Raw genomic sequence first — 62104 nt, 5'->3', positions numbered from 1 at the left:
CTATTTTCAACTAATATTGTGTTGTGCGAATACAATATTTAATTTTAATTGTATATGTATGCATGTGTTTTTAAAGCAGAGGTCGGATGTCTGTGCAGAGAACTCGGAATCAAAATAAACCATAAAATAAAAAAAGTGATCAAAATAGGCCAATTATTTAATAAGTTATCAAAATAGGCTAAACGTAATAAATTATTACGTTTTATATATTTTTCTTATGGTCAATGAACGGAAATGGATAGTGAAACACTGTTTAAAAAACGTAACAAATTATTACGTTTTACAAAAAATAATGTAAAACATAATAATTTTATTACATTTGACATAATTTGACATAAAGATCTTTTTTTGTGTGTGTAAAATATAATAAATTATTACGTTTTATATTACTTTTTGTAAAACATAATAATTTATTATGTTTTACAAATAGTATTTTGTTATAAAACAAGAAAGAATACAGAAGAAGAGTAGAGAGAATAGAGAGAGTGGTTCTTATTTCTTCTCTTGAGGAATGAGAGATCATAAGATTGTAAATACAATGAACAAAACCCCTTTATTTATAGAGGAAATTTACTCCTAGTCTGAGTAAAAGACGGATGTTTCAAATCCTAATAGATATCAAAGTAGATCCTGATAGACATTCACTATAATGTAAATACATTTATAACACTCCCCCTTGAATGTCTAATTGGTAGATAATGTGCCTCGTTAAAACCTTACTAGAAAAAACCTAGTAGGAAAAAAAAATTTAGTGAAGGAAAAAGAGTACACATCTCTAATAATATGCATTTCGACTACCTCACTAAAAACCTTACAAGGAAAACCCAGTGGGACAAAATCTCGTAAGGGAAAAAGAGTACAACGCGTATGAACTCCCCCTAATGAGAACATCCTTGACCTTTGCATCTCGATCTTGTGCAACATCTTCTTGAAAGTTGTAATTGGAGAAGATTTGGTGAACAAATCAGTCACATTGTCAGTTGAACGAATCTGTTGCACGTTAATATCATCATTCTTTTGTAGCTCATGTATGTAGAAAAGCTTTGGTAAAATGTGCTTCGTTTTATCTCCATTTATGAATCCTCCCTTAGGATGTGCTATGTATGCTGAATTATCTCTGTATAAAATTGTGGGTAGATTGTCATATTTTACACCACAATTTTCTCGAATGAGATGTATCATGGACCTTAACCATACATATTCTCGGCTTGCTTCATGAATAGCTATTATCTCAGCATGATTCGATGAAGTGGCTACGATAGACTGCTTTGTATATCTTCAAGATATAACAATACCACCACATATGAACACATAGCCTATTTGAGACCGAGCTTTATGCGGGTCAGATAAGTACCCAACATCAGCATGACTAATAAGATCGGGACTGCAATCTTTAGAATAAAACAAGCCCATGTGTTTTATCCCATTTTGATGTCTCATAGTAGGAGCAGAAATATACCTTGCTAACAAATTGACTGAAAAGGCTATAGGCCTTGTAGTATTTGCAAGGTACATGAGTGCATGAATTGCACTAAGATATGGTACTTCATAACCATCCAATTCGGTATATTTCGAATTTCAGTAAATAATCTATTGTTTTGAAAACTCTCCAAGAGTTTCAATGATGTTCAAGCAATAAGCTTATACAATATAAGGATCATAAATAAGTTTCCCAGAAACTTTTATATGCTTCAAGCAATTTGAATCCTTAAAAGTTTTCACATAAGTTTTGTCAAGTGACAATATTCAACATTTCATGAGTGACATCTTCAAGTGTCTGGTCTACAAATCAAATAAGTTTTACGCTTACCAAAATGCATCCTTTCATGTCACTTGATAAATGTTTCTACTTCAGCATGCTTAAATTAACGTAGAATTCAGATCCTCATAATCTTTTACAATATTGCACCAATATTGTATCAAAGATATTGTCGATGATATATCATTTTATATCGGTTCACAATGTGATATAATATTTTGAGATCCCATCACTTCATTATTTTCAGGTACCTAAACCTCTCATAAGGTTTCATTAAGTGTTATGTCGTAGGCTCTTCAAGAGCACATTGCCTTCTTATCATGATTATTTGCTCCTTATCCTTTTCAAGGATTATTTCATTTGGAACCGATTGGTCTATCATGCTTCACGCATGCATAGACTTTATCCTTCATGGACATAAAATAGGAGCACTTGCAGCTTAAATATGAAATGTTTTCGGCATTTGACTTGAATTATCTTTTGAATGAGGATCTGGTAATAATTCTAACATATTTCATAGTTGCTTATAATCTCCACTTTATGTTAGGAAAACTAACATGCATCCTCTATCTTTTTTGAGGAATCTATTTTTGTGCATCATGGTATATTTATTAATCGTATACCGCACATTAAAATTATTAAATGGAATAGTTGGTTCCTGACCTTGAACCAATTGAGAGGGAAGAAATAATCATAATATATTGGTCTAATGCATACAAGTGCTATTGTATGCAGCATATCATATTTCATACCAATACATGAAACTTTGTTCTCATTAGTAATGGTTCAGCTATTTATGGAAGGCATTCAATGCTAAACCATCATCATCAAGATGAATTATCTTGATTACACAATCTGCAAATTATGCTCAGTTTATATTGAACAGGTAACTTTATGAATGTCAAACGTAGGTTGACCATGAATGTACATGTGATCATCTTATTGATGCATCTTTTCAACATATCTCATGATAGGTGAACGGGCCCTTATTCACCTTTTATAATATTCAGATTTGAAGGGATCCAATCTCAATATAGTTGGTCCAATCAACTTGTCATGAGAACAAACGACATAAACAATTCTTGAAGAATCTTCTAGTTCTTCACTACATGCACATTTTTGAAATGTCACAATCGTTCATATCAATTTATGAACTTTTATTCTAGTAAACTCCAAGTTTACCATGACATGTACTTTTTCTTTAGTAAATTTCAGATTTACTATTACATGAATAAATTTCAGATTTACTACTTCAGAAGTAGATTTCAAAATTATTCAACCTCTTTCGGAATTGAGTTGTGATACAATCACAATCAAGTGCACGTTTGCATTAATAAGTTTCTTATTCCCCAGGAATGGAATATAATCGTGCCTTAAGCCTTTCAAATTATGATAGCTTATAACCTTTTTCAAGATTTTGCTACTTCAGAAGTAAATCGAGACATACATATGATGTAGAGAATTTTTCTCTAGCATATCTTATAATCATATAAGCGTGTGAAAATATCATCACTTTTGATGATCATTATTATATTCGTGCATTCAATCACTTGTCTTTTTCAGACATATTATGCACTGCTACCACATACACCTCAAGAATGAAGTAAGTTGTCATATTTCAGACTTATCATATATTGCTACCACATTCACTTCATGGAATGGAGCATATTCAATGGGTCGAATTTCATGACTTTTCACCCAATACCCATTATTTTGCCTTAGCCATCACAATATCATCAATATAGTGTGTTGAGATTCAAACTCAATATTTTATCAATATAAAGGAGTCGTAGGCATAAATCGATGGGACTTGAACCCAAATATTATCATCCCTTTTGATAATATTGTTCTTGATGAATGAATTAAAACATAAATGGTTCCAAATCAATTATTTTTCCTCAAATCCAACAATAATTATATCATTAATAGAAAAATACAAATAACATAAGGAATTACTAACCTTGACCTTTAGATTTATAATCTCACCTTATTTGGCAGAGTCTCGTGTTGATAACGTGTTATAAAATAAGAAAGAATAAAGAAGAAGAGTAGAGTGAATAGAGAGAGTGATTCTTATTTCTTCTCTTAAGGGATGAGAGATCATAAGATTGTAAATACAATGAACAAAATCTCTCTATTTAAAGGAGAAATTTACTCCTAGTCTGAGTAAAAGACGGATACTTCAAATCCTAATAGATATCAAAGTAGATCTTGATATACATTCACTATAATATAAATACATTTATAATATATTTGCACTTCATAATAAATTATTACAAAGTATATAAATCACACCACCTGCCCCTGGCCCATCAAATTTACACACTGATCTTGAAGCAAGGAAAACTTGAAGCTATCTTTCCAGAAAAAAGAAACAAGGAAAACTTGAAGCTATCTTGAAGATTACAGAAAAAACTTAGCATTGTTATTATGCTTCCCATGTGCTTCTCTGACCTTTTATTGGCTATAGATGGGAAAGAAACATGAATAGAGTGTGACGAAAAGAGACAAATTCTACACCTTAACTAGATTGCATGCAATTTACTCTTAGGCCAACTGCTAGAACCAATTTACTAATCTTCTTAAGAGAGCCAATATGAAATGGGCATTACCATTACTTAAGAATTCTCTTTCATACTAGTTTTTCCTTAAACACTACTCCCTCCATTTCACAATCAGTGAATTGTTGAATTTTGACACATATATTAAAAAAAAAAAAAAAAAAAGACATAAATTTATTATATTTTTTCATTTTTATTCGTTTCAAATTTCAAAACCTTAATAATGATACATCGCTCTCAATACACATTTAATGAAGGATAAATTTAAAAAATAAAATCCAATATCTACCTTAAATTATGAACTATTCAATTATTTTAAACACTAAAAAATACTCTAACAATTCACGTATTGTGGAACATAGGAAGTATATAGTTATTCTTGTTATACAAGAATCAAAGACATGAAGAACCAAAAAAATGCTTATTCTTCAAGGAATTTAAGACGAGTAATAGATTTTCAGCTAAACACAAACGTAATAAATTTAAGAGAATTAAAGTAAATTAAATTTGATGGGACAGGGGCAGGTGGTGTGATTTATATACTTTGTAATAATTTATTACGAAATAAAAATATTGTTTGTAAAACATAATAAATTATTACGTTTTACAAAAAGTAATGTAAAACTTAATAATTTATTATATTTTACATGATTTGACATAAAGATGATGTGATAACACATTGATATTTTTTTAAAATTTTGTGTAAAACGTACTCCCTCCATTCCAAATTGAGATGACATATTGATTAAAAAAAATAATTAATAACATGCCTAGTTTATCATAATACCTCCATTAAATGATGTTTACATTTTAATTTGAATAAAAAGTAATTAATGCAAAGGATAAAATATGAAAAAAAAAATTGGTTGTTCTTGATTAATGAAAAAAGACAAGTAAAATGGAAAATCAAATTAGAAAATTTGAGACGGAGGGAGAAATAAATTATTACGTTTTACATTACTTTTTGTAAAACGTAATAATTTATTACGTCTTGCAAACACTTTCACTATTCATTTTCGTCCGTTGACCGTTAAAAAAAATATATAAAACGTAATAATTTATTATGTTTAACCTATTTGATGACTTATTAAACAAGTGGCTTATTTTGATCACTTTTTTTATTTTATGACTTATTTTGATTCCGAGTTCCTGTATAGACACGTGAAGACATCAACTGTACCCGTGATTAACTAGATCTAATATGTGTTATCAAACTGCATGTACAGGCTACCTTTATATAAAAGGTACGCAAAGCGTATGGAGGATTTGTTGTTGTTGAGATTTACTGAGAGTGTGCTCAATACCATTTGTCAAGACTTTTTACGTACATATATAAGTATCTTGTATATCTACGATAAAAATATATAATGTTCCTATATATTTCTTAATATTTTAAAATACCACTCTAAAATCTAAATAATAAGGGAGACAAAAAATCATTAAACTAGACAAGTTTTTCTATTATTGTATTTCTGCTAAACAATAGGGCTCCTTTGGATGAGAAACAAGTTATCGGATTCAAACCCAGGTTTGGGCTGCGGATTTGCACACCCTTAACCATTAGGTTATGTTTCTTTAGCTTGTCAAGGATGTTCAATAATATGTATATAACCATAAATATCTATATTTAATATATATGTTCAGAAATTTTTTCCGACGAAGAGTGTTCATCTGACCACCCTTCGATGACTGTAGCTCCGCCCCTGGGAATTAGTATAACTATTCCACCCTCATTATGAAAAAAAATAATACTATAATTTTAAAATAATTTTTTTTCAACTAATCATAAAATCAAGTCATTTTAAAATTAATGTAGAAATTAGTTATCCACCCCTTATCCTTCTTGATCTTGTAGCGCAACTGTGCTTCATGCACGCGTGACATGACTTATGGTAAGATTGCGATAATCCATAATATCTGCTTTTCCCTACTCCACGTAGATACTAATTACTTTAAAGTCAAAAAGCTTTTATAATTTTTTTATTTTTTTTTTCACTAGAAAATTTCTTCAAATTAAAAGAAATCCAATTCTTTTGTCTCCAAAAACATGTTGAAGTAAACGTTTCGGAAAACAATTTACCAAGAAGTTATCCAAAATATATGGCGCTAAAATAGAAAACATGTAAGCAAATTAGATAAAAGGAAAATATATAAATATACTAGGTTTTGAATAGTAGTAGTATATTATACAAGTATTAAGTAAAAGAGAAAATATAAAAATATAGGTTTTGATTTTTGGGGAAAACGGGGATTCTTTTTCTTTTTTGATTTTTCACTCGGTGTGATTGGTACCTTTCTTGGGTTCGACTAATTCGAATTCACTCATGGCCCATTTTTGATGAATGACAATCTCAACAAGATTTTTTTTATTTTCAGAAGTTTAAACCCGAGATCTATTATTAACTATTGTCGTACTTGAGAAGAAAGAAAAGATTCTTCTCCTTTTATCTATATATCTTAAGTCTGCTACCAACTGCTTATTTGTTATCATAACGTATGATTAATTGTTCGAATTTTGACCATGCATCTCACCACAATTTATAATTCTTTTATTACATCATCAACAAGATCAATAATATTTCTACTTATCCTTCAATATGACTCGACCATTAATCTAGTGATTGATCCCGAAGATGCTCAACCACGAGACCAATCCTAGAAGACGAGAGTCATGTTGATTCGGAATTGCACGAGACCAATCCTAGAAGACGAGAGTCATGTTGATTCGGAATTGTCGTGTATATGCACCTTCTTTTAGTTTTGTCGTGGTCCCAAGTTTTGGCAATGAGCTCTCCATTCCTATTTGTCACTTTTTCATATATGTTGTTGCTTTCCTCTTGACCTTCAATTTTTTTTGTCATTTGACTCAAAAGTAGTACAAATTAAAGGGGCAGAAACATCTAGTAATTGTTAATCAATACAGGATTTAAATTCTAGGCATTAAGGGTGTAAAAAACAATTTAGTTAATCAAGTTAGTTAATTAATTAAAGACAACAATTCTCAAAGATGACTTAATTTCGAGCGATAAAATAACAATAATAAGATATAACAGGAAATATTTTTTCTTTAATGAGCCTTATACTGTGTATAATTAAACTGAGTTTCAAAATAAATATCAAATATTGAGTGAAGAGGAGATTGTAAGCATATCCTTCATCCTAAGGCGACTTAGATTTGAGTCATTAAAGAAATAAAAAGGTAACTTCTTGGGAAGTCTGTATATATGAAGACAATTAGGAGCTGTTTGATAGCTAATGAAGAAATAATTTATTTATGTATTAATTTATGTATAAGCTATATAATATTTGAAAGTTAGTTAGGAAATAAGTTATTCATATATAAGATTAATACGATATTCATTTATAAGATTAATACGATATTTGATTTGCAATTTAAAACTTGCATAACTAATACATGTATTATAAGTTAAGGATGAGTTGATATATTATATTATGCGAAGTAAAAGATTGAATAACTAATACAATATTACTAATTAATGCCGACATAATTTTAACCTACTATCAAATTAACTGACCTCTTACACTTCAAACATTTTCGTGTTATCTTAATTAAGATGTCGGTAAAGCAAATTAACATAATTAGCATAACCTTAAGCATCAGCCAATAGATATATGTATAACAAAAACTAATTTTAATTAGATTATTTGGGGCAGTCGGCTAAAGAGATTGAGTAATAACCCACGTGGACGTTTTCTACTTACAAAAATAAATAATTGTTGGAAGAACATAGTGGGTCATAAGTGTTCGAATTTTGTTATTGATATTATAAATAGTGTAGATATATCGATTCTAATAATTAAAATTCGGTGGAGGGGTCTACTTTTATATAACGCTTAAGTAGTGAAGGATTGTCAATCCTCGGCTATAATAACTCACGATAGATGTAGATTCAGAATTTAAATATAATACGTTCTGAATTGATTTTGAGCTAGGTCTAAAATAACATCTAACTCTATATATTCTTTCATATTTGTGTATAACATTCTATTTAAATTCATCATTAAATATGTAACTAGAGCCAAGTGATTGATATATATATATAAAGTTTCTCCATAGTGTTCTATTTTTTGTGTTTTTTTCGAAAACAACCTCTACCTTTATGTCACTTATAAAACATTGTTGAGTATGTTATTGTCCCATGAGTCAAATAAAACCACAATTCAATCCAAATCCATCTAACTCTTGGACGGACAATTAAATGTGACTAATAATAAATAAATGAATAATTAACTCGCTCAAATTTAAATTGATTGTATTTTCATGGGTGAATTTTTTCACCAAGTTAGAAACAGATCTGGGCTAATGCCATATAGGGAAAGGTCCCACATTGAGCTCATATATCTTGGCCCTGTGTGAAGCAACTAAGCAGCCCCTGTATGGCATATTGGCGTAGCTTATTTGCCTTGTCCCCTTTGCCTAGTGGATTTTTCTGTTATATTTTTTCTCTTAGATTGGGACCCCAGGGCCAGGAGGGGTGGGTAAGTATGGGGCCTGAAGATGACACTGATTTTAATAACAATATGGTGGCATGTATCTTGTGTAGACAAGTTATAAAGTATCCCTTTCAAATTTATAGCTAATTGGTCTAATATTTCCAATGTGCTATTTACATAAAAAAAAAAAAAAAATTATATCTAGGAAATCATACAGCTTGAGTGCTTCCTGCTAAACAGAAATCAATTTCACATTTTTATTTATTGGTATTTCTTATGCCAATGATTTTTCAAGCTTTGTAGGACTTAATTTCCGATCGAGCTTCAAATTTAATAAAAATTTTACAAACAAATGTAGAACTGTTGATCATCACACACACAATACTGGCTTATTATCAGCTCATCACGTACACATCTGTCCAACCAGTGGCGGAGCCACATACATTTCAGGGGTTCATCCGAATCCCCTTCGTCGAAAAATTAACCCCATTTGTGGTTGAAGGCTAAGTTCATTCTTCGATATATCTCACTCCGCTATGCTGGTCAACAATATTTTTATCTATATATAGTAGATGTTGAACTAGTCCGTATATTTAATTCTGAACCCCTCAGTGAAAATTCTGGCTCCACCACTGTGTCCAACATGTATTTTGCTTATTTACGAAATTAGTTTCAATACCTAAAAGTGTTTTTCAATGCTCGTTTCTCATAGGTTGTGAAAGCGGGAGAGGGTCATATTTGCGTCTGTACACTCAGAAAAAAGTTATATTTGCCCTACTTCATATATAATTTTTTGTTATATTTGCCCTTAGCATCCAACTTAAATTTTACTCCTAGTTTATTACTCTACTAATTGGCATATTTTCATGGGCTAATGTGAGTGGCCTGGTGCTAAGAATGTGAAGAACCTGAGCCATGGCTACTAGGACCACATATATATATACTCATTATGGGCATTTGTGCCAAAGAGAAACTATTCTGCACAGACTTGCCGCTTTCACAAATTTATTACACTTGCTTTAAAACTTATGACTTTTTGACATATGAGTAGTAAAGAGTAGTAAATCATAAATGGGACCAAATCCCTCTTTCGCCATCATTATATTAGTACTTCGATGATTTGGTTAATAAAATTCGTAATCGGTAAATATACTAAAAGTTTTGTATTTTTAAAGAATCAATATAATATAAATTTTGTATATTTTGGTTAATAATAATAAATAATTTTATTCTTCAACTTGTTTATTTTAAAAAATCAAAAGAGATTTCTCTTTCTTTTTTAAAACAAAATTACCCTTATTACATTGACTATATTTTATTATTGTTGTTGGAGTAGTAGTAATTTTTACCTTTATTAGTATTAAGTAACTATTGGAGTACCTATAGTCATTTTTAGATTTCTAAGGCCGCAACTTCGTAAAACAAACACTTAATTAATAACTAAGAGTAATTTTTTAACGGAAGCGCATAGTCAATACCAGACTAGTCAAAGGGAATGGCTGGAATATTTTTTATTTTCCCTTTCTAGGAGGGTAGAGAGAAGCAGACGAAACTAGAATTTTGAGTTCACAATTTTTGAATTTTAGAAAAGAGGTACTGGTGTGTGAGCATCATAGGCGTATATAGCATATCAATGGGTTCAATACATAGATTAGTGTAATGAGTTTATCAGTGAGAACCTAAAGGTTGCTGAAGAGGATCTAGTAAATTGACAACAAACAACAAAAACAACACGATACTCAGTGTATTCCCATAAAGTGGGGCCTGAAAAGGGTAAAGTGTACGCAGTCCACATCACTACCTCAGATGAAGCAGAGAGGTTGTTTCCGGTACCCCCGACATCTAGTAAATTGACTAAAAATCACGTGTAGTACTTGTACTTCAAGCAGACACAAAATTATTTAATTTGACAACTAGTACAAAAGCACAAGCTGTTGGTTTTGTTTCCTTCCAAAAATTGTCTGTTGTCTATGTGAACAAACTCTAAATGACAATCTGCGAGTGCATAGGGGTTTTTGTTGTGCATTATTGACACAAACTAGAACTGTAAATTTAATTTATAATGTCAGATCTCCAACCAAAATATTATACAATTAGCTCATCATTTGCCGACTAGCTAGCTAGCTAACTTGACAGAACCAACATGTAATAATAATATATGTATAAGAGGGCCATTGCTAATTAATTGTAAATGTGGGTCATAATTTTGTTGGATTACAGACCTACACTTAGAGAAGATACATTGAAATGCAATGAACCAAACCCAAGTTTTTTGGAGTTTAGACTTTAGACATACCTGAGAAGGCCCCCAAATATCTATTTCAACTACAGCCCTATGTGTTTTACATCCTTATCCCAACTAAAGCCAGGACCATATACCCTACTACTACACCAGTGCCTGTACTAAGGGTCGTTTGGTCGAGAAAGGGTTATCCCGGAATTAGTTATCCCACCATGTATATGAGATAATTTATCCCATCACTATGGTGTAAATGGTGGGATAAATAATCTCGGTACTAACTAAACCTCACACCAAACATGGGATAAAATAGTCCTTCATTTATCCCAAAACTATTTATCCCTTATACCACACACCAAACGAAGAGAAGGTTCTACGTTTGCAATTACCTTTTAATTTTACCAATGCGTGTAAGTACTGCTGCAACTGTGTTTTCTTTTGGTTACATTTCTTGCAAAACTTACCCAAATTCCTGCTCATTGTTTAACTAGATTTCATACCCGATCACTTGTACATCAATAAGGGCAAGTTTCAATACTTGCAAATAACCTATACTCCTTCCATTCATTTTTACCTGTTAAGTTTGAATTTGACACACCCATTAAGAAAACAATGATTGACATCACTATCTTATCACACTAGCCCTATTAATTGATGTTCAATATAAGGTCTTGAAAAATGATTTGAGGATTGGAATAGTGGACAAGTAAAAGTGTTTTTTTTTTTGTTTAATTACCCCCTCCGTTTCATAATAAATGAATTATTGGACTTTGACACACAGATTAAGAAAAAAAATCAAACACATAAATTTAACATAGTTTTTCATTTCTACCCTTGTTCAAAATACAGCATCATATTTATTTTATTCTTTTTCAGTTGATGGGCCCCTTAATTGTCAAATCCTCAAGGGTAAATTTGAAACAAAAAAAATTCAACGACTCACTTATTTTGAAATACGAAAAATACTCCAACAATTCATTTATTATGAAGAAGAGGGAGTAGTAGACAAGTAAAAGCAAACTGAGGGAGTAGCAAGCAGTCAGATTGGCAATTACTCCATCTAAACTAAGCTTAGAGCGAAAATGCATTACAATTAGACCAAAGAGGATCATATTTAAGGAAAGGTACAACGAGATACAGGCTTAAAACAAGAACAAATAATATTTAGTATCTCAATGGAAAAAGGGCTCCCAATACGTAGCAAAACATCTTGAACTCTTCATCCAGTGAAGTAACAAGAGTTGGAATACAATAAACCCCTATAAAGGAGGAACGATGAAGTGAAAAAAAATATGTTTTACAATAAACATATAATATTAAAAAAATAATAATAATTGGACAATCCTCTCTATTGTACAAGTGCGCAACCTGCCCTTATTGATGATAGCAACTAAAATCAAACCAATGCAATGGACAGACAAAGCCATTCCTCGAACTCAAACAAGATTTATGGTGAATGAGACGTAAGGATGAGCCTCTGTGTCACCTCCAAAACCAGCCATTCCCCCTTCATCCTCAGCTTTCCAGAAATTGCTGCAGTTGAATTTAAAAAACAATATATAAATTGGGAACATGGTAATAGAAACATTTAATAACCATCAGTCAAAAGGTTGAGCAGAAAAACATGTTGGTCCAAGGACCACATAGATATGGCCTATTGCAACTGAAGAAATGCATGTTCTTTTCTTACGATTTACTCAGTGGACCACTATCAGTACTTTCAGCATCAAGTAAAGATGGAATGGAGTAATGTAATCGGGACCAGTAACGGTCTAGCTAAATACCATATCCATGTTAGCAACATGCTCCTGTTTGGAGGAACAACAACGACAATAACAAACCCACGTAATCCAACAGGTGGGCTCTGGATACCGAGGGAAAAATATTTTTTTTTTGACAGTCATGCAATAGAATTTTAACGAGTTAAAAGCTTTACACAGGTTCCTTATCGGTGGAATTCAGGGAAAAATATTGCATGCTCACAAAACCCAGTTCTTTTAAGGAGAGCAAATAGGGTATTATTCGCAACAGGGAGGGAACCATGGAAATTTGGGGGTTTCAGTCATATATTCCCACGCACATAAAACTCCTGCACATGTAGTGTTTTTGGTGCATCTAGATCTAGGAGGGTATCTGTGTCAAATGTGGTTAGGATTGGATTCCTCATCACATACCTGTTTGAACTGTCGCAGACTGACTCGAGAATGGACCGCACTTTCTTCTCACTTTTGGTTGAGGGTGCCAATACAACAGACTGAAAATTTGTGTCAGTCCTTTAGTAACATTGCTGGTAATGATCTAAATAGTAAATACAACAAAAAGAGTAGTTGAAAAACATAATATTGGAGTCTTCAAATGAATTACCAAAAATGATGGAGGCAAGCCGTATCTCAAAATGCTCTCAGCAAAGATACGCACAGCACAGAAGTGCATCCAGGAGCTAAAAACCTGTAGGATGATGACAGGACTTTTTAGACAAGGATTTCAATCACACCAATTACGATACGGTTGAGTTGGAAATGAAAATAAATCAATCAGCACTAAGAAAAGAAAAGGAAATAGTGAGAACTGAGAACCCAGATCCAGATGGATTGCAAAATCTAAAAAGTAATTACAATTATAGCGGTCGGAAGAACGGAAATCACAATAGAATACTTAGCCCATTAATCATTACTTTGGTCTATTGGTTAAGCAGTAAAATGTCAACTCCAATCTCTTCCTGCTCTTTGCCAATTGCCCAGCTGAATCCAAAACTACTCCATGAATTGGAGCTACCTCTATACACTTGGGACTCGTTTGGTAGGGCGTATTAGGTAGAATGTATAAAAATAGTACTGATATTAAATTTTAGTACAATGTTTGGTTGCAAACTTAAGTCTGGTATAACTAAATCACGAATTAGTTATACACCCTATTTGGAACTAATACACCATATCCAGTATTATTCCTATTCTAATACACCATATTCATTTTATACAAAAAAACAAATAATCGATAAAGAACAATCCCAACATTATCTCAGAATTACTAATACACCCTATTTAACACTATTCTTATATACTTAAGGGCTCGTTTGGTATGAGGGGTAACTTATCCTGGGATTAATTTTAGAACGAGTTTATCTCATGTTTGGTTTGGATAAAATTGTAGGATAACTTATCCCGGGATTACTAATCCCGGGATTGTAGTGTTATTTTTATCCCATACTGAGGGTGGGATAATTAATCCCGGAACAAATTGTTCCCCAACCAAGCGAGACCCAAGGGACTTAAAGGGTTGTTTGGTAGAGTGCATGAGTAGTACTGAATACGGTGTATTAGTAATGTTGGGATTAATTCTTATCCATTGTTTGGTTTGATGTATTAAGCACAATTTTTGTCTTTAACCATGCTTATCCATGTATTAATAGTCATTCTATTAATACCATGGTTGGCTATGTATTAGGTATACACACTATGATATTGAATAGGATGTATAACTAATATATATATTAGTTAGATATCATGGCAAAACTACATTCTGAAACTAAAACAAAAGAAAAATTAACTATATCATTTTTAGCCAACTTGAACAGTTAGTAGTTCCCATTTCAACCAAACAACTGGACACCCCTAACTTTCTTGTCTCACCCTCCGCCCGCTGAGAGTCTCTCCAACCTCATCCATCTCTTTATACCACATATATGACCATAGTTCAGGCTAAAAAAAATTTAGAGTTCATACTGATTAATTCTATGTAATCTAGTAATAGCTTTTCTAATTGTGCCATCTAATTTTTTCTCAAAGAGTTCATAGTTGATAGATTCTTTTAAGATAAAATACATCAGAGCTTCATACAAGCATTTCTTTGTCTTTCGAACTTCTTTTATATCCATGAACCTTTAATCACATTGACAGCTTAAAACCTTCATTGGTTCAAGATTATAGAACTACAGCAGTCAATTTGGCTGTTTGGAAAAATTTCATAGGTAACATGCAACAATCCCTTCTTCTTTTCTATCTCTAGGATAAATTACTAATGATGGAGGAATTTGGTCTGCTAGAATTTGCCTACTGGCACAAAAATTTCAAGAGACAATGATCCCGTATGACCAAATGACAATATGAATAGAAGAAAACGATCCTACAAAGATCTCCTGCGTTTTATTTACCGGTCTCCGGCTTTATTACCGATCTGCTCGGAAAAAGGCCGCATAGAAAAAGAATCTTTACAATGGGAAATAAGACCGATCTCCTAAATTCAAACTTTTGTTGGGGAAAAAATAAGGGAGTAGGTAGTGGAATGAGATGGAGGAGTTCAAAGGATGATGTAGGTGCAAAGGGTAACGGCAGTAGCTCGAGCGGACAGATAGAAGCAGTTGATTAGGGAGTCGCCATGGGTCTCAATGGGAAGCTGGAAGGGAATATGTTGGAAGTGTAAGATGGCAGATGGATTTTTTTTTTTTTGAGATAAGTGACAGTTGTATTCAGTAAAAACATAGCCACCCAGAAAAAGGTGCTAAGTTGGAAACTTTACAAGCATCAAAAGGGTGCTTGAACCCCTGCACAGAACCCTATACAATTATACATTGCCAGTTAAAATCTACTAACTCTCCTATTTCTCCCTACATATTCTGTTTACATCAAAAAAAGAACAAGCTAAGACAATTCATCCTAATTTCCTGGATAGAACTTCTACTGACTTCAAAATGTCTACCGTTCCTTTCTTTCTACACAGTCTGCCAAATACAAACAGGAATGATCTTCCACCAGTCCTCCCCACCTCTGTTTCCAATACTCCAACTATTCAGCAGTGTCAAAGTAAAACTAGGTATTACCCAAGTTATTCCCAAAATACAAAAGAACATGTGCCACAGATTTATAGTTGTCCTACAGTATAGAAATAAGTTTTCGTTGTTTTCTCCCTCTTGTTCACACAAAAGACGACTTGAACAAATCTGAAGACCTCTTCTTGAGAGGGGGGGCTGCGAGCCCTCTCTCGTTGCTGTTCCCGGACCACCCACCTCTGCCTACCCCTTCGCACAGCTCGGTGAGATCAGATTTCTAGAACGATGTGAAGGATAGGAAGAGAAGACTACTGGCGGGAAATCCCTATTCATGAAAGCCCCTTGTAAAGGTTAAGGGGAAAACAAAGGTGGGCTCCTGAGCACCAGCAGAAGAAAGGAGCTTTGGAAGCTTATCTTATTATTAAATCTGAAGACCTATTCTTTGTACCTTATCCTGAGTTAGGCAAGCTTTCCTAATCATCAACCAGACAAAGACCAACACTTCCGTAGGAATATTTACGTTCTAGATTTGTTTCCAAGGCCAATTTTCCTTTACAGGACTGGTTCAATTCAACTGCCAATACCCTGACTTTACTGAGAAGGCCCCTTTACTATTTAGTTTCCATCTGAATCTGTCTGTAGAATCAGTGCATCCAGACTCCTTTAAAATGGCAGACGATTGTATTGTTGTTTTTCCTTTTCTCAATTTCCAGGAGAATAAACTACAGCAATATCCATAAATTTTTTTAGCAAGGTAAGCGGTCAAATGAAAGAAGAAACAAAGTTCATTAATTGAACCAAATGTTTGGCACATATCAAATTTCCCACAAAGGGAGGAGTGCAAGGTCTGTGTACATGCTAAATCTACCCTGCCCAGACCCCACTTGAGGGATTACACAGGGGATATTGTTGTTGTTGTTTGGCGCATACCAAATGTCTCCATATTTTAACTGCAGATAACTATTTAAGTTCAAAAATAAAAGCTAGAAACCAGTGAATTGAAGTTCAGGGGCAGAATTCCACCTTTTTTCTTGTTTGTAACAGTGATTAGAATAATTTCCAGTATCAATGGATGAAAAATCTAATCCTGTGAAAAGCTGTCATGTTAGTAGGGGTCGTTGGTGTCAAACAGAGAGCCTAGGAGTGGTTGTCGTTAACCAAATAACAAAAACTAAGCCTCGACCTCAAGCTAGTGGGGTCGGCTATATGAATCATCGCTATCCATTTTGCTCCACTTGGCCCAAGTCATTTCAATATTCAATAGTTTGGTATTTTCTAATATGAGAGGTTCTCCACCTTTACTACTGGCATACAAATCTAAAAACAAACTATAACGAACATCTAGTAAAGCTGGACCAAATGTAAGATTACTTAACTAAGCCTTAATCCCCACCAACCGGTATCACTTATATGGATCTTTCGCTTCTGATGTGCTATGTTTTTCTTTTGGCCCACATGAACTGAAGAGATGCAAGTCTTTTTACACAACCACCATATAATTTTGGTCATTCTTTTCCTCTTTTAACACCTTCAATCATTATGGTATTACCCCTAAAATTTTAGGTCTCTTCAATCATTGTTTTTTGAAGTCTTACAATAAAGAATGAAATTCTGAGTTCTTTTGTCCTTGAGAGGTCGGGATCTCTTTACTCCTTTCTGGGATAAGTTGATAGGTTATGATCGTTATCCATTTATCTTTCCATAGTTCATTTCTAAATAATAAAAGCAAAGATCTTTCTCAAAAATAATGAAAAATGAAGATTGTAAAGGCTTTTTCCTAGTCCCAGAACATGCTCCCTGTTTCATATGTTGAACATGTAAGATGAGACTTGGTGCCAGAACAACAATAAGGCTCTAGAACCACCACAGGCATTGCTACTGGAGGGGTCTATTAAAACTTCTCCTATAGTTCATTCGTCTGGAACTACCACAAGCATTGCTACTGGAGTGGTTTATTATAACTTCTCCTATAGTTCATTCCGAAGGTTTATGAGACAAATTCAGGAATATGTTCTCTTGAATGAGAACATTCGGTCCCTTTGAAATAATCAAAGTTCAAGTTAAAATGGATTAGTTGGATGAAATTGTGTCACCTTTGTTAAATTCTCAATCCTGATCAATAGGACACCAGAAGGGTTCTTTGCTTTCAAAAGAGGTTTGGGAGAAGGTGGCGCACTTTCACCTTTTCTCTTTATAATTGCAATGGAAGGCCTTAACAACATGTTAAGCACAACACAGTAATGGATGGATCAGAGGCTTTAATGTGGCACAAAAACAAGGAGAGAGTCTACAAGTTACACACTTGCAGTATGCTGATGACACTCTTATATTTTGCGATGCTAACCAGAGCCAATTGAGATATCTGAGAATCATTTTAATTCTTTTTGAAGCAACCTCTGGTGTACACATAAACTGGAGAAAGAGTCAGATCTATCCAGTACGTGCAATAGACAATATACAAGAGCTGGTGGATATATTAGGAGAGACAGGAAGGACCCCAACTATGTATTTAGGTATGCCTCTGGGAAAAAAACAAATCCATAAACATACAGGAGGGAACCATTGAGAGGTGCGAGAAATGACTATCAAGATGGAAATCTCAATATCTTTCTTTGGGAAGTCACTTGGTCTTAATCAACACAGGTCTAAATGTCCCTAGTCCCTTACCAGTCAGGATGGAAGAGAGGGGATGCTATAAGAGGGAAAAATTTTGTGGCAGGGTAACAAAGAGGAGAGTTTTCCACTTGGTAAACTGGAAAAACGTGATCAACATCAAGAAAAATGGTGGAATGGGAATCAGAAGCAGAATAAATGTAACTGAAATGGTTATTGAGGTTCTCCAGAGAAGAACACACATTATGGGGCACAGTTATTAAAGTCAAGCATGAGAGAGAAGATTTCTAGATTACTAAAAATGTAACAACCCCATATGGGAGAAGATTTCTGGATTACTAAAAATGTGACAACCCCATATGGAATCAGTCTTTGGAGATCAATCTGGAACCTGTGGATGTATTTGAAAAACAGGGTGAGAATCAACATTAAGGATGGAAGGAAAACACTATTCTGGGAGGACAATTGGATGGATAGGGATAGCATCAAAGCTCTATTCCCTGACATGTATGATCTAAGCCTACAACAAAGAGCCACTATCAGATGTATGGTCTGCTAGGGGTAGAACCTAACCTTGAGAAGAGCACTACAAGACTAGAAACTATCAAGGACAGAAGAGATGCTAATGCTTTAGGAACAGTTCAGGGGGCTTGGCTTCAAGAGGACTCGACTGCCTAAGATGGGAAAAACAAGCAGACGGATACATACAGAGATCTAAATCAGGTGGGATTTCAATTAGACTTTTGGCCTTTGAAACACATATGGAAGCCAAGATTCCATATAAGGTGGTGTTTTTCACTTGGTAGCTAGAGGAGCTGTTTTGACTCAGAAGAACCTAAGAAAGAAGAAAATTCAACTATGTTCAAGATGTTATCTATGTGAAAAAGAAGGCAGAGGCAATCAAGCATCTGTTTTTATATTGTAAATTCACAAGCCAGTTATGGGATATGCTCATAAAGCTGTCGGATGTCAGGTGCGCAATGCCAGACAGCACGATTGATCTTCTGGCAAGCTGGAAAGAAGGAAACACGGACAACAGAGACAGATGGAAATGTCTCAGCAGGCATTTGGTGGACAATTTGGAAGGATAGGAACTCGAGATGCTTCGAAGACACAAGCTATTCTTTACAGAAGATAAAATCCAACTGTGTTCTTCTTTTTGAGTTTTGGTGCAAATCTGAAATTACAGATAGCCAGGATGTAATTTTAGAAGTATTAAGATCCATGTAAGAAGAACAGGGATGCTGTAAATACCTTTTTGGGTTCCAGCATTTTTAAGCTGATAATTACTTATATATAAAAATCTTTACCTTGACAAAAAAATCTCAAGTTAGCATCTGATTCTAAAGTTATCTTGGATGACCCTTAGACTTCACCCAAGTTAGCACAAACTACGAAAGAGACTTCAAGATCCTTAGAGCCCGTTTGGGATTGCTGTTACAAAACTGCTTATTTGAGAAGCACTTATAGATTTTCAGAAAAGTGCTTTTGAAAAAAAACAGTTTGTGTTTGGTAAATTCGTTATCTTTTTCAAAAAGTATTTTTTGAGACAAATAACCAAAAAGGACATGTATTACTAAACTTTTACTACTAAAATCAATTTATAGAGAAAATGTATTTTAAATATCTATTATAATATTTTTAATAAAAATTTTATTTTTATTAATTAAAAAGTACGTACTCTAAAATTTTTAATTAATATTTCTATACATAAATACATTAAAAAATATTAAATAATGATATATTACTTAAATAATTTTAATATGATTTAAAAACATCAAACAAAATGAATATAAAAATTACTCCATAAATTAAATCACTACATATGAAAAAAATTATTTCATAAATAATTATGATGTAAATATGAAGTATAAAATTTTAAAATTAAACTTTAATCAAACTTATAAAATATATTAATTAAAACTTATAAAATATGTTAATTTATTAATAAGGGATATGTGTGTGTGTGAGTGATAGGGATATTTTTGTCATAAAAAAATAATTTTCTACTTCTGCATTTTTTTGAAAAGCAAAAATTTTAGCTGCTTCTACTTCTTTTGAAAAACACTTTTGCAAGGTTACCAAACACCCTTATTTTCAAAAAAAGTTCTTTTTTCTCAAAATAAGTGCTTATTTGGGGAAATAAGCAATCCCAACCAAGCACTTGGTAGTAGATATATTTTACCTGATGAAAAATCAATCACTTTTTCATTTCCTTCGAGACTGCAAAGCATCTCAAATGTAAAGCCAGTACCATAGGCAGAAGTCTATGAATCTCGCAAAATAAACAGTTAGCAGAAAATGTATTCAGAAATGCTTAGAAGTCCAAAAGGTTCTTAAGGGGGAGTACCTCCCCATAACTGGTATAGCACCACTGCAACAGAGAGCTTCTGAATGTCTCTTGGTCTTGCATCAGTTTTTCCAGCTCTTGTTTCCTGCTTTCTTGTGTCTCTGGATTATGTTCAAAATCGCGAATCTGAACCAAATGTAGCATAAGACACTCTTCAGATGAGGCCTTCCTCTATCAATAGCTCTTCCCACCGCACGATATGCAACAATTGTACATATTGAAAATCTATTTTCCCACCTGGTGGGTGTCCTGGGGAAGAGACTTGAAAAAGGTAAGGAAAACTCACCTGGAAGCCTCTTTCACGCGCCTTAATCTTGAAATTTTCGGCATCACGGTTGAATAATGTTACAGTATAAAGAGCATATTCATTGTCCTCATAGAGCATCTTAGAAGATCTGGGAACCTAAACAATTAGTTAAATGAAAAAGGAGAACTTGTGGGATAGCACTATAAAGAGTTCAGAAAGAAAGAAAAACATTTCCGATTCAAGAAATAAGTAAGAAGTTCAGTTTGTCCTCGAAAGAGAATAAACTAATCCAAAATGCATTCCTACAATCAGAACCACTAAGCGTAGCAGAGACACAATCCAAGTAAACAGAAGATATGTGAAGCTATAAACGGTATCCAACAAAGTTCTTACCACATATGTGGTCAGGGTCTCGTAACTTGATAACCAGTCTTTCTGTGAGTACTTAGAAACAACAGCAAGGAGAGTTGTTAGGTGTTCTGAGGTAACAACATCTTCTGGCTTTACCAAATTGGACAGATCACGGACAGCTAAGCTGGAACAAATACACCAAGTACATCAGCTAGCATGCCAAGTAGATACTAATTCAAGATCAAGAATAGTGATAGCAACCAAGATCAGCAATTCCAAAGATTATTTAAGTTACCCATCACCCCAGAATCTCGAGGAAATTCCAATGATAAACCAATTAAAACAACAAATAACAAAAAAAAACGAACACTGAAGAGCAATCTTCTTGCTCCTTTGATAAGGATAAGTTCCAAGCCCTGTACCAAACTTTAGATTTTTTGCAATCTTCTCCAAAAAATTTTAAGGTTTCAATGAGCAACATGAATCTAGCACCCTGTATGAAAGTTCTATTTTAATTTCCCTCGTCCAGATGGAGTTCCTATAATCTATAAATTCATTCTGTTAGCGATATACCTAATACAGAACTATCTATCACCACATCACCAACAACAACATACCCAGTATATTCCCACAAAGTGGGGTCTAGGGAGGGTAAAGTGTACGCAGTCCGTACCACTACCACAGAGATGAGGTAGAGAGTGTCTCCGAAAGACCCCCGGCTCAAGACAAAAACAATCTAGAGAAGGCCATAATATAAGCACAAGAAACAATAGGCAGAAACAAACATCAAATAATAACAAAAATAAATCTACCACAAAGTAGTCCTACAATCCACCTATTCGAAACATCACCAAAACACCAAGACCAAGACGCTACAAGCAAAGCCCTACAGTAACTAACATGGATACCAAGAACCAACACACCTACCTACTAGCAAAGACGCACTCCTACCTACTAGTCATCTACCTTAATCCGCGTCCTCCACATCTTCCTATCTAGGGTCATGTCCTCGGTAAGCCGTAACTGCTCCATATCATGTCTAATCACATCCCTCCAATATTTAACTAAATCATCTATCACAACCGCATGTACATTCAAAATTAACATAGATCGTAGGAATATATTGATTTAAGGTACATTTTGATAGTAGCTGCTACTTCTTCTTCTTCTTTTGTGTGTGCAACTCTAACTGACCAGATAATACGAGGGGCACTTTCTCTATTGATAACCAAGAAATCGCCGAGGGCCCATGGCACACAGTTCGGAACTCTGAATGGGTCCACCACTCTACTCTGCTCCACTTACATACCAGGTTTTTGTCCGCGACAGGGTTTAAATCCGTGATTTGCGCTTAACCCACACATCACAAATTGAGATCTTACCACTAGACCAAAACCCTGGGGGATGAGGGCCAGCTTTAATATATTTCGACCTTGAACAAAAACAGCATGGATGTATGTTCCATGTTTAATATTTATCAAAGAAAGCATTCCATGTCTAATAGAAGCTAATTTTGACATAGCATATCTTAAGTTAGCTGCCTCTTTTCCTTTTTAAATTGCATAATTATGTCCATCTATGTTGCCAGTGTATTTGACAAACATTAGGCAGTAGGTAAAGCTTCCTTGATGGTAAATCAATAATAACAACTGAATACTCAAAACTGATAAATCACCATTAATTGAACGTCCATGCTTATCCAATGGAATCCCATCTTTAACATACCTTCCGGTCTGCTTTCGGTTGATGGCATTAAGTTGACTACGCACATTGCTATACTCGGAAACACGAACCTGTGATAGATAACCAACAGAAATTGTAACTATTATAAGCACGTTTTACATGTCATTTTGAAGCAAATTTTAATCATTTCAAACTATCAGACTAGGAGATAGTATCATTTGTTGTCATATCATGAGGAAATGACATTGTTCAAGCAAATATAGCCAATACTATGATTAGAAAACTCTCAGTAGTAAAGTCAAATACTTAACACTTAATCCAATGAAGTATCTCATAGAAAACTGTACAAAGACGCAACCCCGCCATTGCTTTACTTAATTGACCAAATGATGTTAGTCTACATAAAACAAAGATATTTTAAACCACATGAAATAAGGATATTTTAGATTAAAGATAATTTCCTTACCAGAATTCCTAAATGTAACACAGCCATCTAGGATAAAAAAAAACTACTTAGATAACTCCTAACACACAACAACATTAATTCTCTTAACTTTCAAGGTGCTATATCTCAAACTCAAGGTAGTGCTTAACTTGAATTAATCAAAAATAAAATGTCAAGTAGAACATACTAAAAATAGTTATATTACTGACAGAACATTACTCTGAATAGCAGCTGGTATACTTCTTGTATACGCGTGTTTTTCTCCCTTCATTAATAAAATTTTATTACTTTATATCAAAAACTAATCTGAATAGCATCTCAAAATAATGACATCGAGATAATAGACAATCACTAAAAAGGAAAGCACTGCTACAATTCTTTCCCCAGGACAGTCACCAGTAACTGCAAACTGGAAAGCACTTGTTGCAGCATCCGGAAATCAGTAAGGTCTCACTTACCAAAAAAGGGCTATGGTGATGTAATTACCAGGGAAATTTCGTCGTAAATTGAATAAGTGGCTGAATAGTAGCCAGAGAAGTTAATGGAACAATGACCAGAAATCCAATAGTTTTCATTGTGGCTTGAGTAAGTGGTTTAGAATAACCAAAAAATATTGTTGAAACGAGGACAATAAATTCAACATTTAGATGATGAATTTAAAACCGAGACTCTAATTCCATAAAGAAAGAGAAATGGAGAAGACTTCCCAAAACTAGTGTCTAAAGATTCAATGTTCAGTGCAGGAATCAATACCCACACTCTGACCACAAAAAAGAAGACAGGAAGATATTTTTCATAACAGCGGAATTCAACACTAAGGGGAGGGACTCAGTACCCAAACTCTATTACCCAAAGAAGAATAAAAGAAATAAGCTTTGGGAGATATTTTGGTTTGAAGAGAAGCTAGAATAGTGGTCGGAAGAGACAATATAATTTTATTTGTGTTGGAAAATCTTCCCATTTGCAAGCGGAGTACCAAAAATTAGAATCTACAAAAATATATACTCCCTCCATTTCAAAAAGAATGGTATATTTTAAGTTGGCACGGAATTTAAAAAAACAAAGAAGGTTTTTGAATCTTGTGATTTAATTTTAAGTTATGTGAAATGTACCAAAATGCCCTTTACTCTTGTGGTCTTAAACATGCCACGTGGAAAGTTGGAATAAAATGTTGTCAAAAAAAGGAAAAGGTCATTCTTTTTTAAACGGACTACAAAGAAAAGTAGGTCATTCTTTTTTAAACGGACTAAAAAGGAGAGTAGGTCATTCTTTTTTAAACAGAGCAAGCAATATAATTTCTCTGAAAGACACCCAATCTTTTATACATATTATTATCTCATGGGTGCACCCGAAAGGAATAAGGAATACGAAGTTACTCATTGCATATAAAAAACCGTCATGTCTCTTCAAAAGCTTCAAATTTCTCTCCTTCCATAAGACTCAAATTAGTGCTAGTGATACAACATCCTAGACCCTCCATTTTCTCTTTTTTTCTTTTATATGTCTAACTCAATAGTGATCAACATGTCCACTATGGTCCTCCAATTTTTTTGGGATAAAGAAGAGATTTCACTTAATCGAAGATCGAAAACAGCCTCCTCATATTTAACCAGTTACAGACGTTGATGGTTGATAAAATGAATATGGGAAAAGACACAAGATTGTCTGGCATCTAGAATTGAAATGAGTGGTTAAATATATTTGCCCTGAATGAACCTATTCAATTCTCCAAAGAGCAAACACAAGACTTCATTGGCAAAAAATGAAAGTAAGGATTGATAAGCGTCTTTGCTTTCTCACTCAGTTATGGTGCTCTTCGTTCCTTCAAAAAATCTGTTCTCTGTTTACTAGGACATCAGTATGTGCTTCATTCGCATTGCGAGTTTTACTTTACATATTAAAGCTATATCTTTGTTTTACCTCACCATATCCCACCCTATACATACTGAGGATACTATTTACTTGTATCGTGAATATGATATGTAAGATTTGATATGGAAATCCTTGTCACCACCCAACAAAATCGAAATTTATATAAATAAGATCTCCAACATTCTAATACCCACTACTTCTCTTGGATTAAAAAAAAGTTGCTTCATATAAAACAACCGAATAGATACCTTAAGGTCATCTTCAATCTTGGCAACTTGGCTGTGAATTCCATCCACAATCTCCTTAAGAGGTGACATTGTTGGATATTTCGCCTCATCCCATGCAAACCTACAACCAAAATCAAATTTTCTTATCAGAAAAAAGTTCTCACTTGACGAAAGCAGTCAAACTAGGTGATTACCTAGTGAGGTATGAGTCAACAGGAACGCCATCTACGGTGAGAGAGGTACTGAGAACACCAGAAACTCTCTCCAATTCCTCGATCTGACGTCGTGTCTTGGAGCAAACCCCTTCAATGAAGGTATTCGACTGCAAAAATTCGAACTTTCCACATCAGATTCACACCAATTCCACATTAAATAACTAAATTTCTCAATTACTAAACACAACTTTTGCCCTACCTATCCCCTTCCCCAATTGCAAAAATTGCTAAAAAACAAGAAAACGTTAACAATCCATTACAACAAAAAACTCAAGATTTGCACATCAGATTCGCATCAACGCCGCATTAAATAACAAAATTTATCCATTCCTAAATACAGTTTTTCCCCTTCGATAATCAAGTTCTACCTATCCCCTTCCCCAATTACATAATTCCAGCTAGAAGCTACCAAAAAACAGGAAAACGACAACAATCCATTATAGATCACACATTACTACTTATCGATTCCTAAAATACAAAATTGCAGCTAGTAGCTACTAAAAAAGAAGAAAACGATAACCAATCCATTATAGATCAAACATTACAATTTCTCGATTCCTAAATACAGTTTTTGCCTATCCTCTTCCCCAATTGCAAAATTGCAGTTAGTAGCTACTTAAAAAGGGAGAAAATGACAAGAGTCCATTATAGATCACACACTACTATTTCTCGATTCCAAAATAATCAAATTCTACCTATCCCCTTCCCCAATTGTAAAATTGCAGCTAAGTAGCTACTAAAAAACGAGAAAATCGTAACAATCCAATATAGATCACACATTACTAATGCTTCGCAACTGAAATAAGGAAATGTAGAGATAGACACACACACACACTAACCTTAACAAGATCATCGCTGAGAGCTAAAAGCGAATCCAATGTACCGACACGGAGATTAGGGATATTAAACTGCAAATTCAACGACAAAAATTGAAGATGATCCAAAAAAATCAGGCAGATATCGGTATAATATGTTAGCAGAAGCTAACCTGGACACCACGATCATTGAAAAATTAAATGTTAGGGAGAAGCAAGCTTACTCTGTAAAGAGGAGTGTCGAATGAATGCCTGGATATGGATTCTTGAAGGCGACTCCAAAGAGAAGTGGTAGATGAGTTTTGCTGAACAGGAAGAGAAACCACCCAATATCTCGAAGCCATTATTCTTCCACTGTTCTTTGCTTTGATTAGATGCGCAGGGAAAGATTAAAATTGGAGTCGTTGAACTTTTTTAAGTCCGTCCCGGAACGTTATGTAGTGATTTGTGTCTGTCCGTGCCTTAATAGAATTGCACCATCATCGCCTAGTTTCAGAATTACACAAACACCCCTTTTTTTTTCTTTTTACTTAAGTTAGTTTTTTTTTTTTGATAAACAGAACATAATATATATATATATATATATATAAAAGTTCTTAACGTATTACAGAGAGATTATCTATGGGCGAGCCACTGTACAAGCACCGGCAGTAGTATACATATTCCTAGTATTCACAACTTGATAACTACGATTAGTATTATTAAACACAAGTTGATCAGGCGTGTGTATCCTGACCGTACGACAACTCAAGCCTCCATTTTTGTCGGCAATCAAAATATCCTCTACGGATGCATGAGGTTCCCAAAATAGTTTCGTAGTAGTAGCTACATTCGTCCGTGTCAGTGCATGAGCCAACTTATTTTGTTCCCTGTACACGTGCTCCAGTAACGGGCCATCCAACTACGCATCAGGTACCTGCAATCAGACAATAAAGGTGAATCATCAGACGATACATTTGATATGACATGAACAATTTGAGCACATTCTACGTTTATTTGCAATGCCATGTAACGATATTGAATTGTAATGCTCAAACCCAAAAGTAAAGCCTGAAGTTTAGCTTCCATAGGGCTTGGGACAAAGATCCTACTAGTGAATCCTAGTAACCAATCCTCATTTGAGTTTAGAAAGAAACCCGCTATGGAAGTCATTTCCAACTTGGAAGGAAAGGTTGCATCAGTATTAAGCATAACAAAAGAAAGTGCAGGGGGCTTCCATTTGATGTACACTGGTATGGTTTGCTTAACTGTTCGTTGTTTACCCGCTAAAAAAAAAATATTCAGTGGCTAATGGCATCACATTATCAACAGAGATTTCAAAAGGAGTGTTGTAGAAAATACATCTATTTCGCGCTAACTAGATTGCCCAAAGGCAGTAGAGTAGCAGTATTTTGCTAGGAATATACTGCGTTGTTTGTTGTGAGGGCTTAAGATGAAGTAGTTGCAAGAGCCACAACAATGGATGTTGGTTCTCTGGCATCGTCTGCCTGAGTTTTCGAATTTGGTCTATGATGCCTAACTGAATCCACAATGGTTCAATGGATTCGCAGTAAATGAAGAGGTGGACAATGATTTCTTCCATTGTGAAGTTATAAAGTCTACCATTAGGGGTAGGGATACAGTGAATATGATGCAGATAAGAAGCTGTTGGGAGTCCATCATGATTAATGAGCCAAAGGAAATGCTTGATTTTAGGTGGCATATCCAACTTCCATGTCCAAGAGAAGTTGAAATTGTCCGCGTTGGGATGGATTGAGGAAAAGATACCGTTATAGCATGACTTCACAGTAAAGTTTTTGGAGTCTGTCAATTCTCATTTGATTTTATTTGCCGCTGAGGGGTAGTAGCAAGGAAAATGGACAACATTTATGAGAGAAATAATACTATCAGGAAGGTCGAAGGATAGCTGCGAGAAGGACCAATCATTAGCTACTCTATACTGGGACACTTTAGATATAAGTTCATATTGAAGAAGCGGTCCATGGATCAGATTTCGAAGAGGCATATTAGGCGCTATCCAAGCATCTGTGAAGAAATTGATATGCTCTCCATTTCCCGGCTGCCATTGAAGGCCTATTTGACAGTGACTCCAACCCAGAGTTAAAGCCTTCCAGCTTAGGGAGAACTCGGACCGTGTTGGAAAACAGTTAGCATTTCTCATAAGTTTGAGTAAAGTTTTATTTTAAAATTTTACTCTACATTTTTACACCATAAACTTTTTATCTTATTTTATAATTTATGTATTCTTACAATATATTAATATGGATTATGTATATACCTTTTGATTGAAAAATTTATAATACGTATTTTTTAATTAAATAAAAAAACTTAATTAAAATATTATAATAGATATTTAAAATAATTTCTCTCTATAAAATAATTTTAATAATAAAAGTTTATTGATACATATTTTTTTTTGTATTTTGTCTCTCAAAAACACCTTTTGAAAAAGATTTACACAATTTGTTTATCAAAAGCATTTTTAATTGAATAAGCATTTTTTTAAAAAAATACTTTTCTGAAAAGTTATTTATAAAAGTGTTTTTCAAATAAGAAATTTGCTAACCTCAAAGCAAAATAGGCTCTTAGTGTCACCCGCATTGAAACTCAATTAGTTTAGATTTCATGTTGTGTAAGACTTATTTGGAGAAGTACTTTCTATCAAGAACTTTTACATCTTTAAATTTAAGAATTGAAACCTCTAATTAAGAAAGACGCAACTTCATTTATTGTACCACGTTCTTTGAGATGAAAAGGGACTAAATTGTTCAAACCATCACAGGATACTATGACATGAGTACAAAATACATTAATGGCAAGAATAAAATATAAAACCTAATTATTTTAAAAAGCTCTAGATATCAAGGTAATTTTTGTTCATTCCCAAGTGTAAAAGAGTATAGGTGTGCTTGGCATGAAAGAAAATATTTTTTGAAAAATATTTTCTAATTTTATCAAATAAACTCATTTTCATCAAATTTATGGAAAATCACATTCGTTCATAAAATAAGAAATAATTTTCAAAGCTCTCTTCAACCTCGCCACCCCATTCTCAACCCCAACTCGAGTCCCGACCCTAACTAGAGTCCCGAATCCCATCCCCCAACCCAACCAGAGTCCCGAATCCAAATCGTAACCTCAATCCTGATCTAGATCCCAACTCTCGATCCAAAGTCAAAACTCATGTCACTATCGAATTTCGAGTCAGCGTTGAGGTTGAGAATCGAGAGTCATGTTCAGGGTTAGGGTCTTGAGTCAAGTCTCGAGTTAGGATCGGAGTGGCAATTGGGATGGGGCAAAGGAAATCAAATTCCGTAAAGGAGTTGGGAATCAAGTGTCGTGTCAAAGTACAAAGTCGCATTGGGAGTTGAGGTCCTGGGTCGGGGTCAAGTTCATTGTTAAAGTATTTTCTCAAATTATACCAAAATGCTCTTTGAACAATATTTTATTCTTATTAACATAACACCACAATCTAAGAAAGCAAATCACTTATCCCCCTACCCCACCCACACACACAAACACACACAAAAAAAAAAAAAAAAAAAACAATTTTCGTGTAAAACAATTTCTTCCACACCAAACACATCCTAGATTTTCATATTTTGGCAATTTATTTGTGGTCTAAAATAGAATGAGTATCATTTCAATTGGCAGTAGCAGAAATATTACAAAGTTTATGAACCTAAAGTGAGAAGAAATAAGTTAGAAGTGACTGAAAGACAGCTTTTTTTAACTTGATTTTCTATTTATTAAAAAAAAAAAGGTTACTAAAAGGGAAGCTTCCAGTGCATCAGTTGATTGAGAGCGAAAAATCAAACAGTATTTCCTTCTCCAGATCTAATTGAAGCTCAGAGAATTGGCTAACTAATACTAAATATATATATTAGATGAAGCTATTGAAACTTGCATTTGTAGTTGCTTTGGCTTCTGGACTCGGCGCTATTCTCATTTATATCACTGGTCTCTCCACTCTATGTGCGTACATCATTTATTTTCCCATTTATACAATTTATTTTGCACAATAGATCCTTGTGCGCATATAACGTACACCGCACTGCCTTTTTCTTCCTAATTTGTTGTGCACCGACTTGTGAATGTGAATGAATTGATATATTTTGTTGCTTTTCTTTGTGTGTGTGTGTAGCATTTCATCTATCCAATGAGGATTTGGTGGCATTACAGTCTTTACAGTCTGGTTTCCAGAAGTGTGTGGTGAGTTGTACTTTGTGGTGGCTTTTGGTTACGCGAATTTTCAATTTTGTTGTTGAAGTTTTTTTGACTGTGTAGTTAATTAAGCTCTGAAGTAGCTGAATTGCCAAATGTCTACGTTTACTTATTATTATTAGTACTATTAATAATAACAATAGACAGGGAATGCTAAGCGTATGTGTTAACTGCTGTTTAATCTGTGTAATGACTCTCTGTATGTACAATTTAATTTGTCCTTTGAATATCTTCCATTTGCCCAAATGTCCAGGTTAATCTCTATTTTTGTGCACTTTTTTAGTTACATGTGAGAAAACTAAGGTATATTAGGCTTGATTGGCTTACTGTCATTTATGAAAATCATTACTGTTCATTTACTGCAAGCTTGGATCTCGGGATGCTAATTGTTCATATCCAAACTTGTTTGATTGAACATCTTCCAACCAGGCTGGACGAGTTATCTCTACCTAATTTTACATTATAAATTATGGTACAAAGATCAGGATTTGTTGCTTGCTCTTGTTGCAGCGGGGTAATCGTGTTTAAGCTTAGTTCAGTTGTTGTTACCTCTATTTGTATGTATTCTGATATCTTTAGTTTATAGATGTCTGTAGCATTCCTTTAGCTTAAAAGCATGTACAGTCGCAGGCTTTCCTTGAAAGTATCTTTGGTTCCACAAAACCCAAGCAATGCAGACTGGCATTTTCCTCCACGCCATCTTCAACTTTTATCCAGACTTACGTCCATACTTATGAACAAAATAAGTTTTCAAGTGACCTAGACATCACCCATTCAACTCATTTGAGAGAGAGTACCCAAAATTTGACTGCCACTGGGCAATACAAAAAAGGCGTTTATTGTCCATTTATATGCTCCACACATGCAGCATTTACTGCATAAATTTACAGTTCTCTCCTCTGCAAGTTCCTCTATCATTCACCATTATATTAGCGGCATTGGTTTTCCATATCATCTTCCACGTCCATTGTAAATTTGGTGAGGCTTTTGTAGCAAAACTTATCAGTGAACCTTCCACTACTGATAGCAGTCTAGACCAGTGAGTCAGGTTCGTCTGAGAGATGCACTAACCTGCCCCAAATCTTGTAGCTATGTTATCCATTTTCCAATCAAGGCATTCCTTCTAAAACCAACTGTCTGGTCACGCCTAGTTCTGCACTGAGCAATAGTTGCTTCTCTCTCTGCTCCAAAGCTTTTTCCCCTTGGCGTCTTCAGTTGCAAAAATAGTGAGGATTAACTTTGTTCTAGTTATTGTGTTTATGGTTTGTATGTAAGGCCTGGAGATTACTGTACTGTACATATTAGATCTTTAATATTGGTTGACAGCGTCTGCCATCCTACATGTTTGTTGTATTAGCTAACTGGAAAGTGATGCAGAGTGGAAATGGATTAGGTTTACAAGCTGCAAGTGGCAGGGACTATTGTGAAGTTATAATGAAGTTCCCCAGTGAAACAGTACCAAAGTGGGTAAGTGTTCTTTCGTGCACTGCAACCCCCCCCCAACACACACACAAGAAAAAATAAATAAAAAAAATTTGCCATATAGGTAATATAGGGTGACTGTCCCCGCTACCATGGTAGGTCTATCTTCTCCATCATCATTCAAAGCATGACACATAAATAGCCTAATTCCCTTTCTTGCATGCGCCCTTGGTTCCCTCACTTATATACTTTATTTCACAAAATTGGAAACTCGCAAAGAGTTGTTGAATATCCTCAGCTATTTACCGCTTCTTTTTGGTTGTACATATAATAGAAAGATCCAAAAACTGGAGAACTTGAGGGCTTATCATATGAACTGAACTTGTGTGAAGCTGTGGCTACTTGGGAACAGGTCAGTAAGTGTTTAACATGACTGCTGGATTAAATTTGTACTATTTGTGTTATTATTGAAATTAAGGTGTTTTGTTTGTCTGACTAGAGCATTTGCTTGAAGCTGCTTACCTATAGTTTGCAGCTTGCGCATTATTTTACATACTACAATTGATTTAAATACAGTGAGATGATTGCTAGGTGAGGAACAGTACCACAGTACTCACGAAGGAGTACATTGATGCCCTACCCAATGGATGGGAGGACTATGCATGGAGAAGGATTAATAAGGGAGTACAACTGTAAGTGTGTTCTCACTCTTGACCATATGGTTGTCAATATTGTTGGTACTATCACTTAGAAATCCTTAAACATAAGTGCATAATTAGCTGTATAACCATGATTGGAGTGATTAACTTTTGCTTCTAACAGGCAAATGTGGACACTCTCTTACTGTGATCCACTATGTTGATTGTTGCTTGCTTTTGATGTAGTGTAATTGGAATACTCTTATGTGATCTTGCAGCATCATGAAACATGTACTTTTCATATCGTACAGTTGTTACCTCTTAATGCTTATAAAAATTCTTCCATACATGAATTTTACAATTAGTGTGAACTTCCAACTTTCTGCAACTAAAGAATCTGGGGTGGTTTGCTGATTTTTGTGGATGTATCACGTATCTGGTGCAGGAACCGTTGTGAAAACAGAACCCTATGCATGGAGAAGCTCTCTCTAGTTCTTCCAGAAAGACCACCATTATTTCCAAGGCAGTATGGTCGATGTGCTGTTATAGGCAACTCAGGAGACCTTCTTAAAACAAAATTTGGTGATGAGATTGATAGCTATGAAGCTGTTTTCAGGGAAAATGGAGCACCAATACAGGTTTTGCAATCTGATCAACTTCTCCTTTTCACCTGATTTTGTGTACCCCTAACACCCCCTTCTTTATTGTTTTCACAGAACTACACAGAATTTGTTGGCTCGAAAAGTACATTTCGCCTTCTTAATAGGGGCTCTGCTAAAGCTCTTGACAAAGTAGCAGAGTTGCATGGTATTGGCACAGTTTCCACTTGTTGTAGGGTTTGATCTTTTATTACGATCATACTAAATATGTTAAATTCTACAGAAAGAGGAAAGGAGGTGTTGATAATCAAAACAACTATACATGATATCATGAACAAGATGATTCGGGTGAGTACTTTCCTCTGCATATGATATGCACGGACAGCCTAGTAAAATACCTCATTGTTTTGCACGATGTGTATTAACATAGACTATATTAAAGAACTATCCACCAGTGGAGGAAGTACGAGAATTTTTTCCATTTTTGGGTCAGTGAGGGAGGGTGGGTGGGATTCAATGTGTTTTCTTTTTCATAGCAAGAAGGAAGAAAAAACTCCTCTGTAGGGTTTGCTTTTCAATCCCATGCAGCTTTTGCGTTATAGTGCCTTATATACTTCTCATTGTCGGGTCATCCATACTATTGTTAAAACCTCAATCCATCAGAGTAACAAACTTGGTCTTTCCTAAATAGTGTCTTCACCTCACATCATTTTTCTACATATTAGTCCACAAATATCATTTCACTTAGAATGTTCGCATTTTGTATTTAATAAGATAATCCAAAATGTTAAAGTGGTGTTGCAAGTCAAGCGTGCGCCGTTAGCTGTTTTGAAGAACAGATGCTCCTTTCCTCTATTTAATGCATATTACATGCTACTCTCCTTAGAAGATCCTCCACCCCACCCCCACCCCCACCCCCACCCCACCCCAAAAAAAAGAAGAGAGGAGGTAGGGGAGGTCGGAAGAGAGGCTCAATTTTCCTGCATGCATACGGAATACCTTCGCGTACACTAATATGAAGAAGTTTTCCTCTTTTGAGTTATGTAGGGTCTACCGGTCTAGGCATATGGTTTCCTCCACTCTTCTCTCTCTTTTCTGTTTTTTGGTAGGAATTACTTAAGAGACAGTGATTTCTTGTGAATTTGGATTTAGTTTCCAAGATACAAAGACATTTGTTCTTGCAGTAAGAGGGAAAAATAGGAAAAGAAATTAAGAGAGAAATATTGTTGTTCCATTCATTTGACTGAATCTTGGTAGGTATTAGATACTATATTTTATGGCTAAAGAAAAAAAAAGATAATGAAACAAATGGAATGTTTAGTTTTGCTCTATATTGGAAAGGAGATAATGAAACAAATAGAATCTTTTAGTCTTTGCTCTATTTTGGAACTGAGAGTGTCATGCATGTTACATTACTATGCAGAAATTCTGTAATGTAGACTGCTAACACAAGTATAATCATAACATAGATTGTAATCCCAAGTTGACTTGTGTGCTTTAGTTAGGGAAAGTCTACATACTAAGCCAAATCTTGGTGAGTTATTTCTGATCTCTAGTTTGGAAAGACCTCTCTTCCCTTTCGAAGTGAAATAAAACCAGAATTTGGGTTTTGATGTCTGTATACTTGAAATAGTTTCTGCATTATGTGCTGCTTGTTATTTTATACATAGTTATCCACTCCCAATTGTCTTCCCCAAACTCGATAAATCGTTGACTATGTGATGCAATAAAGTTGTTTCTCAGGCAGACTGGAAATTAATTTCTTACAGCTTCCTCTCTGGTAGTATATCCTTTTGGCGGAAGATACTCAACCCAGTATATCTGCATCAATAAGGTTTTTCAAGGCAGTCTGGAAATAATTTGTTTACACCTTCCTATTTGGTGTGTCTCTGTAGGAAGTTCCCATTATCAACAAAGTATATCTCATGTTGGGTGCATCCTTTGGTTCAGCAGCAAAAGGAACTGGACTGAAGGCTCTAGAATTCGCCCTCTCCATCTGTGACACTGTTGATATGTATGGTTTTACAGTTGATCCGGGCTATAAAGAATGGTAAGATGAAGCTAAAACAGCTTATGGCAGATATTCTTTGTTCTAAATATTTCTAGAAACATTGTCATCACATCTTCCTTTCCTGCATTACTGATCTGAAAGTGTTTATGTCATCACAGGACCAGGTATTTTTCAGAGTCTCGGCAAGGTCATACACCTCTTCAAGGAAGGGCATACTATCAAATGATGGAATGCCTAGGGGTTAGTAAAAACTAGTTCTATAAAGATGCTAATCTATTTCTTTTTCCCCAAATGATATAGGGCCTTAATTCCTGATATATTGCAAATCTAACATTTATCAAATTTTTAAAGCTTATCAAAATCCATTCTCCAATGCGAGCCGATCCAGATCGTGTTGTGAAGTGGTTACCCAGCCGCAGCACAATCACTGCTGCCAGAATTGCATCAGAGAAATTGCTCAGGTAAATGAAACTGTTTCTATCTGCGGCAATAACTTTTATTTCAACTGTTAAGAAAATCAACATCCCAATGTCATTTCAAGTTTCTTTGTTAAATTTGTTCAACAATCTTATATAAGCTCAATTTGCATGTCCGTAGGAGGGTCGGAGCTGGATCGAACAATCTTTTGGCTACATGTTCCATAATCAAGAAGCAACAGAAAGGAAACGATGTGGACATTTCAAACCTTCGAAAAGCAGCTGTTGAACATCACAGATATGTAAAAGGCACTACAATGTATCCACTGGAGCACAATCCAGGACATGGCCAACTCTGCACAGTTCCCAACAAGTTGATAGTCAGAAAACTGAACTAACGTGACTTCATTAGACAGATTTCAGGGTCATGCTGTGAAAAAACCTTGCACCTTTGGGAAGATGGTCTGCTACCTTTTCTTTTGGTGCATTTTTGACCACTCCACTTTCTTCAGAATTTGCCTGCCTGCTTACCTGAATGTTTCCCTCAAAGTTGGTTCAAGTCTTGTTGACGAGGAACGTGCAAGGTTAAGGTGGCTCTTACCAAGTTATACGGCAGAGTTTTCTTTTTATTTATGTAATTCTTTCGGCGGCTTGTGTGGGACTAAGATTGTATCTTTAGTTTAGCCTTTCAAATGTATATCATCAACCGGCTCTACTCTTGTGGTGTTGGTTTTAGCATGAAATGAAGAAATCAAGCAGTGATTGGCATTAGTTATGGATTAGAAATTTAGGGTTTTTGTCCATTCAATTGATGGTGTCAATCTGCAACAAAATTTACATCTTGAGATATAAAATTCATATGTATTTTATTTACTTTCCCCGTATTCGCTTGCCTTTTTCAGAATATACATCGTTGGAGTTGTGAACTCTATTTCAATTAGTGATGGGAATGGCTCATGCTACTTGTGACGTATAATACAGTTGGAAACATCTAATTCCTGTTCTGAATGAGAAGTCTGAAATAACCTTGCTGTTTTTATTTTTCACAAGCTGCCACATTGTTCTAGCCAGAAATAACCTTGCTGATAGAAACCACTTATAATCTCAACTACAAGTGTGTCGTTTTCTGGCAAATGAGTATTTACATCCTCAAAAACTTGATTCTTACATCTTACAAAATTTAGAAGAACGAATGTTATATAACTGGCTGAGCAAACAAGAACTAAAAAGATAAACACGGTTCTGCACAATTATGGTGGATCTGCTAATCCAGAACATCAAGAAGCAAATTCAAGATGAGGTGAAGTATAACAAAACAAAGGGGCATCTAAACAATCAATTCATTCGTTTGAATCAGAGTCACAAACACTCTGAAAATCCATATATGTGAATATCAGAACTCTCAAAAGTTCTTTCAGCGTTTTATTTAGATTTTCCTGAATGAAATATTCTTGATGAGTACCCAAGATTACATGTAGGACCAGGTCTTGATTACAGAATAATCAATAACCAATCAGAGAAGCTCACTTTTGCTGATATTTATCATATTTATCACACTGAGCAGCAAAATCCTCTCTCCCATAGCCTGTCAAAAACCAACGAAAGAGAAAGGAAGGATATCCTACCAAAATTTCTGCCCCGAACTGAAATTCATCTAAGGAGGTCTGGGAGGAGAGGAGGGGCAGGCAGGGGAGAATGCAAGAAAGATGTAGTGGGTGTGTTTGCATTCGCCTCCGTATGTGTAGTAACTGTAGTAAATTCTCGGAAATATGTAGTTATACTAAGTTTGCAACAACTGTCAATGTCACAGAGGAGCAGTGGATGCAACTGTAATCTGCATTCACTGACCTAAAATCCTAAATCCGTATCAAGAGGTAAAATGGTTGGCAAATATCTTTAACTTTTTTTACGACAGGCCCGTCTTTGCATAGGCTTCTGTTCGCTTGTGGTTGTCATTCTGATGGGAAAGGGCACAAAGGTATTCACTTCACCATCTTGTTGTCCTGTACCACTTCGTGATGACAAGACAGCTGTTTTGATAGTTTACAAATGACCATCTTGATCAGGAGGCAGACCTAAGCTCATTTTCTAAAGAAGCAATTCAGACATCAATATATGCTACTCAAAGTGCTTTGTAGGGTCGCTCTCTAACTAAAATATGTCTCTCTGTGTTCTTGTGTGCGGTTCATCATTCTATCTAAAATTTCCAAAGCAACATTTCTACATGTCAATGTGGAGGTATCCCACTATAGTTTCATTTAAGCAAGAAATCTAGGAGACATTAACCGTGAAGCTTAGAATTCACATCACGATTGCCAACTCCTAAAACTAAGCAAAAAGTTAAAAGTTCGTAGAGTACCACACAGTTGATATATATATATACAAGGACATACATATGCATAAGATCACAGGAACTACAAACGAATTATGAGAACATTCTCAGAGTATTAGTTTCTCACAAATGATATAGACCTGATACTGTAGCAAGCATGTCAATAACCAAAATTCTTCAGCATCATATACAGAATTGGCTACTCAATCAACACTAAGCAGACATTAGATAATGGCCAAACGGAATTTTCTCTATGGCTCATTCCCATCATCAATAAAATCGGTTTACCTTATCACAAATAAAATGTTCTCTAGAGTTCCTCACGCTACAATAGATTGATACAATTCACAACGCTGCAGGTATACTCAAGAAAGTAATGGATGTCAATGGCTCATTCCAACGTCGTTTCAAAAGTAACAACAACGTAACACACATTCAGCAAACAAATATTTGCTTAAATAAGATAGCAAGATCAAGATTGGACATCAAAGTTTATTACGAAAACGAGAAAAGTAACTACATTTCATTTTCTTGAATGATGCATATCTATTTTGCGGGTTCTAAAAGTTCTGGCCTATGTAGAACCAAATTAACAAAGATGTTATCAACAGTTTCTGCACTATACACTACAAAACACCATGCTAGTATATCAGAATTGCATCTGAACTACAAAAAGAACCCAAAATCAGCAAAATTAGACCTTAAACTGCAACTAATGCCAATATATCTAGCAAGATTTCAACCGTAAGTTTACGCAGCTACAAGAACCTTACAGATCATACTCCTCATGAGAAATCTTTATTGAGATCCTGAATTGAGCAATACATTTTCCTTCGCGATCCAACTGCACTGATTCCCATATCCTTAAGATCCTCCAATGTCAGCATTGGCAAAACCTCATCATCAACCTCATGAATCTCAAACAAAGACGCATACTGGCCAAGTCCCAACTGGTTCAACCACACCTTAACCCCATTCCTCTCCGAGCCAACGTTCAAATCCCGAGCCTCTGGATCAGTTTGGCCATCCTCAGAAACCCTAGTTCCCCTCTTCCTACTACTATTCACATTCACATTACCAATCCTTCTATCAATGTCAATAAACATGTTCACATTATCATCATTAATTTTGTAATGATCAACTGGGCTTTGCACTGAGTTTTCATTATTCTCCAAATCATCTACATCAGTACTCAGCATTTTATCATTAGATTTCGAAGTCCAACCCGTCCTCATTTTCTTGGTTATCGCGCCAGCGCCCTTCTTGGATTTCAAATTCTTAATCTTCCAACTGCCAATTGCAACATCATCCAAATTCGCATCCGTGTTATCGTCTTCCTCAACACTTCTATGTTCATTAGGGTTAGTAACAACAAGAGCAAGAGTTTGATTATGGCGATTATTCTTCGTAGCCTTGTTGTTCTTGACCCTTCGTTGTTCGAAAGAAGAATACTCACCGGCGCCGGAACCCCCAACGTCGCCTAATCTGACGTTGGGTCGACGGTGGCGCTTAGAACCGACATTGTCGTGTGCGGTCATTTCTCCGCCGCCGTCCTCCGGTGACGGAAACTCAGACATTTGATAACTCCGGTTAGGGTTTGGGGGTAGAATATTGAGGAGATAGGGTTGATCTTTTTTTTTCAATTATTATATAGCGAGTAATTTGAGAAATATTGGAAGGGGAATTTTAGTTGATGAGCAAAGTGAAGGGGGAGGGCTTTGGAATGTTCGAAGGGGTGGAAGAGGACGGATTGTGTGTGTATATATATAAGTTCTAGAAGATTGCCACGTATGCAGGATCTCATGGATTTAGACTTGTGGTGGGGTCCATTTGCATGGGTGGCTCCACTGACGGTGATTGCATCTTTTCATTTCCACGTACACACCATCCGTCCTGCACTCCCAAGTTTAGAAAGGAGTACTTGCTCGGTTCGTTTTTACTTGGGCTCATTTGGTAGAGTTTATTGAAAAATATAATATATGCAATAGTTAATGTATATTATTAATATTTTGTTTGATATATTTTTTTATTTATATTAGTTATACATTTTATTATATATTAAAATATATATTAATAATATACTTTATTTTTTAGGTATTAATAATACTAGAAGTGCATGATCCGTGTCAGCACGGGCCTAATAGTAGAACATATGAATTGTAATTTTTAAATTTTAGGATTTATCTTGGAGTAGAAAATTTGAGCAGTAGAATATTTTTATTAGTATGATTGAGTTGAGGGGATCACAATTGAAATTCTTTTTTAATCTTTTTGTTGAATTTTGCGATCAGAAATATAAAAAAAAAATAGGCATAAATCTGATGAAATAGCTTAAATCAAATATCCAGCAGATTATTGATTTTCAATATCGTAAAGATAAAGAATCATGTAAGCTTACCTGATAAAAAAAATACACAACTTAGATTCGCTATTATTTTGTTTAATTATTATTTTTAACATAGGAAAAGGGTGTTATTTTTTAATAGCGAAGGAAGAGTTGAGATTTTATTTTTTTTAATTTTATTTTTAAAACAGAAAAATGTTAATTAATATTGAGGAGCTGTAAAAAGTTGAGAAAGATGGCTACACATATTTGATAGAAAATTTGCTAATGTTAAGAAAATGTGAAGTATTTGGTAGTAAATTTATGATAGATACATGTTTTTTTTACCTAAATTTACTTTATTTATATTTAAATTAATTTTTAAAAATCTTTTGCAAATAATCTTTATACTTCTTTTCTTTAATTTCTTTGAAATATAGTAATAAAAATTACTTATGTTTTATTCTTTTCACACTTTACGACATACATTTTATCCTCTTTAAACCTCATTATGTCATTTTACCCTCTTTAAACATCACTGTACATTAAAATCATGATTGAAGCAATTGAAGCAATTGAAGCAGAAATCAATCAATTTTTAATTTTTTTTGTTAATTATTTTTATTTACAGTACTTTTTATTTCATTTTCAAATAATATATGTTGTTTTATATCTTCTTTTGTCCCGTCCCAATTTATGTGACACTAATATAATTTTGATAGTCAATCAAATATTTTATGTTGACATATCATTTTGTTATTCTTATTTTTCTAATACATAAATGACTTATAATAAGGAGTGATCTAGTAAAATCATCGTCGAAAGACGAAAATTTAATTTTAAATAGTAATTTCGCATTTTATGTCTATTTTATTTTTCATTAAATATTATTTATTTTCTTAATACCTATATGACTCATAATAATTAATTAAGAGCGATTGATTATGTTATTACTATAAAAATTAATATAATTTTATCATATCCAATAGTAATCATCGATAATTCACCCGAATAGTATATTAATTAAATACGGAATGCTATATTTGCATATGCAAAGTATGATATTATTAAACATTATTGGATAGTGATATTATTAAACATTATTGGATAGTGAATTGTATTTATCTTTCACAATAATAAAATTTTACTATATATTTTTCTTTATTTCTTTTTAACTTGATACATATTGACCCAACACAAATTCTAAGAAAATATTCATTAGAAATTTATTTTATTAAATTAAATTTATTAATTTTGTACTTTAAAAATTTGAAGTTAAGTTTAAATATTAGTATTTCTATATAAGAAGAAAAAAAATAATTTTAAAATTTAAATTTACTAAAATAAATAAAAAGATTAGTTTTCTATATAAAAGTCAATTAAAATAATAAAATTGATTTACTTTAAATATTTAGTTGCAATTAATTAAGATAATTTTTTATTTTAAGTCAATTAGAATAATAAAATTGATTTACTTTAAATATTTAGTTGCAATTAATTAAAATAATTTTTTATTTTGTCATGATTTATGTTGTACCGATAAAATTTTGAGAGTTGAATAGAACTTTTATTTATTTTTAAAAAAGTATTTTAACTTGTTAATTGTTGTGATTTATAATAATTTTTACGTAATTATCAAATAATATATTTACTCCTTGTGTCCCAATTTATGTGGCTTCGATACAATTTTAAAAGTCAACTAAAATTTTTATATATCTTTTAAATATTTTAAGTTGTTAATTATTATGATTTGCAGTACCTTTTCTTTTATCTCAATTTATGTGGCATTGCTAAAATAATGAGAGTCAATAAAATTTCTATATGTCTTTTAAATATTTTAAGTTATTAATTATTGTGATTTGTGGTAACAAATTAGTTTTGAACATGATAGTCAATTAAATAAATAAATAAAATTTACTTCCAATATGTAGTTATAATTAATTAATATAAATTAATAGAATATATTAAATATTTAAACCATTATAATGAAACAATGAAATTATTATATATTGGGATATGATATGTAATTAAATGGGAGTAGAGGGATGTTTTGGTAATTACGTAAGAGGTGGTTGAAACCACCTCTTCTATACAATAGAAATAAAGACTTTTAACACATGCATTAACTTATTAAATGACCTTAATATTTCTTAATTTCTCTCTCAAAATATTTAATAATTTCTTTTTCCGCCATTTTAATTTTCAACAGTGAATCTTCTCAAAACATTTCACAATTTTTTTTCCGCCATTTTAATTTATAACAATGAATAATATGCGATTAGTGTTATGAATAAAAAAAAATTCTTGATTTATCAAAATAACAAATAAAAAAGAAAATTCAATTACAAAATAAGTACTAATAAATAAATGTGAATGGAGGCCGGAATATTTTTCTTTTGTTTCTTATTGAGTGACTAGTATCTGTATTGGAATTCAATTAATTTAGATCACGCATTGTAAGACTCATTCTAAAGATGACACTTCCAACATGATTTTCTCCATTTTCAGACTATAAACATAAAATTTCTAATTAAGAAGGCAACAATCTTACAATCACACCACAACTCATACTGATCCTACCGTCCCATTTATGTAAAAATATGTCTGAGATTTAAGAAGGAAAGAAATATATTTAAAATATGTGATTTAAAATAAGATATAGATACTGTATTACCATAAATCATCATGTAAAGTAAAAATAAAAATTTAATAATTACTACTTATTAAATATAAAAATATATTACTCCTATATTTTGAGATAGGGATAGTACTCAAAAAAATTACCTGAACTTTGATCGAATTTTCAGTTGAGCATACTGAATTTTGTGGGGTCCTATTACCCCCTACACTTTTTTTTTTATGTATTTTAATGGCATATATCAACCCACTTGAATCATTGCGTGTAATTCACGCGCATTGGACACGTAAAAGTGTTAAAAAATCGTTAAAAAACTATTTTTTTGGTCAAACAACCCATCAATTTTCTAATTTTTATAAATTGAAAGTTTTTTTTATTTATTTTTTCATTTATATCTTCTTCCTCTTCTCTCTTCTTTCTTTCTTTCTTCTCTTCAATCTTCAATGGTGCTCCATTAATGTTCCAATGTTGACTTGGAATTGAATTGAATATAATTTCATCACACACACACCAAAAAAGTTATCTTCAATACACCCAATTCAATTACATCAATTTGACCCAATTTCAATATACACATCAAGTGGGTCTTCTTCAATTCTATCAAAATAGCAAAATTAAACCATCATTGTCATCATCAACTAACCCACTATTGGCAGCAGAAGAGAATTTGTCGGCACAATCTTGATAGTAATTAAAATTTCGAATTCTCAAGAAATTTGTGAAGATGATTTTCTCAAATTATGATTTTTTTTATTCTTTTTTCAAAATGATGCATTTTGAAATTTTTTGTAATTGACAATAGGAAGTTTCTGAGTTTTTGATTGTTTTGGGATGTTGGATGCCAATGTTTAGATTGTAATAGTGTTGTTTGGGATGTTGGATGCCAATGCTTTAGCCTATTAATGGCTTTGTGCTGCTACTTCAATTTTGGATTCTTATTTCGTATTTGTTACATTTTGGATATTTTGCCATATCTTAAAAAAAAAATAAAAAATTCTACACTTTTCTTCTTGTTGAAAATTTTGATCTTGTTTTTGAGTCATTCTTGTTTGAGTTATTGATGGAGATAGGTAGATGGCACATATGTGATCAAAATATTAGTAATTTTTTTGTGGATTTTGATGAATAAAAATGGAGAAGAAAATAACAATGGAAAAGAAATTAAATAAAAAATAATTTTAAATAAAAATACACGTGTCAATATGTCATTGGCGCGTGTAATTCCCTTTCTACTTCAAAACTGAACATAGCGTTTTGGGGAGGGGGCGAGGGGGGATTAATTCCACTTTTAAAAGTTCAGGGTAATAGGATCCCTGCATTGGGATACTAGTTTAGGTGTACGCACTTCGCGCGTATATAGATACCATGTTACTATAAATCATCATGTAAAGTAAAAATAAAAATTTAATAATTACTACTTATTAAATATAAAAATATATTACTCCTATATTTTTGAGATACTAATTTAGGTGTATGCGTTTTGCGCGTGTATCTCACTTTAATGAATTTCAATGTTACACTAAATAGGATATTTGTTTAAATTGATAAAGATGCGTATAATAATTAAATTCAACACTTTTTGAATATGTAAAGATGAAGAATTTATTTAATTAAACTTAATCTTTACCAAAAGAATTCTCAAAGATGCTTGACATTCATCTAACACATGTAGACTTTAACAAAACAATACAATGATAGTGCTATGAAAACAATACAATTAAATCTAACTTTTACACAAAAATTTTCTCAAAATCAACGAACATTCATCTACCACCTATAAACTACAACAAAATAATATGATAACACAGATATCAAAACAATACATCTAAACCTAACACACAAAAAAAATCTCAAATCAGAGATATCAAAACAATACAATTAAACTTAATCTTTACCTAATTTTTTTTTCCAAAGCCAGTTGATATTATCTACCACCTGTAAATTATAATAAAATAATTTCATAAAAGGGATATCAAAACAATACAATTAAACCTAACCTTTATACACAAAAATTCCTCAAAGCTGGTCAACAAAAATTCCTCAAAACGGATTAACATTCATTTACGACCTGTAAACTACCATAAAACAATACATTAATAGAAATATTAAAACAATACAGTTAAACCTAACTTTTTACTTAAAAAAATTCTTCAAAACCGACCGACATTCATCGACTATCTGTAAATTAAAATAAAATAATATGATAAAAGCAAGTGTTATTCTCTGTTAAGAAGATTGGACAATTTGTTGTAACTTGATTGTGAAATTGCTATTGAAATTAGGTGAAGGTAGAAGGAACATCAATTAAATGGATGTCTATTAATTTGTATACTTTTACACCACATCATGTGTATGCCCATTGAAATTCCTTGCACGGCCCTTTGTTCCTACATTTATGAGGGTAAATATAAATTATTATTTACGTATAAATATTAAAAATACTAAAGAAATTTTATATCTAAACAAATTATACTACTATCACATATTCCTATTAAAATGAGAAAAGAAAATTATTTTACCTTAATTAAAAAATAGTACACGCAATTTATAATTTTTTTTAAAATAGAAATTATTAGTATTTACTTCTGCGATTGTATTTATTTGTTAAATATAAGGTACTATAATTAGGACTCTTTAATAACAATGATTTTTTATTTTTCCAAAAATATATATTATTAGTATTTATGTATAATTGTATTTAGGGGCCTTAGCTGGTGATCCGGGTTGTTTCCTTCTCGACGATGAAGCTTATCCCCCGTCGTCTCACTAGCCGACTTTGACCCCTCTTTTTTAATTTTAAGGCCATACCTAGTATTCAGAGTTTGCCTCGATTTGGTACCGCTCTCGCGGCCCGCACCGAAACAGTGCTTTACCCCTAGATGTCCAGTCAACTGCTGCGCCTCAACGCATTTCGGGGAGAACCAGCTAGCTCTGGGTTCGAGTGGCATTTCACCCCTAACCACAACTCATCCACTGATTCTTCAACATCAGTCGGTTCGGAGAGTGTCTTATGAAGGCTAAAAAGTTCAAATAACTTTTCTAAAGATCTTTACACTTTTAATATATTATAGATATAGATTATAGATAGATATAGATGATTAAAAAGAGAGAATGATCAAAAAGGAGAAATGATTTGAGCTTAAATTTTGGCCTTCTCATGCATTGTGTTGTATTAGTAATCTTACTACTTTGAGCAGACAGAGAGCATTTCTCCCCTCAATATTCGTAATTATCCTAAAACCAAGGGTGTAATATTCGTAATTATCCTAAAAATTAAGGGTGTATAGATCAAATCGAAGAATCAAATCAAACCAAGAAAAAAAATCAACTTATGATTTGATTTGATTGATTTGACGTTTGAAAAAAAAACTGACTATTCTTGATTTGGTGTTAATAAAAAAAAAGTCAAACCGAACCCAAATCAAACCGCTATAATATATATATATATATATAAACTTTTTATTATAATTAAACTTTTTATACATAAAATATTAATTATAATCTACTTTTTCAATTAGTTTTATTAATTTTCAATATTTAAAAAGTAGGTGCGCTTGTATATATATATATTAATTAAGTTGTAATATTTGTCCATTAATTGCTAATAAAATGATCCAATACCCAATATAAGCTTAAAACTTAAACTTTTCACTCTGATCTTACTTTTTAGTTTCAAGAGAGTTTTTCGCTCCTTATTTTTTCATAATTGAGTTTTTTCATTAGCGCATGAGTGAAAACATACTTGATCTAATCTTCAATCACAATATAATTGTAAGAAATAAAGATTATTAAAAAAAACTGCGAAAACCCAAAAAAAACCGACTAAAATCTAAACCGAAAAAATCGATTTTATGTTGATTGGATTTAATTTATAGTTTTAATAAACCAACATAATTGGTATGATTTTTATTCAATAAAAAACCAAACCAACCGACCTATGCCTACCTAAAACATTTGACTAGCATAACAGCAAGGGAGACTGGTTTTTAACTCTTGACTTACTAGCATTTAAGGTTAGAGTCACAACTATGATGCTACAATTTCAATCCTTTACATGTAACTAACTAACTTAATTGTATAAATATTTTTAGTAATTCATTAAAACATTTCATATAGCCCAAGTGAAATCATTCAATACATTTCAGTTCATCAAAATGCAATTACACAGATTTGTATGCGTTGTAACACTGAAATGTTTTCCTTCACTTGCTTATGAAGAAAGTTCTGTATCAGGATTCAGGCCTTGCCTTTGTGAAAGAAATTTGCTACAGCAGATGATGATCAGTGTCTTTTCTTTGCGTTCGTCGCACTTGATTTCAAAGATGGACTAGATATAATTCGCACGAACAATGCAACGATGAGAACTAAAGAAACATGGGATCCATACTTTGCAAGCAACTTCTGCACAAAGAAAACAAAGTACTATCAAAAAGAGATCTTCGCATCACCTTGGCAAAGAAAATATTAACACACAACTAGAAACTCAATAGATGATGGGCCTGCCCCTTTAGCTACCCACATATAACTGGATGTGTTCTTACCACTAGACCATAGCCCGGGCACAGGTAATTACTGTATATATGCTAGCAATTACTTCGATTGGGAACATTTGCTTCAGAACTATTCCAAATAGGAATAGCTTCCAGATTGATCATTACTCACCCTTAATACTGGAACAACTTCCGCTTACAAACTACCAGAAAGGTACTTATTAGAACCTTCACTTGCTTTTTTCCGTTTTGTGGCAGTGAAACTGAAAAACTTTGAGTGATCAAATGGAATAGAATAACGAAGAGGTCTCAAGTTACCTTTGCCTGAGACCGAGCAGCAAGTCCAAAACAGCCCGATTGGTAAAAGAAGAAACAATGATTAGTCAGAACAGCAAGAAATGTTTACAGAACAATTATAAGGAAATCATATCTCATGCTTGTGTTAGGAGGGAAAAGTTACCAAATCTAATTTGTGGGCAACAGCTTTTTCTGCTAAGGTTTCTAGTGCAGGAATAGGGGTAGAATATGCTACCTGCAGATAGTCAACACAAAGGAAAAATAGAACCGTGAAATAAAACATTGAAGGCTTCAAATAGGTTCTTAACAGATTTTCTAATAATCAAACCTGAAGTTTTGATTTCGTAGGGATACGATATGTTATGACAGCAGGTGCGCTGTAGTAAGTTGTTTTCTCTTTGGATTCCAACTCAAAAGCGTGTGAAACATGAGAGCCACTGCCAACACATACGACAAAATAAAAGTTGTGCATGAGACAAACTACAGAAAGATTTGAGAGGCTCAAGGAACAGGACATGAATACAAGTTTGAATGTGCAAAAGGTTTCACTCACGCATCAAGTTTTTCCCATGAATTGGACGTGTTTCCAGCCACAAACTCAAATATATCTGTGGACCAGCTATCATCAGCAAGACTTACATCATATATAGCACTGCAAATTTTCACAGAACATAAATGAAGTTTCTTCAGATAGATTGAACTTTATACTCCTTTCAAGCAAAGGGTAAAAGAACAGGACCTAGTAGTTGATGTGCATGATTATCAAGTCTATAAAAACAACTAAACACCCACTCATGTAAAATGGTTTGCAGCAGCATCTCAGTATCCTTTACTACACAAGTAAGGACGTGACGTGTGGTAGATTGATCGGGGTAAATGCAACCCATATCAATCCAAGGTTAAAGAATTTGGTAATATTTTATGAACTGTGAGAAGCATCACCACCCTCAAATTCTAAAGCATGATAAGAAAGATTAGAGAAAAGAAGATGCAGAGCTGACTAAATCATGATTTAACTATTAAGGGCGCAATTTAACAGAACCCCTTAAGACCGGACAATCTTTTAACAGCGAATGATGGATTTGAAGAACATATAGGGGCACTTATTAGTTATTAGTTATACTTGAGATATATATAAACAACAGAACTAAATATAATACTGATCTAGAGAGCTTTTTAATGTCCGCAATTCAACAACATGATTTTCCTCTGCCGGTGTTATCTGCCGTCATTAATACAAGCTAAGTAAAGAATCCAAAATTTTGTTTGCTATGCCACCAACTGTTTTCCTTGATAAAACTTAAAAAAAGGACAGTCCGGTGCACTAAAACTCCCACTATGCGCAGGGTCTGGGGAGGGGCCCCACCACAAGGGTGTAATGTACGCAGCCTTACCTTGCATTTCTGCCAGACGCTGTTTCCAAGGCTTGAACCCGTGACCTACTAATCACATGACAACAACTTTACCGGTTACTCCAAGGAAATTAGTTTTTTCCTTGATAAAACTAATTTCCATTATTTGGTTCCTTGAATTGTTGGAGATGCTTTCTCCAAGGAAACATAGTTTCATTCAAAACAAAAAATTGAATTTCATCACTTATGTATGGAGGTAAATTTCTTTACAGATCCCCTCACAATTGTTGCTACTACATTTCTCTTGCTTCAACCATCACAAATTGTTTGTTCTCACTCTCTAATATTAAAAAATAGCGCCACACATCTAACAATCAAAATAAATATTGTATTTAAACTAAGAACAAAATACAATTCGATAGACAACAACCATTCAAACAAGCTTTTAATTAGCAAGACACGTAGTTATACCTCACTCAAGCTCATAAAATCGAGAAATCCGCAGTAAAAAACAAGACAACTAGATTGGCAGATGCTTTTTTTGCACTAAAGTTGCTAGCTGAACAATGAATGTAACGCCCCATTCAAAATTGAATTGATCCCCAATTTCATTTTACAAGTTTATAAGAGGAATTAATCCATTCTAGTAAAAAAAAAAACTGAATCAAATTGTTCAAACAACAACAAATGCAAATTATTACTCTCTCTGTCCAACTCATGTGCAACAGTTCGAATTTCGAGCTCAAATTGTTTAATTTTGACAGTGATTGTAGACATGTAACTATTCAATATTTTTAAATAAAATTTACATAATTAAAAACCAGGTAAAAAATATTATAAGTCGAAGTACTGACAGAGATCCATGATTATAGATGTCAATTGAAACGGAGACCCGTTCGGCACCGGACTTGAGCTTTAGTACAGAAGCCTTCTTACGGGCCACCACAAACGGAGTTTCAGCTGACGCCGTTAGAGAGGAAACGGCAAAAAGAGTAACGATGGTGAAGATTATCAATGCTGCTGTCGCCATTAGGAAAATGTCATGAGTTTTCCAGGAGCTGGAGCTGGAAAATAGTAGTACTAGTAGTATATAGATTAGGGCACTGAAAAAGGGGTTAGAGTCAGAAGTGGGCTTTTGTATGCTGTCCCTACCTCAATTTTTGTCATTTTATAATCTAAGCTATGGGTGTTAAGTGGGTCGGGCCGAGTCAACTAGAAATCTTTCAGTGAGAGTTATCTAGGTTATGGGCCCATTTGGATTTGGGTTTGGTTAAACGGGTTGGTTCGATTTCGTGGCCGGTTTGGATTCGGGCTTGGTTAAACAGGTTGGTTCGATTTCGGGCCTAACAATAAAAAATTTCAAAATAGTTCTAACCCGATCCACTTAACCCAATCCAGTTCAACCCATCTAAATTCAGTTAAAAATTCGGTCATGACTGATCAAAACCCCCAAAAAAAGTTTTTTCTCCAATATACACTATATATACCCCACCTATATACATTTTAAATACGTTAAACAATAGATACACACACTATATATATATAATATATATGTATATATGCACATAATACATATACACAATTACATATGTAATCGTGTATACGACTATACGTTAGTTAAATATATATACTACTCTAAATAAAACATATACTACAAGATATATATACTACAATATAATGATATATATACTAATTTATAAAACACATACACATGTATACGTTAATATATATGTCGATAGAATGGTATATACAAATATATACGTACCATTCAATATATACATACTATTTTAAATAAAATATACTACAATATATGTACTACAATATATACACACTATATATATAGTTAGATGCTAATTTGTAAAACATATACACTCGTCTATAGAAGATATATACACATATAAAAGTAATAAATTTAATCATTCTTTTGAGATATATTATTAAACATATTTTGCCAAACAATATTGTTTGCTACTGTCAGCTGTATGTGCTTCTGAATAATCCTTTTCTTCTTGGTACTACTTGCAGCATGCATTATTCCAACTACTAATCAGCAGCCAGGTAGTCAAGAACTGCTGTGAGATAATTAAATCAATGGACCCTTTTTCAAATGCAAAGCAAATCGCTGAAAATGGATTTTGAAATCTTTTTGTTTTTTGTCTCCTTGACCACTCATGGCTTTGGTTGTTGTTAATTGTTATTGAAGACATATTAATTAATTCAAACAACCAGTAACCTTCGCTTTTGTGTACAACATACATTTCTTAATAAAAGCAAGTTCATAAGTCCATAATATAGTCAGAATACCTAAACAACATTCTAAAACTTGACACAAATTATTAGTATTACACCTAAATTATCAATAGTCTTAATTATTTCCATGAACTTAGTTATTTGACAGTCAATATATTGATTAGTGATTTAGAAAAGTGATGTGTTACCTACTAGTATAATAAATTAAAACGGCACAACAACAACAACATAAATAGTGTACGCAGCCCATCAGTGGCGGAGCCACATTGAAGTTAGGAGGTTCATTCGTGCCCCCTTCATCGGAAAATTATACTATTTTTACATGGTTAAAAATATTTTTATGTATAAATGATAGATGTTGAACCCCTTCGACTAGTCCGTAAATTTACTTCTGAACCCCTCAATGAAAATTCTGGCTCCGACACTGCAGCCCATACCACTACCTCAAATGAAGTAGAAAGGTTGTTTCCGATCGACACCCGGCCCAGGACAGATAACAATATATAACAAACAAATAACATAAAATCACACAACAAAATGGGATAACACACAGGAAACAAGACAACCACAAGATAATAAAACATCTATTCGAAATCATAGACTTCACCAAAACTCCAAACGCAGACAAAACACGGATAATATAAAAAATATAATATATATTTACATGATCGAAACTCACCGGAATGGATTTTATTAGGGAAAGTGATGATCGTTGGCTAGCATGCATAACATACAAGCTCTTTAATTATCTTCATATATACAATGCCTCACTCTCTTATTGGCTATCTCCAATAATTAATTGTTTTTGGAAGAGAATTAAGGTGTTGCATGAAAGATAAGTGCCTCTCAGACTAGCCTCAGACGACGCCTACAATCCCATTTGTAGGATATAATCAATACATAGTATATATATAAACTTTAGTAACCAAAGTTTAATTAAAAACCCTGCATAAAGGGTTTTAGGCAAGTCATCCTTGGCTATCAGAGTAGGCACTTTATCTACATATAACACCTCTCTTCCACCTTTGGCATTCAACATTGATGATGATGCCAATGCAACATCCAAAACTTACTATATATAGGCCTCGATCGATCGAGCTCAGCAATAGTAATATATTATAATACTCTTGGGTTTGAAAGATTTAATTCCCACAATTAGTATGACATTTTTTAAAATATATTTTGGAAACTGTATGAAGAATCGATTTATTCTGATCCAGCTGGAATAAAGGAACGTATATATTATATTCTTGGTTTTGTGTGAGGGACCAATTATATCCATTTAATGTTTATTCAGCACAATGTTTCAGTAGTAGTGATATGGACCTGTTGAAGATAATAGTAGAGAGTAGAAGGGAATAATAATAATGAGAAGAATAATGAATGGAAGTAATAAAGCACGTAAAAGAATACAACGACAATGATATAAAGGGTAGCTCAATATATTAAAGTTTTCGTTATGCGCAGGGGTTTGGGGAAGGACTCCTTCAAAAAGGGTGTATTGCACGCAGACTTATCTTACATTTTTGTCAGAGGCTATTTTCGAGGCTTGAGCCGTGATTTCCTGGTCACATGACAGCAACACAACAACTATAACATATTCAATGTAATCCCACGGGTTATAAGGTGCATGGATATTGAAGTGCGCATGCTTATTTCTTACCCCTATCTTACAAAGAATGAGAAGTTGTTTTCAATAGATCTTCAGATCAAGTAAATCATATCAAATCAAGTATGAAAAGGGAATACAATAGATACAAAGTCAAGTTGGAAATAATGGAGAAAATATCAGTAGCAATAACAAACACTACGATAACTGAAGTAAAGATATTAAACAATATGTAATATCAAAATCAAAGAATAAGATAATAGGAGAATACTATTATTCGGAAAAGGAAAACTAGATGCACATCAACCGCATACAAATCTTCTACCCTAATTCTCGTCCTCCGTAAACCGTAACCTCCTACCTAAGATCATGTTCTCAATAAGTTACAATAAATTATAGGTGAGTCATGTCTTGTCTAATCACCTCTTTCCAATCCTACAAATCATATATGTAATTTCAGGTAGATTTTGTGTGTAATTTCAGACATGACAATATAAACAATATACTGCTATCTGTTACTCCATTATTTAACTTATACACGTATAACAATGTGATTATTTCACACAAACTGTGTAACTTTGAGTAACTTTACACATTACAAAGCAATATTATTTACTTCATTTTCTAGATTACCAAATTAGGTTTATTACAAACTATAACTGTATAAAAATTAAACCTGATTGTATTAAAAAAAAGGTATAATTATAAGTGTATATAATCTGAGTATTGTTTATTTAATTATTAGAGCAAAGTAATATTACGTGTATACCAATTACCAATAGGCAATCAATTTAATTTGGCGTTTAGACACTTGTAGATGCAAGAAAATGACCCCAATTATTAGGACCTAGCTAGCTCCCTCAAATTAACTCTCAACATGTGTCTCTTCTTTGACATTCCAATTGCATGAAAATGACTTGATCCTTCTTTGAAAAAGAATCAACAAGAGAATACAAATCTATCCTGGATTTGCATTCAAATCTATCCCACTTTTTTTCTTTCATTCACAAATAATTAACTTTTGTAAGTTCCTTATTCCAATTCTGTCTATTTCCCTTGCCATTTGTTGTCTATAGATCTGCCCATGCATGCACCTATATTGTCAAACCCCAAAGACTAAAATTTAGCTTTAATTTGACTTAAAGAAGCTTTGATTCTTGAATTTTCAACATGTATCTTTTCCCATAGTTCAAAAGGTTATTCCAAGCTTCTTCATGAAAAAAGATCCACCCGTCGGTTTCATTTAGTGTGTCGATCCAGCAGTGGCAGTCCAGGGTTTAAAATTCGTAGGTGTTCCGGAGGTTCGAACACGTATATTGATGTCTAAAGCTTTAAGATTCTGCTTAAAAATTAAAGCATTCAGCTGTTTTCTTGATTTACCGGGTGTTTTTCTAAATTTTATATCAATTTTAATACATTTCTTATATATATAATTATACCTAATCTGCATGTCTCGAATTTAATGGGTGTCATAGCACCAAAAAACTGAGCATAGGTGCGCCCCTGCGATCCAGTATAATGAATGTTTATATTATTAGGTCACATTTATCTATTGTAGCAAGAGGTACCTATCTTATTTTCAAGATTACAAATTCAATATTTTAAGGAGATTATATGCGTCAAGTATTTGATATATAATGTATAATATTTATACCAACAATATATATTACTCCTACTCAAACTCTACTATTGATCCTCTTATGGAATTTTGAACTTGCAAAGAAATTGCAACATTTCACAATCTTGACTTTGTGTCGATGTTCGTTGGTAAAAAAAAAAACGTGTGTCGATGCTAAAAAAATAAGCAGATATAATGAAGAATATGAACATACAACTTTAGGATCAGATTCACACTCTAAGGAGTCAAGTAGCTGTATATTAAGTTCTTTAATGTAATTCTATTTTTTTTTTAAAAAAAACCCTTGTTAGGCACAGGACAACCTGAGAGATTTGTTTCTTTTTTGAAACTTTAATAGTTTAATTGTAGTCTAAAGAAGTTGGGCAAAAAGCAATTTCTAATAATGACTTTTTCCATCTAGAAAAAGTTGAAACAATTCTCTTTAGAAAAGCTGGGTTGAGTTAAAAATGACGGTTCATATAAAAATGCCCACCATAAATTGTCTGTTCATATAAAAATGCCCTCCATAAAAAATGATCTTAATTTTTTAGTCTCGCTTAGTAATTGTATTCATAAGATAGACGTTTTAATTCTTTTTCATAAGATAAAACGTTTATAATATTTCAAGATAACGAAATGTGATAGGCAAAAGTTAAAACTTACATATGTTGGCCGTAAAACAGACATTCTAACTTTTGCCTATAAACAGACGTTCATAACATTTCAAGACTATGAATTTGCAAACTTGTCACGAGTTCTGCCTTATAAGCAAACATTAGAACTTATTTAGCAGGAATAAAAATTCAAGACCACACAAAAATTCAATACCAGATATTTAAGGAATAAAAAATCAAAATCGGGCACTTTGGTACATCGTAACTTCTTGGAAAAGCCTTAGATTCATTTGCATTAAAATCAATTTCAGTAATATAATCTAAAAATTACACAAACCCACAACTTAAGTTTCACTTATTACATAAAATCGCATCTCTCCAAACATATAACAAAAATCTCATTTGGCTCTGTTATGTATATGTCGGCCTTGTCATACTTGTTATGCATATGAATCAACCTTGTTATGCATATGAATCGGCCTTGTTATGTATATGTCGGCCTTCTCATATACAAAGGTTTCTATGTATATGTCGTTCTTGTTATGTATATAAATCGGGAGAGAGAGTAAAGTAATTAAGGAATTGGGAGAGAGTGTAAATCTATATCTATAATCTATATCTATAATATATTAAAAGTGTAAAGGCCTTAGAAAAGATATTTGAACTTTTTGCCCCTTCATTAAAACACTTTACAATAGACAAAATCGTCTTTTCACTTTTTTTCTTCAATTATTATTTAATTATATATATAATTTTGAATCCTAGGATATATGGGTTAGGATTTTAAAATATGAAAATGGATTAGGACTTTAAAATATGGTAAGTTTTTTTTTCTTAAATTAGGACTAGGTTTAATTTTCAACATATTTTTATATTAATATATATTTTCCCATCCCACGCTTGTATTTTATGTTTTCTTCAACCATTGTAATTGTCATCCGCTAGATTAGTATGTTATTCTCTCTCTTTTTTTGAGTTATTTTTCCTTTTCTATTGGTTGTCGTGGCTTATTATTTTTTCTTTAGCTTGGGAGTGATTTTAAGTTTAACACATCATACATTATTACATCTGTTTTGTTTGTGAATTTTGATTTCTAGGTTTGATATTCTCGTATGTTCGAATCTAACAACGTAATTATTTTTCTCATATATATATGTGTGTGTGTTTACGATAAAATATTTGTTTTGAAATTTTTATACTTCATTAAAAACCTTCGTAATAGATAAAATTATTTAATTTTAAATAAATAAAAGTTACACGTGCGAGGTACGTGCATCTAAACTAGTAATTCTAACAAGGTTGAAATTTATGTTATTTTACTAATATAGTTGGATTAAACCACTTGCTATATGTTGGACTGGGGAGACTTGTGAAGTCGGGCCCAGACCAAAGTTTGATCTAACACAATTGACCGGAAATGCTGCTTATGTAAGCCTTCAGTGGTTATTTGTGTAAATAGGCCTTTAGCTCCATATTGAGCCCAAGAAGGGAGATTCTGCACAAATATTAGTATGATTTTAAGGCCACTATTCCTTTATATTTAGCCCATTTAGGAAAGATTTGTAGGTCCCCCTCCTATGAAAAAAATAATTGGAAAAAAAAAAAAAATCACATCAAGAAAAAGGAGGACGAGCTGGTAGACGGCATGATGAAGTGGAAGACGAAGAAAAGCAAAAAAGCAAAAAAATAAAAATAAAAAATAAAAAATAAAAAAATAATAAAAAAATAATAATAATAAAAAAAATAAAAAAATAATAATAATAAAAAAAATAAAAAAATAAAAAAAAAAATATATATATATATATATATTTAGTGTAATCTCACAAATTTACAAATAATAAAATGTATTCAAATTTTATTTTTATTTTTATATAGTAAAAAGGCGTTGCTTTCGATAGATCATTGACTTAAGAACAAAAATGAAGAATTAAAAGATCAAAGTAATATTCTGCCGTTTGCTTTTATATTAGCAAAAAAAAAAAAAGTAAAAATAAATCAAGAAATAAACACTTTAGTTATATTTACTTATCCAGTAATTTTGATATTTCACAATTACAACGATCAATATGAGTCTGGCCTGTTATGCTGGCTCCGATCCAGTAATTTGATAGGGGATGGCTATAATTCTTACCACTCATTTAAGAACAGGACTTGAATAAGCTCATTTGGCCCGTGGAGCTTGAGCAATATGAATTGAGTTGACCCGTAGGTCAAAAAAGATATTTAATAAATACTAAAAATTAATAAATACACAACTTATGTTTTCAATGTTACAAAATATCGCAACTCCCTAAATATATTACAAAAATTTCAACATATACACAGAATGTTATGTATATGTTGACTATGTTATGTATATTAATAAGGAGAGAGAGTAAAGTAATCCAAAAAGTGGAAGAGAGTGTTATTACTTCTAAAAGGGTTGGTATTTATGTTATTTATACTAAATAAATATATAAACAACAAAAATCTCACCCTGAATGAAAGTAATTGCATAGAATCCCAAAATTAGTTTCTCTCTCCCAAATTTAAAAAAATACATATACATGTCTCTGTATCGTATACGTTAGTTCGATGTATGAGGTAACCATTTTTCCTAAAATTAAGGACATAAAATCAGATAAGGTAAATCATTTTTTCGATAATTAGGAAAATCAAATCAGCCACCATTATTCTCTAACTTAATTAACGAAATTCATTAATTTACTCATTGGTGGATTCTTAAAATCAGTAAAAGTAATTCAAATTGAAAAAAAAAAACTGGTATTGTATAATATTACCATTTCCAATGTATGAGGCTATCATTTTTAATATATAATATTACTATTATAATGTACGAGGTAAAGTCAGTCAAATTAAGTTATTTTTCATTCTAATGTATCATGTTACAATTCTGTTGTATAATGTAAAAAGTTATTTCTCTATTCTAATTTATGAGGTTACAATTCTAATGTATAATGTAAAAATTTTATGTATAGGGTTAACACTTGCAAGGTAAGTGATATTAACATTCTAATGTATAATATAACCAATTTAATGTATTAGGTAAACACCGTTAAGATAAATTTTGTTATATATGGTGTTAACATAGTCAAGGTAAAATTATATTTTCATTCTAATGTATAGTGTAACCAATCTAATGTATAATGTAACCAATCTAAAAGGATTGGAAGAAGCTGAAGGAGGTGATATGAGAATTTGAGAGATTCTACAAATTAGGCCATCACGGGGGAGAGCGTATCCTCAAAAATCGATTTGGAGTGTAGGGGAGTCTATTTCAACGGCAAATGAACGATCGTTTTTGACTTCTATCACAACCCTGCTGCTGAATTTGGTGGCGAAGTGGCGGAGCTGTTGCCGGAAGGTTAGCCGGAGACGGTGGCAGGGATGCCAGAGTTCCACTGAAAGGTTTTGTTGTATGCAGTTGGATTATAGAAAAAAACCAAAATAATTTTTGATTAGGTAAAGTTGGAAAAAAAAATAAACAAACCTCAAAATTAAATTTGGAAGGTGATGAAGTCAATTGCTTGTTCAGTTAATGCTTGAAAAAATAAAAATTTTGAAACCTCCTAAATCACGTAAACTTGATTTTAGGCGAAGAAAAAGGAGCACAACTTAGAGCAAAAAACGGGGTGTTGGAGTGTATAAGAACAGAAGAGAGAGAAACAATAAAAGAAAGGGATATTGTGTAATTAATATGGGATATTTGTAATTACTTTTGAAGATAGGGATATTATGTAATAACTGGTAGTTAACTTGTATTATGTAATTTTTAGTTAATAAACACAATAAAGTATTAAGAATAACAAAAAAAGTCCAAACACAAAGTCTATTTAGACCATCATAGATATTTATGTTTATAAAATATATAACTAATTAAAATATAAAATAATAATTTTTTTAAAGGAATCAGATATGTTTGATGAAGATGATGTAGCGATGTTGAACACGGTATACGTGTCATTAGAATTTTTTTTTCAGGAGTTCATTTTCGCTTTTAATGAATTAAATATTGACATTTTTTTTTTGTGTTTTATTATGACCTACTGAAATAAAATTAGGTTAATATTGCTATTAGCTAGTTATATTATTACTCATTGATTGTTTAGTTTGTTTATCAACATCTCTATTTGGTTTGAAGTAGGTAATTGATATCATGTCAAATGTTATTTAATTTCGTAGATTATTAAGATTTTTTTTATAAATTAGAGACTTGATTAACATGTAGTAATTTCGTGTAATATTATGTTGTATAATTTTACATACTGTAATTAATATTTTAAAATTTAAATTAAGATTATAAAAATAATATATTTAAAAAGTAGGTTGGCCCATGAAGGTCCGCAACCCACAGGGTGATGGGTTGATCTTATTGTTTTTTGGCCTATCATATTGATGGGTCAGCTCAGCCACCGATTAAACTTCAAAGTCCATATGGACTAACTCGAATAAATTGGATCGATCTATATTGACAGCTCTATTCATAATATAGACCGTGGTGTAGAGTAGCAATAAAGATACATCGCCACTATCGTATGTATATTGTATATTTATAGTATGGCAAGTAAGGTAATAGTATAATCTAGGAATCTATATATATATGCGCAAAATTAAAAACACTAGAAGAAGTCACGTGGCAGCACAATAAAAAGTCATGTGGCAGTTTTTAGGACAAGAGTATAAAAATTGTAATAAAAATTTTAAATTAAAAAATTAGATATATTTAAATTTTAAAAATATTAGATTTTGTAATTAAAATATTATCATTAACTTGAGTTCAGGAATGCTATATTGAAGAGTTGTAAATAAACTCTAACTACTCATGACTTATCCCTTTCAATATTATAAAATATATTTTAATATTAAATAAAATAATAATAATAATAATAATAATTATAATAATAATAATTTCTCTCTCTATATAGTAACAGTAGTAGCAGTGTTGTAGTAGGATCGTAGATATGTAGTAGTATTATACAGTGTAGCAGGAGGAGCAGTAATATAAATATAATTATAATATTAATAATTATTATTATTTTATTAATTTATAATATTTATTTTGATTCAAATATATTATTTATTTTATAAATATTCATTATATTTGAAAAAAAACAAAGATAAGAATAAATAACAAACTAATCTTCTTTCAACAAATTAATAAGATATTTGAACTTCAATTTGAATTTTAATGATATTTAAATTTGAATTTGAATTTTAATGGTATTTGAAGTGAAATGGAGTTCTAACTTCTTAACCTCTTTTATATATAATTCTAAATAAATTTTCAATATTTTATAATAATAATAACAATAATGTTGTAATAAATAATAATAGTAATAACAATAGTAGTACATGATGTTAATAGTAATAATAGTAAATAATAATAATAAGTAGTAGCAATACATATGTAGTAGTAGTCATTAGAGTAATAGTAGATTATGTTTATTTTCATAGTATAATAATAACAATAGTATAATATTACTATAGTAATAATAATAATAATAATAATAATAATAATAATAATAATAATAATAATAATAATAATTGTTATTACATATAATTAAATGTATTAAAAGATAATATATTACTACTATCACTATTATTATTATTAGTATATACGTAGTAGTAGTAGTAATAATAATAATAATAATAATAATTGTTATTACATATATTTAAATGTATTAAAAGATAATATATTACTACTATCACTATTATTATTATTAGTATATACGTGCTACAATTTTTTAATTTTATTATTACTATTAGTAGTAGTAGTAGTAATAATAATAATAGCGGTAATTTATTTATTCATCTAAATAGAGAAATAAAAATTTAAATATGTTAGAAATTACCTACTACTATTATCACTAACTTAATCGTTGTTGTTGTTGTTGTTGTTGTTGTTGTTGTTGTTGTTGTCGTCGTCGTTGAAAGATAAGCATAGCATTATCCTCACAATATGCAATTAACCCACGTGGTTATTATCTAGAGGTATTTCAATATACACATAAAAGGAATAATTTTAAGTTTACAAAGCCACCATGTCAAGTTCTTCTAAAATTTATTGGCCAAGAAAGAAGATTTTTGGTGAATAATTATTAGTTTCTTTGTCTACTCCCTGACTCTTCAACTTCGATTCGAAATGGTAACATCCAAGTAGATGATGACTGAAACAATGGTTTTAATACGTAAAAGATTCATAGGTAAAATGATTTCATTTATTTTTTTTATTTTTTATAAAGAAAAATGATTTCATATTAACAGTTTTTCCATCATTTATAAAGAATTTTTTCTTTAGAGTTATTTTTAATTTTTAACAATGATTTTGCTGATATTATTCATTTGCAGAGGAGATCGAGAAAAATAAAAAGGATAGAAGAATGCGGTGTTGAAATCATATTTTCGTCGTGAAGAAAGTTTTTAACGTTATTTGAAGTTTTGATGGTATATATTTTTAATGATTTATTTTGTTAGATTATCGAAAATTTTTATGTCTTAAGTTTTTCAAAGTTAAGTTTGATATTATTGCTTTTTTAAAAAGATATTGTTGTTTTAAAATTTAGTAGATAAATTATATGTTTGATATAGTTGTCATAATTATATGTTATTGTAGTTATTTTTTGTATCACAGATTAAAGGATGAGCAGTGATTGGAAAATGGTAATGAGTGTTGT

The 62104-nt window shown here is 32.6% G+C and overlaps 4 protein-coding genes across 5 annotated transcripts; 1 reads left to right on the top strand and 3 right to left on the bottom strand.

Annotated features, from left to right (window-relative positions):
- Positions 1–12156: 12156 nt before the first annotated feature.
- On the bottom strand, positions 12157–27046 carry LOC107862863 (V-type proton ATPase subunit C). The gene is made up of 11 exons (XM_016708564.2): positions 26822–27046; positions 26622–26690; positions 25762–25889; positions 25589–25688; positions 23066–23133; positions 21383–21524; positions 21029–21145; positions 20743–20868; positions 13379–13462; positions 13189–13268; positions 12157–12547 (listed from the first exon to the last, which is right to left on the bottom strand). The coding sequence occupies exons 1-11, from the start codon at positions 26939–26941 to the stop codon at positions 12451–12453; spliced, it is 1131 nt and encodes a 376-aa protein (XP_016564050.1). The 5' UTR covers positions 26942–27046; the 3' UTR covers positions 12157–12450.
- Positions 27047–30223: 3177 nt separating this feature from the next.
- LOC107862864 (sialyltransferase-like protein 2) lies at positions 30224–36780 on the top strand. The gene is made up of 12 exons (XM_016708565.2): positions 30224–30572; positions 30742–30809; positions 32199–32288; positions 32578–32655; positions 32835–32935; positions 33327–33519; positions 33598–33688; positions 33764–33828; positions 35376–35530; positions 35650–35731; positions 35843–35952; positions 36089–36780. The coding sequence occupies exons 1-12, from the start codon at positions 30485–30487 to the stop codon at positions 36303–36305; spliced, it is 1338 nt and encodes a 445-aa protein (XP_016564051.2). The 5' UTR covers positions 30224–30484; the 3' UTR covers positions 36306–36780.
- Positions 36781–39024: 2244 nt separating this feature from the next.
- LOC107866054 lies at positions 39025–39816 on the bottom strand. The gene has a single exon (XM_016712239.2). It carries the CDS (start codon positions 39814–39816, stop codon positions 39025–39027), a length of 792 nt encoding a protein of 263 aa, XP_016567725.2.
- A 7468-nt stretch (positions 39817–47284) lies between these two features.
- On the bottom strand, positions 47285–50479 carry LOC107862865 (translocon-associated protein subunit beta). 2 transcript variants are annotated; one of them, XM_016708566.2, is made up of 6 exons: positions 50194–50478; positions 48541–48639; positions 48316–48424; positions 48151–48222; positions 48009–48014; positions 47285–47601 (listed from the first exon to the last, which is right to left on the bottom strand). In XM_016708566.2, exons 1-6 carry the CDS (start codon positions 50367–50369, stop codon positions 47482–47484), a joined length of 582 nt encoding a protein of 193 aa, XP_016564052.1. In that variant the 5' UTR covers positions 50370–50478; the 3' UTR covers positions 47285–47481. The 2 variants fall into 2 exon arrangements, with proteins under 2 accessions (XP_016564052.1, XP_016564053.1); XM_016708567.2 differs by lacking the exon at positions 48009–48014 and having other exon boundaries at positions 50194–50479.
- Between the last annotated feature and the right edge of the window lie 11625 nt (positions 50480–62104).

The sequence above is a fragment of the Capsicum annuum genome, chromosome 3 (genome assembly GCF_002878395.1).
Source record: "Capsicum annuum cultivar UCD-10X-F1 chromosome 3, UCD10Xv1.1, whole genome shotgun sequence".
Classification (NCBI taxonomy): domain Eukaryota; kingdom Viridiplantae; phylum Streptophyta; class Magnoliopsida; order Solanales; family Solanaceae; genus Capsicum; species Capsicum annuum.
This window is presented reverse-complemented; position numbering and strand designations above follow the sequence as displayed.

What these genes read in the sequence shown, in the direction of transcription:
- LOC107862864 (XM_016708565.2), top strand. Translation starts at nt 30,485, where the DNA reads ATGAAGCTATTGAAACTTGCATTTGTAGTTGCTTTGGCTTCTGGACTC. An exon ending in CTGGTTTCCAGAAGTGTGTG is followed by an intron (nt 30,810 to 32,198) that starts GTGAGTTGTACT and finishes AAAGTGATGCAG; the next exon opens with AGTGGAAATGGATTAGGTTT. An exon ending in AAATGATGGAATGCCTAGGG is followed by an intron (nt 35,732 to 35,842) that starts GTTAGTAAAAAC and finishes AAATTTTTAAAG; the next exon opens with CTTATCAAAATCCATTCTCC.
- LOC107862865 (XM_016708566.2), bottom strand. Translation starts at nt 50,369, where the DNA reads ATGGCGACAGCAGCATTGATAATCTTCACCATCGTTACTCTTTTTGCC. An exon ending in TCATGGGAAAAACTTGATGC is followed by an intron (nt 48,425 to 48,540) that starts GTGAGTGAAACC and finishes ATGTGTTGGCAG; the next exon opens with TGGCTCTCATGTTTCACACG. An exon ending in CTACGAAATCAAAACTTCAG is followed by an intron (nt 48,223 to 48,315) that starts GTTTGATTATTA and finishes GACTATCTGCAG; the next exon opens with GTAGCATATTCTACCCCTAT.
- LOC107862863 (XM_016708564.2), bottom strand. Translation starts at nt 26,941, where the DNA reads ATGGCTTCGAGATATTGGGTGGTTTCTCTTCCTGTTCAGCAAAACTCA. An exon ending in AACCGAAAGCAGACCGGAAG is followed by an intron (nt 21,525 to 23,065) that starts GTATGTTAAAGA and finishes TATTTGTTCCAG; the next exon opens with CTTAGCTGTCCGTGATCTGT. An exon ending in GCTATACCAGTTATGGGGAG is followed by an intron (nt 13,463 to 20,742) that starts GTACTCCCCCTT and finishes ATCATCCTACAG; the next exon opens with GTTTTTAGCTCCTGGATGCA.
- LOC107866054 (XM_016712239.2), bottom strand. Translation starts at nt 39,816, where the DNA reads ATGTCTGAGTTTCCGTCACCGGAGGACGGCGGCGGAGAAATGACCGCA.